Consider the following 72089-nt stretch of genomic DNA (forward strand, 5'->3'; position numbering starts at 1 on the left):
CGATCGAATCTCGGGCAAGTAAAATACCGCTAGACAAAGGGAATTGTATACGGGATCGATTGAGTCCTTGACATCGTGGTTCATCCGATGAGATCATCGTGGAACATGTGGGAGCCAACATGGGTATCCAGATCCCGCTGTTGGTTATTGACCGGAGAACGTCTCGGTCATGTCTGCATGTCTCCCGAACCCGTAGGGTCTACACACTTAAGGTTCGATGATGCTAGGGTTATAAAGGAAGCTTGTATGTGGTTACCGAATGTTGTTCGGAGTCCCGGATGAGATGCCGGACGTCACGAGCAGTTCCGGAATGGTCCGGAGGTAAAGATTTATATATAGGAAGTCCTGTTTCGGCCATCAGGACAAGTTTCGGGGTCATCGGTATTGTACCGGGACCACCGGAAGGGTCCCGGGGGCCCACCGGGTGGGGCCACCTGCCCCGGGGGCCACATGGGCTGTAGGGGGTGCGCCTTGGCCTACATGGTCTAAGGGCACCAGCCCCAAGAGGCCCATGCACCTAGGGAACCCTAGAGGGAAGAGTCCTCAAAGGGGAAGGCACCTCCGAGGTGCCTTGGGGAGGATGGACTCCTCCCCCCCTCTTGGCCGCACCCCTTCCTTGGAGGAAGGGGCAAGGCTGCGCCTCCCCCCTCTCCCTTGCCCCTATATATAGTGGAGGGGAGGGAGGGCAGCCATACCAGAAGCCCTGGCGCCTCCCTCCCTCCCGTGACACCTCCTCCTCTCCCGTAGGTGCTTGGCGAAGCCCTGCTGGACTACCACGCTCCTCCACCACCACCACACCATTGTGCTGCTGCTGGACGGAGTCTTCCTCAACCTCTCCCTCTCTCATTGCTGGATCAAGGCGTGGGAGACGTCACCGGGCTGTACGTGTGTTGAACGCGGAGGTGCCGTCCGTTCGGCACTAGGATCATCGGTGATTTGAATCACGACGAGTACGACTCCATCAACCCCGTTCACTTGAACGCTTCCGCTTAGCGATCTACAAGGGTATGTAGATGCACTCTCCTTCCCCTCGTTGCTGGTTTCTCCATAGATAGATCTTGGTGACACGTAGGAAAATTTTTGAATTTCTGCTACGTTCCCCAACAGTGGCATCATGAGCTAGGTCTATTGCGTAGATTCTTTGCACGAGTAGAACACAAAGTAGTTGTGGGCGTTGATTTTGTTCAATATGCTTACCGTTACTAGTACAATCTTGTTTCGACGGTATTGTGGGATGAAGCGGCCCGGACCGACCTTACACGTACTCTTACGTGAGACAGGTTCCACCGATTGACATGCACTTGGTGCATAAGGTGGCTAGCGGGTGCCAGTCTCTCCCACTTTAGTCGGAACGGATTCGATGAAAAGGGTCCTTATGAAGGGTAAATAGCAATTGGCATATCACGTTGTGGTATTGCGTAGGTAAGAAACGTTCTTGCTAGAAACCCATAGCATCCACGTAAAACATGCAAACAACAATTAGAGGGTCTAACTTGTTTTTGCAGGGTATGCTATGTGATGTGATATGGCCAAGTAGAATGTGATGAATGATATGTGATGTATGAGATTGATCATGTTCTTGTAATAGGATTCACGACTTGCATGTCGATGAGTATGACAACCGGCAGTAGCCATAGGAGTTGTCTTTATTTATTGTATGACCTGCGTGTCATTGAACAACGCCATGTAATTACTTTACTTTATTGCTAACCGGTAGCCATAGTAGTAGAAGTAATAGTTGGCGAGACAACTTCATGAAGACACGATGATGGAGATCATGATGATGGAGATCATGGTGTCATGTCGGTGACGATGATGATCATGGAGCCCCGAAGATGGAGATCAAAAGGAGCAAAATGATATTGGCCATATCATGTCACTATTTGATTGCATGTGATGTTTATCATGTTTATGCATCTTGTTTACTTAGGACGACGGTAGTAAATAAGATGATCCCTTACAAAATTTCAAGAAGTGTTCTCCCCTAACTGTGCACCGTTGCTACAGTTCGTCACTTCTAAGCACCACGTGATGATCGGGTGTGATGGATTCTTACGTTCACATACAACGGGTGTAAGACAGTTTTACACAACGAAAACACTTAGGGTTAACTTGACGAGCCTAGCATGTACAGACATGGCCTCGGAACACGAAGACCGAAAGGTCGAGCATGAGTCGTATAGTAGATACGATCAACATGAAGATGTTCACCGATGATGACTAGTCCGTCTCACGTGATGATCGGACACGGCCTAGTTGACTCGGATCATGTTATCACTTAGATGACCAGAGGGATGTCTATCTGAGTGGGAGTTCATAAGATGAACTTAATTATCTTGAACATAGTCAAAAGACCTTTTGCAAATTATGTCGTAGCTCGCGCTTTAGTTCTACTGTTTTAGATATGTTCCTAGAGAAAATATAGTTGAAAGTTGACAGTAGCGATTATGCGGACAGTAGAAAGCTTATGTCCTTAATGCACCGCTCAGGGTGCTGAACCCCAAACGTCGTTTGTGGATGTTGCGAACATCGGACATACACGTTTTGATAACTACGTAATAGTTCAGTTAAACGGTTTAGAGTTGAGGCACCAAAGATGTTTTTTGAAACGTCGCGGAACATATGAGATGTTTCGAGGGCTGAAATTGGGATTTCAGGCTCGTGCCCACGTCAAGAGGTATAAGACATCCGACGATTTTCTTAGCCTGCAAACTCAGGGAGAAAAGCTCAATCGTTGAGCTTGTGCTCAGATTGTCTGAGTGCAACAATCACTTGAATCGAGTGGGATTTGATCTTCCAGATGAGATAGTGATGTTTCTCCAAAGTCATTGCCACCAAGCTGCTAGAGCTTTGTGATGAACTATAACATATCAGGGATAGATATGATGATCCTTGAGGTATTCACGATGTTTGACACCGCGAAAGTAGAAATCAAGAAGGAGCATCAATTGTTGATGGTTGGTGAAACCACTAGTTTCAAGAAGGGCAAGGGCAAGAAGGGATACTTCATGAAACGGCAAATCAGCTGCTGCTCCAGTGAAGAAACCCAAGGTTGAACCCAAACCCGAGACTAAGTGCTTCTGTGATAAGGGGAATAGTCACTAGAGCGGAATTACCCTAGATACTTGGTAGATGAGAAGGCTGGCAAGGTCGATAGAAGTATATTGGATATACATTATGTTAATGTGTACTTTACTAGTACTCCTAGTAGCACCAGGGTATTAGATACCGGTTCGGTTGCTAAGTGTTAGTAACTCGAAATAAAAGCTACGGAATAAACGGAGACTAGCTAAAGGTGAGCTGACGATATGTGTTGGAAGTGTTTCCAATGTTGATATGATCAAGCATCGCACGCTCCCTCTACCATCGAGATTGGTGTTTGCGTTGAGCATAGACATGATTGGATTATGTCTATCGCAATACGGTTATTCATTTAAGGAGAATAATGGTTACTCTGTTTACTTGAATAATACCTTCGATGGTCTTACACCTGAAATGAATGGTTTTTTTGAATCTCGATCGTAGTGATACACATGTTCATGCCAAAAGATAGTAATGATAGTACCACCTACTTATGGCACTGCCACTTAAGTCATATCGGTATAAAACACATGAAGAAGCTCCATGTTGATGGATCTTTGGGCTCACTCGTTTTTGAAAGGTTTGAGACATGCGAACCATGTCTATTGGTGTATATGCATGAAGAAACTCCATGCAAATGGACCGTTTGGACTCACTTGATTTTGAATCACTTGAGATATGCAAATCATACCACATGGGCAAGATGACTGAAAAGCCTCGTTTTTAGTAAGATGGAACAAGATCGCAACTTGTTGGAAGTAACACATTTTGATGTGTGCAGTCCAATGAGTGCTGAGGCATGCAGTGAATATCGTTATGTTCTTACTTCACAGATGATTCGAGTAGATGTTGAGAATATTTACTTGATGAAACACAAGTCTGAATTATTGAATGGTTCAAGTAATTTCAGAGTGAAGTAGAAGATCATTGTGACAAGAGGATAAAATGTCTATGATATGATCATAGAGATGAATATCTGAGTTACGAGTTTTGGCACACAATTAAGACATTGTGGAAATTGTTTCGCAATTAATACCGCCTGGAACACCATAGTGTGATGGTGTGTCCGAACATCATAGTTGCACCCTATTGGATATGGTGGGTACCATGATGTCTCTTATCGAGTTACCACTGTCATTCATGGGTTAGGCATTAGAGACAACCACACTCACTTTAATAGGGTACCACATAATTCCGTTGAGACGACAATGTTTGAATTATGGTTTGGAGAAACCTAAGTTGTCGTTTCTTAAAAGTTTGGGGCTGCGACGCTTATGTGAAAAAGTTTCAGGTTGATAAGCTCGAACCCAAAGCGGATAAAATGCATCTTCAAAGGACACCCAAAATAGTTGGGTATACCTCCTAATTCAAATCCTAAAGCAATAGGGATTGTTTCTTGAATCGGGTCCTTTCTCGAGGAAAAGTTTGTCTCGGAAAGTTGAGTGGGAGGATGGTGGAGACTTGATGAGGTTATTGAACCGTCACTTCAACTAGTATGTAGCAGGGCACAGGAAGTTGTTCCTATGGCACCTACACCAATTGAAGTAGAAGCTTATGATAGTGATCATGAAACTTCGGATCAAGTCACTACCGCACCTCGTAGGGTGACAAGGATACGTACTACTTCAGAGTGGTACAGTAATCCTGTCTTGAAGGTCATGTTGCTAGACAACAATGAACCTACGAGCTATGGAGAAGCGATGGTGGGCCCAAATTCCGACAAATGGTTAAGAAACCATAAAATCCGAGAGAGGATCCATGTATGAAAACAAAGTGTAGACTTTGGAAGAACTACTTTATGGTCGTAAGGTTGTTGAGTACAGATGGATTTTAAAAGGAAGACGAACAATGATGGTAAGTATCACCATTAAGAAAGCTCGACTTGTCATTAAGATGTTTTCCGACAAGTTCAAGGAGTTGACTACGGTGAGACTTTCTCACTCGTAGCGATGCTAAGATTCTGTTGGAATTATATTAGCGATTACTGCATTATTTATGAAATCTTGCAGATAGGATATCAAAACATTGTTTCCTCGACGATTTTCTTGAGGAAAGGTTGTATGTGATACAACCGGAAGGTTTTGTCAATCCTGAAAGATGCTAATAAGTATGAAAAGCTCCAGTAATCCTTCTAAGGACTGGAGTAAGCATCTCGGAGTTGGAATGTATGCTTTGATAAGATGATCAAAGTTTTGGGTGTATACAAAGTTTGTGAGAAACTTGTATTTCCAAAGAAGTGAGTGGGAGCACTATAGAATTTCTGATGAGTATATGTTGTTGACATATTGTTGATCAGAAATGACGTAGAATTTCTAGAAAGCATATAGGGTTATTTGAAAGATGTTTTTCAATAGAAAACCTGGATTAAGCTACTTGAACATTGAGCATCAAGATCTATAAGGATAGATCAACATGCTTAATAATACTTTCAAATGAGCACATACCTTGACATGATCTTGAAGGTGTTCAAGATGGATCAGTCAAAGAAGAAGTTCTTGCCTGAGTTATAAGGTATGAAGTTAAGACTTAAAGCTCGACCACGGCAGAATAGAGAGAAAGGACGAAGGTCGTCCCCTATGCTTAAGACATAGGCTCTACAGTATGCTATGCTGTGTACCGCACCTGAAATGTGCCTTGCCATGAGTCAGTCAAGGGGTACAAGAGTGATCCATGAATGGATCACAGGACAGCGGTCATAGTTATCCTTAGTAACTAGTGGACTAAGGAATTTTCTCGATTATGGAGGTGATAAAGAGTTCGACGTAAAGAGTTACGTCGATGCAAGCTTAACACCTATCCGGATAGCTCTAAGTAGAGATACCGGATACGTATATGGGGCAACAATTTAGAATAGCTCCAAGTGGAACAGTTATTTGGAATGGCTCCAAATAGAACGTGGTAGCTACATCTAGGAGATGACATAGAGATTTGTAAAGCACACACGGATCTGAAAGGTTCAGACCCGTTGACTAAAAACCTCTCTCACAAGCAACATGATCAAACCCAAGACTCTTTGGATGTTGGTCACATGGTGATGTGACCTATCAGTGTTAATCACATGGTGATGTGAACTAGATTATTGACTCTAGTGCAAGTGGGAGACTATTGGAAATATGCCCTAGAGGCAATAATAAAAGTGTTATTATTATATTTCTTTGTTCATGATAATAGTCTTTTATTCATGCTATAACTGTATTATCCGGAAATCGTAATACACGTGTGAATACATAGACCACAATATGTCCCTAGTGAGCCTCTAGTTGACTAGCTCGTTGTGATCAACAGATAGTCATGGTTTCCTGGCTATGGACATTGGATGTCGTTGATAACGGGATCACATCATTAGGAGAATGATGTGATGGACAAGACCCAATCCTAAGCCTAGCACAAAGATCCTGTAGTTCGTATGCTAAAGCTTTTCTAATGTCAAGTATCTTTTCCTTAGACCATGAGATTGTGCAACTCCCGGATACCGTAGGAATGCTTTGGGTGTACCAAATGTCACAACGTAACTGGGTGGCTATAAAGGTGCATTACAGGTATCTCCGAAAGTGTCTGTTGGGTTGGCACGAATCGAGACTGGGATTTGTCACTCCGTGTAAACGGAGAGGTATCTCTGGGCGCACTCGGTAGGATATCATCATAATGTGCACAATGTGATCAAGGAGTTGATCATGGGATGATGTGTTACGGAACGAGTAAAGAGACTTGCCGGTAACGAGATTGAACAAGGTATCGGTATACCGACGATCGAATCTCGGGCAAGTAAAATACCGCTAGACAAAGGGAATTGTATACGGGATCGATTGAGTCCTTGACATCATGGTTCATCTGATGAGATCATCGTGGAACATGTGGGAGCCAACATGGCTATCCAGATCCCGCTGTTGGTTATTGACCGGAGAACGTCTCGGTCATGTCTGCATGTCTCCCGAACCCGTAGGGTCTACACACTTAAGGTTCGATGACGCTAGGGTTATAAAGGAAGCTTGTATGTGGTTACCGAATGTTGTTCGGAGTCCCGGATGAGATCCCGGACGTCACGAGGAGTGCCGGAATGGTCCGGAGGTAAAGATTTATATATAGGAAGTCCTGTTTCGGCCATCGGGACAAGTTTCGGGGTCATCGGTATTGTACCGGGACCACCGGAAGGGTCCCGGGGGCCCACCGGGTGGGGCCACCTGCCCCGGGGGCCACATGGGCTGTAGGGGGTGCGCCTTGGCCTACATGGGCCAAGGGCACCAGCCCCAAGAGGCCCATGCGCCTAGGGAACCCTAGAGGGAAGAGTCCTCAAAGGGGAAGGCACCTCCGAGGTGCCTTGGGGAGGATGGACTCCTCCCCCCCTCTTGGCCGCACCCCTTCCTTGGAGGAAGGGGCAAGGCTGCGCCTCCCCCCTCTCCCTTGCCCCTATATATAGTGGAGGGGAGGGAGGGCAGCCATACCAGAAGCCCTGGCGCCTCCCTCCCTCCCGTGACACCTCCTCCTCTCCCGTAGGTGCTTGGCGAAGCCCTGCTGGACTACCACGCTCCTCCACCACCACCACGCCATTGTGCTGCTGCTGGACGGAGTCTTCCTCAACCTCTCCCTCTCTCATTGCTGGATCAAGGCGTGGGAGACGTCACCGGGCTGTACGTGTGTTGAACGCGGAGGTGCCGTCCGTTCGGCACTAGGATCATCGGTGATTTGAATCACGACGAGTACGACTCCATCAACCCCGTTCACTTGAACGCTTCCGCTTAGCGATCTACAAGGGTATGTAGATGCACTCTCCTTCCCCTCGTTGCTAGTTTCTCCATAGATAGATCTTGGTGACACGTAGGAAAATTTTTGAATTTCTGCTACGTTCCCCAACAGTATGTGTGGGTGGGTGGGTGGAATTGAATCTGAATCCTCACCCGATCTGAGACTTAGGGGCCAAGGAGTTTCCGAACATGAAAGTTTGGATTCTTGGATGTTTTCTGATAAATCTAGCCCGTTGCCTGATTCTAGGTTCAGGCCTTGAGCGACGTCCTCCCCTCCGCGGGTATCCGCTTGGAGGGATCGGGAATCCGGACATAGCTAGTCCTTAAGATAGATGAAGGGTTGCCGCATTGTTCCTCCACCACTGCAACGTGATGGGTGACCTGGGGAGAGTTAATCTCTCTCAGAGATCGGGTTTAGGCCCAATCTGATCGTAGTCTGTAGCGACTCCCAAGGCGGCGATGCGATCCAAGAGCTCGTTCAGGGAAGAGAGCTCCATTGGATCTAACTGCTCGGTGAGTTCCGAGTTGATGTGAAGATTGCTTTCGATGACCCGAGAAGTCACCGTCGGTGCAGCGGCCGAACAGGCGGTCGTAAGAAAACCACCTAGCCAGAGAGTTTGGCCGATAGCCAAAGCTCCCTCAGCGATAGTGCTGTCTTTAAAGATGAGATGAGACATCCTTCCTGGTGGCGACGGCATAGCGGAACTCTTAATGAAAGCACCAACGTCGGTGTCAAAACCGGCGGATCTCGGGTAGGGGGTCCCGAACTGTGCGTCTAGGCCGGATGGTAACAGGAGGCAGGGGACACGATGGTTTACCCAGGTTCGGGCCCTCTTGATGGAGGTAAAACCCTACGTCCTGCTTGATTAATATTGATGATATGGGTGTTACAAGAGTAGATCTACCACGAGATCAGAGAGGCTAAACCCTAGAAGCTAGCCTATGGTATGATTGTATGTTATGGTTGTTGTCCTACGGACTAAAACCCTTCGGTTTATATAGACACCAGAGAGGGTTAGGGTTACACAGGGTTGGTTACAAAGGAGGAGATATTCATATCCGTATTGCCTAGCTTGCCTTCCACGCCAAGTAGAGTCCTATTCGGACATGAGACGAAGTCTTCAATCTTGTATCTTCATAGTCTAACAGTCCGGCCAATGGAGATAGTCCGGCTGTCCGGAGACCCCCTAATCCAGGACTCCCTCAGTGCACCCCTGCCCCTGTATATAAAGGAGCAAGGGGGGTGTGGCTGGCCAAGGGAGAGGGCGCGCCAGGAGGAGTCCTACTCCCAGTGGGAGTAGGACTCCCCCCCTTTCCTAGTTGGATTAGGACTTTGAGGGGGAAGGAGTGGAGGAGAAGGAAGGAAGGGGGGGGGGGCGCCGCCCCCCTCTCCTTGTCCTATTCGGACTAGGGGGGAGGGGCGCGCGGCCAGCCCTTGCCTCCTCTCCTCTCTTCCACCTAGGCCCACTAAGGCCCATATGATTCCCGGGGGGTTCCGGTAACCTCCCGGTACTCCGGTAAAATCCTGATTTTACCCGGAACACTTCCAATATCCAAACATAGGCTTCCAATATATCAATCTTCATGTCTCGACCATTTCGAGACTCCTCGTCATGTCCGTGATCACATCCGGGACTCCGAACAACCTTCGGTACATCAAAACACATAAACTCATAATAAAACTATCATCGTAACGTTAAGCGTGCAGACCCTACGGGTTCGAGAACTATGTAGACATTACTGAGACACGTCTCCGGTCAATAACCAATAGCGGAACCTGGATGCTCATATTGGCTCTTACATATTCTACGAAGATCTTTATCGGTCAGACCGCATAACAACATACGTTGTTCCCTTTGTCATCGGTATGTTACTTGCCCGAGATTCGATCATCGGTATCTCAATACCTAGTTCAATCACGTTACCGGTCAAGTCTCTTTACTCGTTCCATAATACATCATCCCGCAACTAACTCATTAGTTGCAATGCTTGCAAGGCTTAAGTGATGTGCATTACCGAGAGGGCCTAGAGATACCTCTTCTACAATCAAAGTGACAAATCCTAATCTCGAAATACGCCAACCCAAGAAGTACCTTGGAGACACCTGTAGAGCACCTTTATAATCACCCAGTTACGTTGTGATGTTTGGTAGCACACAAAGTGTTCCTCCGGTAAACGGGAGTTGCATAATCTCATAGTCATAGGAACATGTATAAGTCATGAAGAAAGCAATAACAACATACTAGATGATCGTGTGCTAAGCTAACAGAATGGGTCATGTCAATCACATCATTCTCCTAATGATGTGATCCCGTTAATCAAATGACAACTCATGTCTATGGTTAGGAAACTTAACCATCTTTGATCAATGAGCTAGTCAAGTAGAGGCATACTAGTGACACTCTGTTTGTCTATGTATTCACACATGTATTATGTTTCTGGTTAATACAATTCTAGCATGAATAATAAACATTTATCATGATATAAGGAAATAAATAATAACTTTATTATTGCCTCTAGGGCATATTTCCTTCAGTCTCCCACTTGCACTAGAGTCAATAATCTAGATTACACAGTAATGATTCTAACACCCATGGAGCCTTGGTGCTGATCATGTTTTGCTCGTGGAAGAGGCTTAGTCAACGGGTCTGCAACATTTAGATCCGTATGTATCTTGCAAATTTCTATGTCTCCCACCTGGACTAAATACCAGATGGAATTGAAGCGTCTCTTGATGTGTTTGGTTCTCTTGTGAAATCTGGATTCCTTCGCCAAGGCAATTACACCAGTATTGTCACAAAAGATTTTCATTGGACCCGATGCACTAGGTATGACACCTAGATCAGATATGAACTCCTTCATCCAGACTCCTTCATTTCCTGTTTTTGAAGCAGCTGTGTACTCCGCTTCACATGTAGATCCTGCCACAACGCTTTGTTTAGAACTTGTAAGTGCATCTAGTGCCACCCCTAGTTAGTTTTGGATTATTGACGACAAACCTGGTTGAGGGACTAATGTGTTTGTGAGAATTACAGGATAACACAGGTAGAAGTCCCTAATTGATTCGGTTTTCCTACCAGAGATGACCCCTAAAAATGAATGAAGACATTGAAGTCAAAGGTGGTATGTGAAGACATTCACATTGAAGACTATGACAAGAGAAGACATTGCGTGAAGACTATGGAGCGCGAAGACTTAGTTGTTTCGTCATTCTTTTTCTTCTTTGTTGAGTCATAGGAACCACCGTACTGTTAAGTGGGGTCCAAGTGAACCAGTCGGAATGACTGAAGTGATGCTTAACCAAAATCCTATGTCTTCGAGCGAAGACAATGAGAGCAAATCTTATCCAGAGCTGGATAAGTCAGCTTTGCTTGTAGCCCAAGTAAAGTTGCCGTGTGTGTTTGAAATCTGACCGTTGGAACACGTGTCAGTTCCTTAGTGACCCAGGGTCATTTTGGACAAATCAAGTCGGGTTGCCTAGTGGCTATAAATAGCCCACCCCCTACAACCATAAACTGTTGGCTGCTCAGAGTTAGTGTACGGCTTTTGTCATTTGAGAGCAACCCACCTCGAAGCCTTTGAGAGAGAATTCCTTGCGAGGACAAAGCCCTAAACACCCAGAGCCAAAGAGTGTTAGGCATCACTTAAGTCTTCCTGTCTGTGTGAGCTGAAGACTTATTACACTTGAGGACTGTGAATCCTCCAGCCGGTTAGGCGTCGTGTTCTGAGCATCCAAGAGTCATTGTGGATCGCCGGTGAAAGAAGTCTGTGAAGGTATGGAAGTCTACCTTGAAGACTTACCAGAGTGATTGGGCGAGGACTGGGTGTCCTTAGCTCAAGGGGAATAAGGTGAAGACACGGTCTTCTGAGTTGAATCTCAGCCTCCCTAACCAGACGTACAGTTGTCACAGCAACTGGAACTGGTCCAAAAATCATTGTCTTCAACGAGCCACTGGTTCCATCCTTCTCATCTCTTTATGTGCTGATTGGTCCTTATGAAGTCATTGCCTGTTTGCATTAGTTATTTGTTTTCATTGTGTGACTGCTTGTTCCGATTGACTTCATACTATCTTCCATCCTAATCTATACTACCTAGCTGCTATTAGTCTTTATGCTTTCATTTCATTGAATACTTGACTATGGCTAGCTTAGTGTAGTCTACCTTCCGCTGCATGGTAACATGTTTATTTCTATCGTTTGTCTTCAAAACTTCCATGTTTTGAATACTTTCATAAAAATCGCCTATTCACCCCCCTCTAGTCGATCACTAGCACTTTCAATTGGTATCAGAGCAAGGTACTCCCTTGTTCTATGTGATTCGGTTTAACCACCTGGAGTTTTAGCTATGTCGTCTGTAGGGATAATCAAAGTCTCTGCTACGTGACCAGTCTTCGATGGAACTGAATATCCCTACTGGAAGAATAAGATGCACATGCATCTTGAATCCATTGATGTCGACCTCTGGTATGTCGTCAAGAATGGCGTCCCCAAGGCTGGTGAAGGTGTCACCTCTACTGATGTTAAGAAGTTCGTTCAACTGGACTCCACTGCCAAGAACATCATTTGTGGTCATCTGACCAAAGGGCAGTATGGCTGAGTGAGTGCTCTGGAAACATCTAAGCTAGTCTGGGACTGGCTCTCCAAGGTCAACGAAGGCGTCTCGACCCAGAGAGATCAAAGAATCAGTGTCCTTCACAACCTCTTCAACCACTTCAAGAGAAACGACAATGAGAATGTTCAGCTCAAGTTTGATCGACTCACTGATATCACGAATGAGCTTCAAGCCCTCGGCGCTACTCAAATCACCAAGCATGAAGTCGTCAAGACACTCCTGAGATCACTTGATAGCTCATTTGACACCCTAGCCCCGATGATTCAAGAACGCCCTGACTTCAAGACACTCGATCCGTCTGACATACTTCAAAGGCTCAACACACATGAGTTTCAGCTTTCTAAGAAAAGAAACATCTACGGTCCCATGTATGGGCGAACTCGTGCTTTGAAGGCAAAAGCTATTTCCTCATCTGAAGAAGAATCTGATTGCAGTTTGGATGATCCTAAAGACATTGGAAAGGAGCTTGCTATGCTTGTGAAGAAGTTTCAGAAATTCACCAAGAAGAAAGGCTACAGAAATTCCTCACGATCCAGCTCAAGGAATGATGAAGCTTCTGCTCATGACTACAAGAAGAGAACATGTCACAAGTGCAAGAAACTTGGTCACTACATCTCTGAGTGTCCGCAGTGGGACAATGAGAACAACAAGAAGAAGAAGAGCAAGGAATATGATTCTGACGACAAGAAGAAGAAGAAATACTCAAAGTATTCTTCCAAGTCTTCCTCAAAGTCTTCATCACACAAGAAGAGCTCATATGGCAAGGCTCGTGCGTTTGTCGGCAAGGAAATGGATTCAGAGGAGGAGTCCACTTCTGAGGAGGCGGAGGTGGAGTCTGAGGAGGAGTCCGATTCTGGCGTTGCAAGTCTGGCTACAACATACATTGCCAAGTCCATCTTCAACACTGAAGATAATGACTTCATCACCGACGCCGATGCAAATGAGAAGGATAACTCCGCTCCCACCTACTGCTTCATGGCACGCGGTGCCAAGGTAAACACACGCACTACTCACTATCAAACATCCAGTGAAGATGACTCTGATTGTGGTTCCAAACCCAGCTACAAAACACTTGCTAAAATTGCAACTGAACAACAGAAAGCTATGGAACATATTCAAAAACTGTTAGACAAAAGTGATTGATCTATTAGACGCTGAAATGACTCGATCTCAGTCCTTAATTGAAGACATAAAAAATCTTCATGTTAAGTATGAGGAACTTGAAAGTCGTCATGAAACGCTGTCAACAACTCATGAAAAGCTTGCCTATGACTATCTTCAAAGGAAGCAAGATCTTGAGAAATTGAGAGCGGCTCATGAAGATCTTCAAAAGGAAAATGAGTCACTTTGCGCCAAACAGATCAGTTCCGCTCAGGAAGGATTTGAACCACCATGTCTTAAATGCATTGAGTGTGACAACGCTACTTTTGTTGCTAGATGTTCTACTGCTGCTACTATTGCAATATCTTCAACTGTTGATGTGGTAACTAACCCCTCTGCTGAGGATACCACTACTATTGCTGATGAAAATGCTAGGTTGAAGACACTGCTTGAAACAAGGATGTACAAAAGTCTCAATGGGCATCAGACACTATGTGATGTTCTCAAAAGGCAGATCCTGAACCGAAACCCTAGGAAAGAGGGTGTTGGGTTCGAAAGGAAAGTGAATGCTGATGGCTCTTACTGGAAACCTGAGCAGTACCCCAAAACCACATGGGTTGCTGCAAAGGAACCTTCAGTGGATCCATCCACCCTATCTGGCTTCACTTGTGCTAATCCCATTGTTATTGATGAATCCTTTGATGCAAACTATAAACTATTTAAGAATCATAATGGTGAAGTGTTTGACAGGTATATTGGTACTAACTACAGGAATGGGCCACTTATGAAGAAATTTTGGGTGCCGAAAAAGTGTTTGGAGAATCTTCCTATGAATGTCGTCATGACGCCACAAGTGAAGAAGACAAACCCTAGACCACAGGCTTCATATGGTCCAAAGGCTTCATACAGACAAAGGACTCACCTGAGTTGCACTAACGCAAATGTTTTACAGGGAAACCATACTCAGGCCTATGAATATGAGTGCGTTTCATCAAACCACCATTTCATAAGACCAAGAACTACTCTGCTTATTCTTATGAGTACTATTGTCCACCTGCAAGACTATTTGCTAGGGCTCCAAAGCCAAAGTTCTCAGATGCTGTATTAGACTCATTGCTTTGAAGCCACCCTTGAAGATGTGGGTGGCTAAGAAAGCTTAACTCTCTTTTGCAGGGAAAGGTCTCCAGCCGAAAATCAAATGCGTCTAAAGCTATTGCTGGGGACCTTAAACATCTTGTAGGGCACAAGATCAAATGCCCAAATGGTCTTATTATGTATTTTGTTCCTGAGTCGCTTGCTACTTGCTCTATCAGTCCTAACCTCGATTTAAGCTTTCATAATCCACTTGCTCGTCAAATGTTTATGCTTCACAATTCTCTTCGTGAAGCCTATCCCTCTAACTGCACTGTAGGGTATGACACCAGCTGCTTCAGAATGGATTATTGATAGTGGGTGTACTAATCACATGACTGGCAAGCGAAGTCTTCGCATGGACTCAACCTTACGTCCATCTGAGAAGAGTCACATCACATTTGCTGATACTGGTAAAAGCAAGGTATTGGGTCTAGGTAGAGTTGCAATCTCAAGGGATCAACACATGGATAGAGTGATGCTTGTTGAATCCCTTGGTTTCAACTTAATGTATGTCTCAATGCTTTGCGATTTAAACATGATTGTGATATTTGGAAAATATCATTGCCTTGTTCTAATGGAATCTGACAAGTCTCTAGTCTTTGAAGGGTATCAGAAAGATGATTTGTACGTGGTAGATTTCTCAGCAGGACCACAGCTTGCCGTATGTCTTCTTGCAAAAGCTTCATAATGCTGGCTCTGGCATCGTAGGCTAGGGCATGCTGGCATGAGGAACTTGCACACTCTTGCAAAGAAGAAGCATGTCATAGGCATCGAGGGCGTCAAGTTCAAGAAGGATCACCTATGTGGTGCCTGTGAAGCTGGAAAGATGACGAGGGCCAAGCATCCCTCAAAGACAATCATGACAATGACTCAACCCTTCGAACTGCTACACATGGATCTCTTCGGTCCCACTCACTACTCAACTCTTAATACTACTACTTGTCTCTATGGCTTCGTCATTGTTGATGATTATTCAAGATATACATGGGTGCATATAATCCTGTACAAGACTGAAGTGCAGGATGTCTTCAGACGCTTCGCCAATCAAGCCATGAACAACTATGGCGTCAAGATCAAGCACATCAGAAGTGACAATGGCACTGAATTCAAGAACATCGGCCTCGACACTTATCTTGATACTTTGGGCATCACTCATGAATTCTCAGCTCCATACACGCCGCAATAGAATGGCGTCGTGGAACGCAAGACCAGAACACTTATTGAGATGGCCCGGACGATGCTCGTCGAATACAAGACTCCAAGAAAGTTCTGGCCTGAAGCCATTGATACTTCATGCCATATCATCAACCGTGTTTATCTTCACAAGCTTCTGAACAAAACATCCTATGAGCTCCTCACTGGTAAGAAGCCAAATGTCAGTTACTTCAGAATCTTCGGTGCTAGGTGCTGGATCAAGGATCCACATCACACTTCAAAATTTGCACCGAAAGCACATGAAGGTTTTATGCTTGGATACAGAAAGGATTCGCACTCCTACAGAGTCTTCAACCTCTTTCACTATAAAGTGGTTGAAACTGTGGATGTGCGGTTTGATGAGACTAACGGCTCGCAAAGAGAGCAACTGCCAAATTTGCTAGATGAAGTTCCATCAAGTGAAACCATCAAGCTTATGGGAACTGGAGAAATCATACTGTCTGAAGCTCATCCCGAAGAGGAAATCATCATCTCTGCACCGGATCAACCTGAAGACAATGCTCAGCCTGAAGACAATCCTTCTAACGATGACAGTGATCAGCAAGAGCAAAATCTTTGTCCTGTTCATCCTCGTGTTGCAAATGAAGTACAGATTGAGAGAATAATTGACAGCATCAATGCACCTGGTCCACTCACTCGTTCAAGGGCAACACAACTAGCAAATTTTTGTGGACACTTCACATTTGTCTCAATATCTGAACCCAAGAAAGTTGATGAAGCCTTTATGGAACCTGAATGGATTCAAGCTATGCAAGAAGAGCTTCAACAATTTGAGTTGAATAATGTATGGGAACTGGTCAAGCGTCCTGATCCTCGTAAGCACAATATTATAGGCACTAAATGGATATATCGCAACAAGCAAGATGAGCATGGTCAAGTTGTCAGAAACAAAGCTCGTCTCATTGCTCAAGGATACACTCAAGTTGAAGGAAATAACTTTGATGAAACATTTGCTCCTGTGGCTAGGCTTGAAGCTATACGCATACTGCTGGCCTATGCAAATCATCATAACATTCTTCTGTATCAAATGGATGTGAAGAGCTTTTCTCAATGGCAAGATTGAAGAAGAAGTGTATGTTGCACAACCGCCTGGCTTTGAAGATCCAAAACATCCTGACATGGTTTACAAGCTCAACAAGGCACTGTATGGCCTTAAACAAGCCCCTCGAGCTTGGTATGACACACTCAAAGACTTCCTGAAGAGCAAAGGCTTCAAACCTGGTTCCCTGGATCCCACTCTCTTCACGAAGATATATGATGGTGAACTGTTTGTGTGCCAAATATATGTGGATGATATTATCTTCGACTGCACCAACCAGAAATACAGTGATGAGTTTGGGTATATGATGCAAGAGCAATATCAGATGTCCATGATGGGTGAGCTAAAGTTCTTCCTTGGTCTTCAAATACGACAGCAACACAACGGCATCTTCATATCTCAAGAGAAATACCTCAAAGATTGCCTGAATAAGTTTGGATGGAATGCAAGACTGCAAAGGTTACACAACGCCAATGCCAGCTAAACACCATCTGGGTCCCGACGACAATGGTAAAGAGTTCGATCAAAAGGTATACCGCTCCATGATTGGTTCTTTGCTTTATTTATGTGCATCTAGGCCAGATATCATGCTTAGTGTTTGCATGTGTGCCCGATTCCAAGCGGCACCAAAGGAATCACATCACTTAGCTGTGAAGCAAATTCTTCAATATTTGGCTCACACCCCAACATTAGGATTATGGTATCCAAAGGGCTCAGAGTTTGATCTAGTTGGATTCTCGGATGCTGATTATGCTGGTGACAAGGTGGATCGCAAGTCTACATCAGGCACATGTCACTTTCTGGGACGATCACTTGTATGTTGGCCTTCAAAGAAGCAGAACCGTGTATCTCTCTCCACTGCTGAATCTGAATACATTGCTGCTGGATCTTACTGCACTCAGCTTCTATGGATGAAGCAAACACTCAAGGACTATGACATTCATCTGAAGCAAGTTCCACTCTACTGCGACAACGAGAGCGCCATCAAGATTGCTAACAACCCAGTTCAACACTCGAAGACAAAGCACATTGAAATTCGTCATCACTTTCTCAGAGATCATGTCATGAAGGAAGATATTGATATCATAGACATCAACACTGAAGAGCAACTGGCAGATATCTTCACAAAGCCCTTGGATGAGAAGAGATTTTGCAAGTTACAGTGTGAGCTAAATATCTTGGAATCCTCAAATGTCCTGTGATCAGGCACACATCCTAACACTTATGCATGTTGATGATTTAGATGTGCAACACACGAAGTAACGTATGTCTTCAATCAATGAAGACTTGCATTCTAAGTGTGAATACATTAATGTGTAATTTGACTTCAGAGCGCCACGATAATTGTGCGCCATGTCTGGGTCTAATACTTCCTATACGGTGGGTAACACCACCACCAAATTCTTCTCTTAGAAGTATTTTTCACATGGCGTTACATTTGCAAAGTCTTCGCTTTCTGTTTGCCTTCAATGTTAACATAGCGTCATGTTTATCTTCAATTTGGTTTCTGTCCTCCACAACATTCACTTATAGCTATGTCTTCATGTTGAATCTTTTGAACTAAGTGAATGTGATCGGACCCTAACCCCTCTATGCTTCTATCTTAAGTCTATCTATCCAAATCATATGCATTCTATTGACACTGTCAAAATGTCTTCTCTACGTCCTTGTCAGCAGAAGACACAGAGACAAACATTAATCTATTTTCAATGCTAAATCCTTCAACCTGAAACCCGGAGAAGTGGGAACGACCACCCGACAATCCAGGCGTGCGTGGGAACGTGGAACAACCTCCAATGTGTTGCATGATCACCACGTGTCCTTCAGATGTGAACCGCTAGGGGCACCTGTGTAATAACACTGTGCCGTCCCTGTCCCTATAAATACACACCTCACCCCAGTCATTATTTCTTCTTCCACTCTCGCACAAACCCTAGCGCCACCGCTAGCCCTCGACGACGCCGGCGACGAAGCGCTTAGTTGCCGCGACCTCACCGACGCTGTCCTCACGCCGTCCGTGGACATCGTTTTCTCCGTCGTCGCCGTAGGTGTCCTCCATCGCCAAGTTAGGGAACGGAAGATCGAACTGCTCGGCCTCCTCTCCGACTCCATCTAGCAGTTCCTCGTGTGGTAAATAAAACCTCCTTTTTACAGTCTTTTTGATCTGATAGATTCATCCTTTTCTACCACAAGTAGTTTCCGTTCACACAAGTTGGATCTATCTCATACTGCATCTCATAACATGCCTAGTATATTCACTTATGCTTCACAAAGTAGTTAGATTCCTCACTTATACTTATTCGTGGATTCGTACAAATCTGGAACCAACTCTCTACCTCTGAGTGAATGTCTTCGCACTATGAGGTCAATGTCTTCTAAACTGTTTTATCTTCAAAATCTTCTGAGAATGCATATGACCTCTTCCCCTTCCCTCTCACCTTAATGCTGTCACAGGTACATGTCCGTGGGAGAATCCCTTGGTTCTCATAGTTTGCATTCATTTGCAGAGTTCTTACAGCATCATATAAATTCTCCTGAAGCCAGATCTTGTCTGACCAGTAGACGGAAGACTTTGACAGTGTTGAAGCCTTTCAGTCTAAACTTCATGGTAACAGAGAAATCTGCAAGGAAGGGTGGCAGACAGCGTCGTGGGAACACCTCAAGAGATTTGCCTCCTAACCTCTGTGAGTTGTACAAGACAGATCCAGAGGAGGACTACAATCAGCGGAAAACCCGAATCCAATGGATTCGAAGATATTGGGCAGAACAATGGTTCAAGTACAGGTTTGTGACCCAGGAATATGCTGAGAAAAGTGCCATCAAGCATCCGTGGGGAGACATCTTGTATAGAAATCTTCAACCCATATCCAGAGTTGAAGCCATTGAACAAGGCTTCTATCCTTGCACGGTCCGTGGACCACAGCCTGCCGATGCAGACCCATCTTCATTGCTATGGTGTCGTGACGACAATCTGTTCAAGCGCAACTTCCAGTTTGCCAAGAACTCGGCCAAAGAAAACAAGAAGTCATGGGGATTAGACTTTAATCCAGGCCCCTCTGCTCCTCGTGCTGACGGCACACACGAAGCTGAACCCAATCTGGTTGGGCCCTTCTATAACTTAGAAGGTCTCATTACTCACATAAAGGTTCAAGGGGCAGTCGTGGATCAACCTGCAAACGTCGCTGATTCTGACGAAGCGCCTACACCACCGAAGCCAAAGAAGCTTAAGAAACCTAAAGCTTTGAAGCCTGCCCCTGCACCAAAGGTTTCACGGGCGAAGCCTCTGGCCACTGCACCTCCTGAACACAGTGTGTAGTCTGAAGATCTATCATGCATCTCCAAGCCCTCCAAAGTGAATAGGCCCATGCAACCCACCAGCCAAGCACTGACCCATGCTGCTATTTTGCGCAATGAGAATGATGCCATTGATCTGTCCAGCGACGACGATCTTGGCAATGACGCTCTTGAGCAGTTGATCAAGAGCAAGCAAGAGGCGGAAATATTCAATGACCTTCCTCTCTTTGATGTTGAAATCATAAACAAGTTCATTGATAAGTGGTTTGACAGCCCAAACATCAGCTTTGATGATCTTCAGCTTCCCATTGGCCTCAGCGTCGCCTTCCATGGAGCCATTGCTGCTGAACTGGCTCTAGCTCAGGAAGTTGTGGAGCTGAAGCATAAGATAGATTATGAAAAGGCTCAATTCAAGAAGTATATGGCCAAGCTCAATGTTGAAGACATTCAGAACTTCCAGGTCATGATGCATGAACTCAAGGAAGCATTCCGAACCAAACGCGAAGAAGCCAAAGGTTCTCGTGAGTGCATGAAGTATCTTGCTACTAAATGTGTTCAGGGATACAATGAAGCTGAAAAGCGCAAGGCTTTGGGGTGACCAGGCATCAACCCCAGAATGGCGGCCAAGAAGAAGAAGAAGCCAGCTGTGGCAGAACCCGAAGCACCAAGGCAGGAAGTACATCCAATTATCTTCCTAGCCAGTATGACAGGCTCGAAGCCTAAGGTCCCCAAAGTGGCTTCAGAACTGAAGAAAACAAGGGCAGCTGAAGCCGAAGCCAGGAAACGCAAAACCAAGGCCACCACTGATGATGCACCTCCAACCAAGAAACGAAAAACCAAGAAGAGATACCGGGCTGCTCCCACAGAGCCCCTTGAGGTCGAGCCAATCTCAGTGGCTCGTCCTGCGTCTGAACATCAAGAACGCCAAATGATAGTTCTTGAGCCTGCTTCAACAGAGGCTCCTGAAGTTGAAGACAATCCAGCTGTTGACCCCACCACAACTGAAGACATTGGTCCTCACAACAATGTTGAAGATGATGAAGTCCTTCCTCAGATCGAGCACCAGTTGGTATCATCGCCTGTGCTCACGCACAGCGAACTCATTAGCATTGGTCATCCTTTGACACCAACTGCTCAGGATGCATCATGGGCTGATCACCCACAACGACATGACACCCCAAGTTCTCCTCAACCACAAGTCACCTCACCAGTGCAAGATGACGATGACTTTGAGTCCCAGCACACTCCATCTCCGCAAGCGTCACTAGCATTACGCAGGCTTCGCAAAGGACCGAGGCCCCAAGTCACTCCCACTGTGCACGTGTCAGAATCTGAAGCCAAAACCGCTGAAGATATTCCGGCTGCATTAGCCGATGAAAGAGAAGAACCAAGAGTTGAAGTAGAAAGAGTTGATACACCCCGTCCCACCAAGATGTTGTCCTCGAGGAGAACATGTCCGACCCTCCAGCTTCTAAAGTGGAGGTTAACAATCTTGAGGCGGTCACCAACATCAACGCTGAAGCCAATGACGTTGTCATGGCTGAAGCTAATGTGGTGCCTGACGCTCATGCGGTGCGAGAAGTGCAAGCACCTGAAGCCACTACAGTGCCCGAAGCCAATACTGAAGCACCTAAAGCCAATGTGGTCCCTGAAGTCCATATCAACGACAATGTCAATGCTCCTGTACCCCCTCCAAGACCTCATACAATTGAGCTGGCATTTGATCGTGGTCAGCCTGTTATGGTCCGATGGCCCATTCTGGTTCCACCACCTGCTGCGGGTCCACAATTTGACTATCATGTCGAGCACAGACCTCCCGTCCAGAAGCCCAAGCCAAGACTTCCACGATTCCTAGGCACTTCAACTTCACCTGGGGTCTTCAATGTGAATGGCTTCGTGGCACACAACACCTTCTTCAATAGCGCCAAGAACCCTTACACCAAACCTCGCATTTCATCAGATCGGTTCTGGAGCTATCAGCAGCGCAGCTACTATTCCTGCGTCTTATACAATCAAGGGCGCATATTTCCACATATGTGTCTCGACACTGAAGCTATAGCTGGCCTGCCCTGCCTTGAAGAAGCGTTGGATTGCTTCAGAGACGCTGGACTCCTGCAGTTTGTCACAGATAAGGAACACTGGAATGAAGAGCTTCTACTACAGTTCTATGCAACTCTTCACATTCGAGGCTACAACAGGGATCCAAAGACTTGGGTCCTTGAGTGGATGACAGGCAATGTCCATCATAAAGCCAAATCTCTTGACATCATTGAGCTCACAGGCCTGCCCACTCCTGGTGAATACTATGAGCCAGGTTGTCAACAACACCAGAATGCTTTGGAGAGCATTTTTCAGAAGCCAGAACCAAACATGAGCCAAATGTTGAGCATGATGAAGCCTTTGCCTCACGATGCTGACTACCCATCTGAATTCTTTGTTGAAGACCTAGAGTATCTGCCTCGCACCATTTATCACATCCTCAGAAAAACTCTATGGCCTATGAAAGGACATTCATCTGGGGCGAAGCTTGAAGGAGCAATGAAGACTTTGGTTTTCTACATCTTCAATGGCATCAGCTTCAATGCTCAAGACTTCTTCATTAGGCAGTTGGCTGCATCTGGCTCCGACATTTTTGGTCTGAAGTTCTATGCTCCATGGGTAATGCGCCTTATCAAGCTTCACTCTGCCATCAACTATCAGCCGTCTGCGCGCAATCATCTTGTCTTCTTGCTAGAGGTTGATCTGTCTATTGAAGCTATTTACCCAGAGCCTGCTAAGGATCCCATTTATCTTCACAATGTTGATCACCAAAGCTTCACCCAGCCCATTGAAGGAGTTCAGGCAGTCTCACGTGTTTATCCCTTGGCTGGCAACACACGTGCCCCTCGTGCTCAAACTGACGCCACTGGTAGCACCATTGCGCAAAGGCCTCGAAGGCAATCTCATGTTCTCAATGACCGAGAGCTTCTCGTCGCGCTACACCAGAAACATGACAAGCATCGCAACTGGCTCAAGCGTCAGATGCAAAGCCTCTTGGTGGATGTCAACCGCATATGCAATCTTGCCACCAAGAATGCCTTTGTCACTCATGAAACCTGTTGGAGGTCGTGGAAGAGTTTGACTTTGCTTAGTTGTCGGGGGTTGGGTGCGACATATGCCAAAGGATGGCTTATCATGGTGGAGGCAAGTAGAACGTTGCCGGTGCCTGGAAACGGGATGAGGCGTAGACATGCACGCCGGTGAAACTTACCCAGCTTCAGGGCTCTCCGGGGAGATAATACCCCTACTGCTGCTCTACGAGGTCTCCGCATGATCACTATGGCAAAGTGTTTACACGATTGCTCCTTGAGCTGTTTCCTGGAGGTAGGAGAGGGCAAGGCTAGCTCTCTCCCTCCTATATGATCTGGTCTAGAGCTAATGGATTCCAACCCTTTGCATGGGTGCCCTGGGGGGTTTATATAGGCCTACCCCCAGGGGTACAATGGTAATCCGGCTGGACGCGGGCCCGGTCGTCAGTGCCTCCGGCCTCCGTCTTCTCCGCTGACTGCTGGGCCCGCCAACTGGCTAGGTACGGAGCCGACAGGTCACATCCGCCGCGGGCGGGTCTTGCCGGCTGCTGATTACTGTAGCCGTGCTTCTGATGACGCGGGCTTGGTCATGGAGTCGTGGCAACAGCCCCGCTGCCTGGCGGGTGATCACTATTGCCACTCTCCGTCACATCTGATTAATGGCGCGTGGGCCCCGGGGGAGGGTCTGGCCGACTCTCGGGGGCCGACTGGTGGCGCACTTGCCATCTCCTGGGGTCCCACTGGCTGGTTGGACCCGCCGCCCCAGGATCGTACAGACAAGCTATCGTGGGCACAGGATTCGGTCCTTCGGTGCTGATGTCAGGGCCGGCACAACAATAGTGCCACGCCGCACGGAGCTCTCCCCGGGTACGGCATGCTGTAGCGATGCCTGCCCCTGGTAAGGGGCGGGAGCGGGCTTTACTGTAGCCACTCCCCGGTCCTTTCCCTCCTGATGAGGATATGGGGTTTGTTGGAGTCGCGGGCCGACTCCCCAAAGCCGGCTTCTTTGGAAGTCGCCAGTCAGGAGTCGGCTTATCCTGAAGTCGTCCCCGGGACTCGGCCGCGAGTGGGCAGTCGGTCGCCTTGCCGCCGACTTCTCAGAAGGCGGCTCTTCATCCTGGGGTATTGAGGGGCGCAGCCTGCCCCGATGTCTTGAAAGGTTCTGGGCTCGGGTTAGCCTACCCGTGGCCCATTACTCTGACAGTAGTCCCCGAAGCTGGTGAGGCGCCGCGGACGATCGGCCGAGAAGCCTCGGCAGTTTCTCTTTCCGGGTGCTCGACACATGGTTCTTGCTTGATTTCCGCCGGGCCGACTAGAAGGAGTCGGACCCGCCCAACTCTGACTTGCACAGTATCTCAAACGTCATAGCAGGATCCAAGTAGCGTGCTAGCTAAGCTTCCAGGCCGCCGCCCGTTCCGGGCCTGTCACGTGGCAACGCGCGGCCGGGCCAGTCTGCTAGCCTACGTGCGTGACGGGACAGGCCCGTAGGAGGGGCCCGCCATTACCGTGCCTCGGCGCTCGAGCGGATCCACTGTGGCCCGAGCGGACGGTTGGGATTCTTGTGAAGTTACTGCGCGCAGTAACTTTGTCGTGGAAACGTGGGGGTCATGGGGTCATGGGCGCAGTAAATCCCACGACCGCCCCCTCGGCTTCGCAGCCCATGAGGCTATAAGTAGGGGGAGGAGGGGGGCGCGGCAGAGCACGCACGCCCCTCCTTCCTGCTACTCATTGCTCTTCTCCTTCTTCTTCTTCCTTGCTCCGTCGCGCGCCCAAGCTTTGCCGAACGCCGCGGCGATCAGCTCGCGATGAGTTCTTCTTCTGCCGCCGCGCCTCCCTCGGTGCGTTCCGGCACCTGGGACGGCTCAGAAGTTCACGACGACCACATCAAGTTCCTCCGCAAGACTCGTCAGCTCCTCGGCGAAGATTACATGCGGGTGCGTCTTGCACCGAGGGGGGAGATTTCCCCAGCGGCAGAGGAGGGCGAGCGGGTCATCTTCCGCTCGCATTGCCTGCGTGGATTGGGGCTGCCGGCGAGCAGCTTCTTCCGCTCTTTTCTGGAGTTCTACAACCTCCAGCCGTACCACCTCACGCCCAACACGGTGGTGCTTCTGTCCGCCTTCGTGGCCTTGTGTGAAGGCTTCCTCGGAGTCCTCCCCACCCTCGAGCTCTGGGGGGAGTTCTTCTACTCCAAGCTCGGCACCCAGGCTGCAGACGTGCCGGCTCAATGCGTCGCATTCATCGCCGGGCGGAGATCGGGGGCCGACAACCCCTTCCCCACCATTAAGCTGATAAAGTCGGTGAAGATGTGGCAGCGATTGTATTTCTACGTCAAGCGCGTCTTTGCGAAGGGCGATTGCGCCAACCTGCCAGCTTTCGAAGCCGACCCGCCGGCTGGGAGACTGCCCAACTGGTCGTACCGGGCCAAGTCGCTGACGCCTGCGGGAGCCGGTGCCGTCGCGCGACTCCGAGTGCTGGCGCAGTCGGAGGGCTTGACTGGTCCAGACCTGCTGGCCGCCTTCATGGTGCGCCGAGTTCTCCCGCTCCAAGGTCGCCCCCACATGATATGCCAAATGAGCGGGCACCGTGACCCGAGTCGGATGTGCACCAAGGACATGCCTCACAAGGAGGTGGCCTACATGGTGAACTACCTCTCGGACAGCAAGCTCCCGGAGGACTGGCGGTTTGGCAAGGAGCCGTACTCCCGCGCCAACCCCCCACCCACAGTGAGTTCCCTTTTCTTTCTTCTTTGGATTGTCTTCTTTCTCGCCGAGTTTGTTTTGTGCGGCCTGACCAGTCGGCCTTGGTCAGAATCCCCTCCTCCATCCACCAGCCGGCACCACGGGGGCGGCCCGCGAGTTCCTTGCCGACCGGGCAGAGACTGACATTGACGACCCCTATCTGGGGGCGGCGGCTTTGGAAGATGACGCAGAGGGAGGAGGCGGCCCGCGGCTCGGGGCCAGTCTAGTGGACTGGCCTGATGATGATGAGGAGGTCGCCCCTCCGCCATCGGCCAGGAGCCAGCCACCCCGGCGCAGGCTCTTCTGCCGCGTCGGGTGCTCCAGGCGGCAGGAAGAAGCGTAGGGCCGTGCCGACCTTGTTCGGCAGTCGGCCGAAGAAGCCCAAGAGTTCGGCTGTGGTGACCTGGCGGGACGAGGCGGCTGCGAAGGCCATCCGCTTTCGTAAGGAAGTGAAGAAGCCGCCACTGGTCTCCGCGTGAGTATTCCGTCTCAACGCTTTATTCTTTCTTTGTGGCTTTGTCTGAGTCTTTTACTTGCTTCAAGGGCTCCCCTCACTCTTGAGAGGGTCGTCGCCGCCTCCGTCATGGGGTCAGCGGAGACGTCCGCCACCACTCGGCGGATTGACCCCGCCGCCGACCTCCGGGAGGCGATGGAGCGGAATGCGCAGGAGAAGCGCAACGAGGAAGAGGCCGCCCGCCTGGAGAAGGTGGAGGCTGATAAGGCGGAGGCCTCCGCCAAGAAGAAACTGGCCGAAGCCGTCGCCGCGACGAAGCGGCAGGCTGAGGAGGCCGCACACCGCCAATCGGTGGTGTTCGTCACCCTGCTAAACTCTGCGCCATCGCCTCCGGAGTTCACGGGGCAGACTGGGGAAGCTGGTGGCGAGAACCTCATCCTGGAGAGGGAAGGCGGCGGATCCTCCATGCCGGATGTGATCATTCCGCCGCCACCTCCGCCGCCGTCTGGGAGCGCACTAGGCGAACAGCCGGCGGATCCGCCGGTGCCGCCGACTGAAGACGAGGCCGTGGCGAGGCTACTCCTTCAAGTCGGCTCGCCAACGCGCCGCCGTCTTGAGAAGGCGACTTTGGCGCCACGCCCCCCTGGAGACCGGCACCGCCAGCTCGGCGATCCCAGACACCGAAGCGACGAGCGCCATGCCCATTGGGTGGGTGCGAGGAGGCGGCACGGGGCCGCTGAACCAGGCGCTTCTGGACGTCCAGACGAAGCTGCGAGCTGAGGGCGACGCGTTCCAAAATTGCACCAAGGCATACCTGGCGTCGCGAGCGGCCGTCCAGGTATGCTTTCTCTTTGGTCCTCTTTTTTTCTTATTTTTGTTCCTCTCTGTGGGGGCGCGCCAGCGCACCCACTAGGTGTAGTCCCTGAGTTTCGGGTCAGCTGTTGAGCAGGCGGCCCAGAACTCTAATTAGTGAGTTCCGGGTACTTACTTTTGTGTGAAATATTTTGTCGCAGGACTACCACAACCTCCGTGTTACTGCCTTCAACCGCAACGTTGAAGAGCTGGGCAAGCGGACCGCCAACTTGCCAGAGAGCCAGAGTGAGTCCTTTTTCTTCTTTGCGGGGGCGCGCTGGCGCACCCACGGGTTGTAGTCCCCGAGATTTAGGCCGACTGCTGAGCAGTCGGGCCAGATCTCCCCGACGACCTTCTTTACTGATGACTTAACGCCTTCTTTCTTCCTTCTCTTCAGAAGCCAACGCTGTTCTTCAACAGCAGCTGAGCGAAGCCCACTCCGCGCTGCGTGCCAAGGGGGAGGAGTGCTGCAAGCTCGCCACAGAGCGCGATCTGCTGGCCACACAATTGGCAGAGCAGAGGGAGCTGCTTACGAAGATGCAAAAGGAGGCGGAAGAGGCGGAAGCCGCCCTCCTGGCTAAGTTCGCGAGCGAGCGCTCCTCTTGGACTGACAAAGAGGCAATGCTGGCCTCCGGCTTCCATGAGATTGAAGACATTGTTGATGGTGGGCTTCTTTATTTTCTTTCTTCGAGCTGCCGATTATGAGTCGTGCCGACTCCTGGTTTTTGACTTGCTTCTTTGTTTCTTCCATCTTGGCAGACTTCTTTCCCGGGCATTCGCAGGCGGCCATCCAAGCCATCGAGGCTGACCGTGAAGGTCAGAGAGCAGAAGGTGCAGAGATCGCCGCCGACGCTCCCCAAACCCTTGATGAGCATATCCTGAGCATCGAGGCTCGCCTTCGGCCGACTCACCGGATGCTGCGCCGTCTTCAATGTGTCGGTGCTCAGGCGATTGCCGCCCTGTGGCCGGACATGCAGGCTCCGCGCACCCCCAGCCTGACTACCGACTGGCTAGAGGTCGCGGTTGGTCGTCTTGAGGCCTGAAAGGGTTCCTCAGCCCGAGCTGGAGCGCGTCGGGCCTTGGAGTTCATCAAGGCATGGTATCCGGGGCTGGATCTAGACCGGCTGGCTACACTCCGGTCAGAGGCCCAGCCAGAGCTGGCTGCCACGGAAGACGCCCTTGTTAAGCATGCCGCGACAATCGCCGAGTACACCGACACCAGCATCTTCGTCCCCGAGCGGTCTGAAGACGGCGAGGAGGTACCGCCGGAGTGGTTTGGGATGAACCTAGACTACGGCGAGGACTCGGCGGAGGTGATTGGCTCCAGCGTCGAGGAGGAAGGCGAGCCGGAGGATGGAGGCGAGACGGAAGCACCAGAAGACGGAGCGGACGACCAGCCTCAGCTTGACCGCGCCTCCAGCAACGAGCCGCGTGCGACCGAGCTGACTGCCGCCGGAGGCGATCAAGCCGAGACTGCCTAGCCGGCCGCCCCAATGCCTGGTGCTGCCGCCTCCTTCGACCCTCCGAATCCGTCTGCTGCTTCCTAAGCTGCCGCCTTATCTTTATTTTATCTGCTTTAGTAGTCTTTGAAGAACTTGTTAATTCGCACAATTCCACCCGCGGGGTGTATTTTGAACTTCTGCTCAAAGATTCGGCCAAGAGCCTATGCTATGTAAATATTTATCCGAATTCTATATTTTCTTGCTCATTGCTCTCTTGGCTTTTTTTCTTTGCCGCTTTCCCTTAGTTGCCTGTCTTGCCAGTCGGACAGTCGCTCTGCGGACTGCCGTTGGATCAAATGCTTGACTACTTTGGGAAGGCAAGTACTTAGCCGTTTTAGAGTTTTTTAGCAAGTTGAATAGAAGGCGGTGAGCCGACTGCTTAATAGTTGGTTTGCGAAAAGAAAAAAGGAAGGCTGGAAGCCGGTTAAGCTATGTTTTATGCTTTGAGTCCTTAGCCATTTTTCATGCGAACGCCCATTCTACCTTACTCCTGCCCACCATACAGTCGCTCTGCGAGTTGCGGCTCCTGACAGGAGATGGCTTAGGCACCACACACTACTTGTCCGGCTGCAGGAAGCATTTCATAGTGCAAGGCGGCAAGTCCCCGGCCCAACCTGTCGAGCCCGGTGCCAAGCGGCATAACAAAGAGTAACATACTCGTAGGCATAACTTTTATCATATAGATAAAAGAGGGCAGTCCCCGAGCTCGTCTCAGGGGGCCCGAAGTCTTGGTACTTTAATACAAAAGGTAGTGTGGTACATACTGCATCAACTTGTAAAATCTTCGGAGGAGATTTGCATTCCATGGCCGCTCTGTCTCTTTGCCGGAGTCGTCCCTCTTGCGTGCTCGGGGCTTCTGAGCGTCAATCAGGTAGTAGGAGTCGTTGCCCAGCACTTTGCTGATGATGAAAGGGCCTTCCCAAGGTGCCGACAGCTTGTGCTGGCCGGCTGTTCACTGGATCAGCCGAAGCACAAGGTCGCCTCCTTGGAAAGATCTTGGCTTGACCTTCCTGTTGTGGTATCAGCGCAGGCTCTGCTGCTAGATGCTGGACCGGCTGAGTGCCAACAACCGGCCCTCTTCCAGCAGATCGATGCCATCTTGACGTGCTTCTTCTACCTCCTCCTCGGTGTACATGGTGACTCGCCGGGAGTCGAACTCTATGTCCGTTAGGATGACGGCTTCGGCACCATAGACAAGGAAGAAAGGCGTGAAGCCGGTTGATTTGTTTGGAGTCGTGCGCAGACTCTAGAGGACGGCTGACAACTCATCGAGCTAGCAGCCAGCCAAGCACTCCAGAGGCTCGACCAACCTGGGCTTGATGCCGGACAGGATGAGGCCGTTTGCTCGCTCCACCTGGCCGTTTGACTGTGGATGGGCGACGGACGCTAGGTCTAGTCAGATGCCCTGTGTTGCGCAAAAAGGGGCCAAGGCGCCTTTGGCAAAATTTGTGCCATTGTCGGTGATGATGCTGTGTGGTATGCCGTACCGAATTGTGATATCGGAGATGAAAGTCACGACCCCTGTTCAAGAATTCATCCGATTAACCAATTAACTTGCCGATTAATCCCTACTCATAGGGTCACCAAGTAGCCGATAAACTGAAAAATCGTCCAATTAATTGATTAAATGGCCAATCAACTTGCCGATTAGCCGATTAATCCCCTACTCGCTAGCCAATCGAGCAGCTACCAGTTAACGATTTCCTCAACAATGGTCACGGCAGTCAGACCATTCAGTTTCTTGATTGGCTTCGCTTCTATCCACTTGGTGAACTTGTCCACTGCGACAAGTAAGTGAGTTAAGCCACCTCATGCCGTCTTGAATGGTCCCACCATGTCTAGACCCCAAACTACGAAAGGCCAGGCAATGGGGATGGTCTTGAGTGCAGAAGCCGGCTGGTGCGGCTTGGAGCTGAACTTCTGGCACCCTTTGCATTTTGGACCAATTCCTTGGCCTCTTCTAAGGCAGTCGGCCAGAAGAAACGTGTCGAAAGGCTTTTGCAACGAGTGCTCTTGAAGCCGCATGGTGGCCACACTCGCCTTGATGGATGTCTTTCAGAATTGCTTGGCCTTGCTCTGGCTCTACGCAGCGCTGGTAGACACCAGTGACGCTGCGCCTGACCAGCTCTCTATTGACTATGGTGTAGGCTGCCGCTCGACGTTGTACTTGCCGAGCTAAGGTCTCATTAGTTGGCAGCTCTTTGCTCACCAGGAATTTGAGGATGGGCTGGGCCCATGAGGGTGCTGCTATTTCTTCGCCTGCCAGAACTGCGACTTGGACGAGGGCGGCTGGGCTGGGAGGCGGCGGGTTGGAGTCAACAACCGCTTGCTGGGTTAATGAAGTCCCCGGGCTGACTGGCACGGCTCTTGGGCCGAGTTCTGGAGTCTTCGAGCCCGCCGCCGCAGTCCCCGGGCCAGGTACTGCAGTCCCTGGGCCGGCTTCGACCGTGGCGCCTTTGGAGGCATCTGCCAAAATCCTCGTACCGTCTGCTGGGGCTCTGGAGTCGGATCCGACTTCTTCGGGGGGAGCCAGCACAAAGATGGAGTCTGATTCTGGTGAAGGCTTGACAGACGGCTTGAGGAGGCGCTGAAGGGCGACGCCGGATGGTATTGCTTGGCGGGTAGAGCCGATTCGTGCCAAGGCGTCTGCTTGGTCATTGTCGTTTCTTGGCACATGGAGGAACTCACGCCCCTCGAAATACCCACTGAGTTGCTGCACAAGGAAATGGTAACTCGCCATGTTTGCATCTTTGGCGTCCCAGTCGCCAGATGACTGTTGGACCACTAAGTCTGAGTCGCCATAACACAGGATCCGGCGAATGCCAAGTTCTTTGGCAGGCCGGAGCCCGTGAATGAGCGCCTCGTACTTGGCGACGTTGTTGGAGGCGACAAAATGGATTTGCAGTGCGTATTTGAGCTTGTCTCCTTTAGGGGAAGTGAGGACGACACCGGCTCCCAAGCCGGTGCGCATCTTGGAGCCGTCGAAATGCATCCGCCAATGGGTGAGACGGGCGCTGGAGGTAGGTAGTGGGTCTCGGCCCAGTCGACGAGAAAGTCGGCCAGTGCTTGTGACTTGATGGCGGTGCGGGGCTGGTAGTGGATGGTGTAGGGAGCCAGCTCTATGGCCCACTTGGCCACTCGGCCAGAAGCATCTCGGCTTCCAATGATCTCGGCAAGTGGGGCCGTGCAGACCACAGTGAGTGGATGCTCTTGAAAGTAAGGCTTCAATTTCTTGGCAGTAAAGTGTACGCCATAGCACATCTTCTGGTAGTGGGGGTAGTTCTGCTTGGAGGCCGACAGTACTTCGCTTAGGTAATATACCGGTCTCTGGACAGGTAGTGCCTTGCCTTCCTCCTTGCGTTCCACTACAATGACCGTGCTGACTACCCGGCTGGTGGTGGCAATGTACAGGAGCATAGGTTCCTTAGGAGTCGGAGCCGCCAGAACGGGTGGAGTAGTCAGCATCTTCTTCAACTGGAGAAAAGCTTCGTCCGCCTTGTGGTTCCATTCGAAGAAAGTGGTCTTCTTCATGAGTTGGTATAAGGGGAGACCTTTCTCGCCCAGCCGACTGATGAACCGGCTGATGGACACCAATCAGCCGGTGAACTTTTGCACGTCCAGCAGTCGGCTGGGTACCTCCATCCTCTCAATAGCCTTGATCTTTACAAGGTTGCATTCTATGCCGTGTTCGGAGACCAGGAAGCCAAGGAGTTGGCCGGCTGGTACTCCGAAGACGCACTTCTCGGGGTTGAGCTTGATTTGGAATCGGCGCAGGTTCTCAAAGGTCTCCTTGAGGTCTTCCAGTAGTGTTGCACGCTTTTTCGTCTTCACCACCACATCGTCCACGTAGACGCGGGCGTTTCTCCCGAGTTGCTTGAGGAGGCACTTCTGCATGCAACGCTGAAAGGTGGCACGGGCATTCCTCAAGCCGAACATCATGGTGAGGTAGCAGAAGGCTCCAAACGGCATGATCAAGGCGGTCTTCAGTCTGTCAGCCGGGTTCAGCTTGATCTGGTGATATCCTGAGTAGGCATCCAAAAAGCTCAACAGCTCGCATTCGGCGGTGGAGTCTATCACCTAATCAATTCTTGGTAGAGCAAACGGGTCCTTGGGGCAGGCTTTGTTGAGGCTCGTGTAGTCAATACACATTCGCCACTGCTTGTTCTTCTTCAGTACCAGGACCAGATTGGCTAGCCACTCTGGAAAGAATACTTCCATAATGAAGCCGGCCGCTAGGAGCCGGGCTATTTCTTCTCCGACAACTCTTCTCTTCTCTTCTGATAGGCGGCGCAGGGGCTGCCTGACCGGCTTTGCATCAGATCAGACATGTAGCTTGTGCTCGGCGAATTCCTTCGGTACACTTGGCATGTCTTTGGGGGACCATGCGAAGATGTCCCGATTCTCATGGAGGAAATCGACGAGCTCGCCTTCCTATTTGCTGTCGAGGTTTGCGCCTACGATAGCGTACCTCTCTGGGTGCTCCGGATCCAAGGGTATCTTCTTTGTCTCCTTGGCCGGCTTGAACGAACCCTCAGCCTCCGACTCCTTTGGGTTGGGCGATACCTCTGGCTGCTTGCCGGCCATCGCCACAACCCGCTCAAGGAGCCGCTTCTCGGCCGTGATTACCAGGGACTCGGCTACCGACTGCTCTCAGCCGCACAGGCAGACGACTTCCGGTAGTCGCCGGCTATGGTCAGAATCTCCCTGGAACTGGGCATCTTCATTTTGAGGTAGGCGTAGTGGGGGATCACCATGAACTTGGCCAAGGCGGGTCGGCCGAGTAGTGCATGTATGGGCTCGCGAGGTCCACCACCTCAAACCAAACTGACTCTCGGCGGAAGTGATCTTTGTCTCCAAAGAGGACGTCCATCAGGATCTTGTTGATTGGTGAGCAGGAAAGCCCAGGAACAATGCCGTGGAACACAGTCTGGCTGTTCTGAAGCTGTCTTTGCTTGATTCCTAATTTCTCCATGGTGTCCTTGTATAGGATGTTAATGTTGCTGCCTCTGTCTATCAGAACTCTCTAGAAACGAGCATCTCGTCTATCCGTGGCAAAGGTGGCATCCAGGACCAAGGCATAAGAGCCCGAACTCGGCATCACCTCTGGGTGATCAGCCCTGCTCCAGCTGATAGGCTTTTCGGACCAGTGCATGAACTCTAGCGTCTCTGATGCTACTGCATTCACCTCTTGTCACTGCAGCCGCCTGCTGCATCGATCATCAGCCATACTGGTAAACACCACGTAGGCTCCATGTTCTTCGGGGTATTCATCTTGTACTGCACCGACTGGCCTGACAGCCGGCTGCTGGGGCGGAGGCGGCGGCGGCTGCCCAGCAGGCGGGGGAGGTAGGAGGCCGTCTCCTTTGGCGATCCTGGTGAGCCAGTGGCACTTCCGGGTGGTGTGATTCGACGGCTTCACGCCGCTATGGAACTTGCAAGGACCATCCAGGGTTTGCTCGTATGAGAAGGTCGGCAACCAGTTGGGCTTGCCACCTTTCTGTCGTTTTGGTGAAGGCTGCCCATCCGGCTGCTGGGCTTCAACTGTCGCAACCTGCCAGCTGCTGGAAGCCGGTTGTGGGGCCTTGCGCTTGTGGTCGCTCTGCTGTTGCCGCCGACTGGCATCTCCCGCCGGAGTTCTTGGAGCTTGAGGGGCCACTTTGCCAGTTGTGTTGACTTGAATCTCTGCCTTCATGGAGGAGTCGGCCGTGGCGTACTTGTCTGCTTTGATCAGCAGCTCGTCGAGGGTTTCTGGCTCGTCGCAGAGGAGCTTGTGCTTGAGGAGGGTGCCTTCTCTGCACCCGGCTGTGAAGTACTCGATAGCCTGCACCTCGTGCACGCCCTCGCAGGAGTTCCAAAGCTCGGCCCAACGTGTGAGGTAGTCGCGAGTCGACTCATCGGGACCTTGCATGCACAAGGAAAGCTGATGAGGCTTGGGAGGACGCTTGTACGTGCTAGTGAAGTTGCGGACGAACGCTTCGGTGAAGTCGACCCAGCTGTTGATGCTGCGGGGCTTCAGGCTGTTCAGCCATGTCCGGGCCGTGCCCTGGAGCATGAGCGGAACGTATTTTACGGTGACACGCTTGTTGCCATTCACTATGCTGACAGCCGTGGAGTAGTCGACTAGCCAGTCTTCCGGCTTCACGGAGCCGATGTACTTGGGCGTGTCTCTTGGGAGCGTGAACCCTTTGGGAAAGGGCTCGTCTCGAATGCGGTGCCCGAAACAAGGTGGACCCAACTCGTCTTCTTCTTCCAGCGCCAGGGATCGGTGAAGTCGGTCGATCCGGTGGCGGGCGTCGTTTTCTCCGACTCCCTCTCGGCGGCCAAGGCGGTCGCCAAGAGTCATATGATCAACAGGCGGCAGGGAGACTCGCCTTCCCCTGCGAGGAGGAGGCGGACAGTCGTCCCGTCGTTCCACTACTCTCAGGCGGCCGTCTCGGTCGCGCTCTATGGTAATGTGAGTCCGACTGTGGCTGATAGCTGGATCCTTGTCTCTTCTTCCTCGAGCGCCATCAGTCGGTGTCAGAGACGTCGCGCCTTGGTCTCGACGAAGGTCGTCGTTTTGCCGCTGCGGCGCCTCCGTGCGGCAGCCGGCCTCGTTCTGCGCGGCAGCCGCGTCGAGGAGCCGCTGGACTCGCTCCATCATCAGGCGGCGCTCTTCGCCCTTGAAATTTTCCAGCTCGTCCGCCGCTGCCTGGGCGGCTCGAATGTTCTCCGCAGGTGTAGCGTACACAGGGCGTCTAGCCCCGAACAGGTTGGCGATGGCTACGCCGCGCTGCTGGACCATGCCAAGGCGGCTGGGCCTAGCTGGGGCTGGCGAGCCACCAACATCGCGATCCATCTCTCGCTGGTAGGCTTCTGACAAGCGTCTCATGCTAGCCAGCTTCTTCGCACCTTCGACGAGCTGAAGGCGGCGCGCCTCCAACGTCTCCGTGTCAGCGTCTTCCGGAATGGGCGCAGTTAGGTCTTGTAGCACCGCGCCAAGTGGATCATGCGCTCCTCCGCCGGGGAGCTCGTCATGACTGATGACGAGCACCTCGGTGACGGTGCTTCCGCCGCTCTCCGCACGAGGGAGAGGCTCGTCGTAGACCACCACATTAGTGGGGAACGCATCGAGCGACATGGTGTCGGAGTCGACCAGCATCAGGTCGGTGGAACCTACAGACTCCAAGTCCACGGAAGGCTCGCCGACGACGTGGAGTTGATCGAGGAGGCTCTCGGAGCCGCCCGTGCCTGCGTCAGATGCAGGTTCGTCGGAGATGCGAAACTCGCCGACAAGTTTGGCGAGGCAGCTAGCTGCGCAGGCGATCTCAACGCCATGTAGCGCGTCGGTGCAAACAACATTTGGCGTGCCTGGCTGGCTGCGCTCGCCAGGGAGGAAAAGGGTTCCCGTCCAGAACAGGTCTCCGGATGACGGTGCACCAGGCCCCACGGTGGGCGCCAAATGTCGGGGGTTGGGTGCGACATATGCCAAAGGATGGCTTATCATGGTGGGGGCGAGTAGAACGTCGCCGGTGCCTGGAAACGGGATGAGGCGTAGACATGCACGCCGGCGAATCTTACCCAGCTTCAGGGCTCTCCGGGGAGATAATACCCCTACTGTTGCTCTACGGGGTCTCCGCATGATCACTATGGCAAAGTGTTTACACGATTGCTCCTTGAGCTGTTTCCTGGAGGTAGGTGAGGGCAAGGCTAGCTCTCTCCCTCCTATATGATCTGGTCTAGAGCTAATGGATTCCAACCCTTTGCATGGGTGCCCTGGGGGTTTATATAGGCCTACCCCCCAGGGGTACAATGGTAATCCGGCTGGACGCGGGCCCAACCGTCAGTGCCTCCGGCCTCCGTCTTCTCCGTCGACTGGTGGGGCCGGCCGACTGGTGGGCCCCGCCGACTGGCTAGGTATGGAGCCGACAGGCCGCATCCGCCGCGGGCGGGTCTTGCCGGCTGCTGATTACTGTAGCCGTGCTTCTGACGACGCGGGCTTGGTCATGGAGTTGTGGCAACAGCCCCACCGCCTGGCGGGCGATCACTATTGCCACTCTCCGCCACATCTGATTAATGGCGCATGGGCCCCGGGGGAGGGTCTGGCCAACTCTCGGGGGCCGACTGGTGGCGCACTTGCCGTCTCCTAGGGTCCCACTGGCTGGTGGGACCCGCCGCCCTAGGATCATACAGACAAGCCGTCGTGGGCACATGATTCGGTCCTTTGGCACTGATGTCAGGGCCGGCATGGCAACAGTGCCACGCCGCACGGAGATCTCCCCGGGTACAGCGTGCTATAGCCATGCTGCCCCTGGTAAGGGGCGGGAGCGGGCTTTACTGTAGCCACTCCCCGGTCTTATCCCTCCTGATGAGGATATGGGATTTGTTGGAGTCGCGGGCCGACTCCCCAAAGCCGGCTTCTCTGGAAGTCGCCAGTCAGGAGTCGGCTTATCCTGAAGTTGTCCCCGGGACTCGGCCGCGAGTGGGCAGTCGGTCGCCTTGCCGCCGACTTCTCAGAAGGCGGCTCTTCGTCCTGGGGTCTTGAGGGGCGCAGCCTGCCCCGATGTCTTGAAAGGTTCTGGGGCTCGGGTTAGCCTACCCGTGGCCCATTACTCTGACATTAGTGCTGAAGCTGATCTGCAGGACGATGGCTTCACCGAAAGATTCAAGTTTGACTCAACTCCTCCACGGAATGCTCACTTGCGTCGGACTCCCTCACTTGAAGACTCTGACTATTCGTCCTCAGCTGCGACAGTGAATGCCCGAGTCATCGATGACCAAGATGATGCAACTTCACATCCTCCATCTTCAGCTTGTGTCGACACTGCACCAAGTTCTTCTGCACCACCGGACCTCAACGACGACCCTGCTGCCTCGCCTGCACCTCATGGGAACGAGTAGGCGCTCTATGTCTTCAAACCTTTTTGGTCCTTACTGACAAAAGGGGGAGACACATATGAGTTGATAGTCTTCAAGCGGGTCCATATGGGTGGTTGCCTTACCTTTTGCTACTTCTGCCAAGTTCTTACAACTCTTGCTTTTTGATACATTTGGTTCTTCGAGTTGTAACGCTTAAACTCGATGGTCGTCTGCTACTTATTTGCTATTTTGTGATGCGATGATAAATTCCGCATGTGCGATGATAACTTCCGCACTTAGGTCATTTTGCAGACGTCCATTTTTCATTATGCATGTCATTATCTTCGTAACATCAAATCATGCATGATGAATTGTCATCATAAGTTGAAGAGGATCTCCACAAGTACAACCTGCCATGTGCATTTGCATTCCAAGAGCAAATTACTTATATGCACATCTTCAGGGGGAGCCTTTGCCACTTATGAAGACAATACCCTATCCTTTACAATTTCACATATTTTATTCCCCGTTGAAAACTTCAACCAGTTTGTCATCAATCACCAAAAAGGGGGAGATTGTAAGTGCATCTAGTGCCACCCCTAGTTGGTTTTGGAGTATTGACGACAAACCTGGTTGAGGGACTAATGTGTTTGTGAGAATTGCAGGATAACACAGGTAGAAGTCCCTCATTGATTCGGTTTTCCTACTAGAGATGACCCCTAAAAATGTATGAAGACATTGAAGTCAAAGGTGGTATGTGAAGACATTCACATTGAAGACTATGACAAGAGAAGACATTGCGTGAAGACTATGGAGCGCGAAGACTTAGTTGTTTCGTCGTTCTTTTCCTTCTTTGTTGAGTCATAGGAACCACCGTACTGTTAAGTGGGGTCCAAGTGAACCAGTCAAAATGACTGAAGTGATGCTTAACCAAAATCCTATGTCTTCGAGCGAAGACAATGAGAGCAAATCTTATCCAGAGCTGGATAAGTTAGCTTTGCTTGTGTGTTTGAAATATGACCGTTGGAACACGTGTCAGTTCCTTAGTGACCCAGGGTCATTTCGAACAAATCAGGTCGGGTTGCCTAGTGGCTATAAATAGCCCACCCCCTACAACCATAAACGGTTGGCTGCTCAGAGTTAGTATACGACTTTTGTCGTTTGAGAGCAACCCACCTCGAAGCCTTTGAGAGAGAATTCCTTGCGAGGACAAAGCCCTAAACACGCAGAGCCAAAGCGTGTTAGGCATCACTTAAGTCTTCCTGTCTGTGTGATCTGAAGACTTATTACACTTGAGGACTGTGAATCCTCCAGCCGGTTAGGCGTCACGTTTTGAGCATCCAAGAGTCATTGTGGATCGCCAGTGAACGAAGTCTGTGAAGGTTTGGAAGTCTACCTTGAATACTTACCAGAGTGATTGGGCGAGGACTGGGTGTCCTTAGCTCAAGGGGAATAAGGTGAAGACACGGTCTTCTGAGTTGAATCTCAGCCTCCCTAACCTGACGTACAGTTGTCACAGCAACTGGAACTGGTCCAACAAATCATTGTCTTCAACGAGCCACTGGTTCCATCCTTCCCATCTCTTTATGTGCTGATTGGTCCTTATGAAGTCATTGCCTGTTTGCATTAGTTATTTGTCTTCACTATGTGACTGCTTGTTCTGATTGGCTTCATACTATCTTCCATCCTGATCTATACTGCCTAGCTGCTACTAGTCTTTGTGCTTTCATTTCATTGAATACTTGACTATGGCTAGCTTAGTGTAGTCTACCTTCCGCTGCATGGTAATAGGTTTATTTCTATCGTTTGTCTTCGAAACTTCCATGTTTTGAAGACTTTCATAAAAATCGCCTATTCACCCCCCTCTAGTCGATCACTAGCACTTTCAGAACTGCACCAACTGATAGCTCCTCCGTTCAATGTAAACACGTATTCGGTTTGTGATTTAGAATCGTCCGGATTAGTGTCAAAGCTTGCATCAATGTAACCATTTACGATGAGCTCTTTGTCACCTCCATAAACGAGAAACATATCCTAAGTCCTTTTCAGGTACTTCAGGATGTTCTTGACTGCTGTCCAGTGATCCACTCCTGGATTACTTTGGTACCTTCCTGCTAGACTTATAGCAAGGCACACATCAGGTCTGGTACACATCATTGCATACATGATAGAGCCTATGGCTGAAGCATAGGGAACATCTTTCATTTTCTCTCTATCTTCTGCAGTGGTCGGGCATCGAGTCTTACTCAACTTCACACCTTGTAACACAGGCAAGAACCCTTTCTTTGCTTGATCCATTTTGAACTTCTTCAAAACTTTGTCAAGGTATGTGCTTTGTGAAAGTCCAATTAAGCGTCTTGATCTATCTCTATAGATCTTGATGCCCAATATGTAAGCAGCTTCACTGAGGTCTTTCATTCAAAAACTCTTATTCAAGTATCCCTTTATGCTATCCAGAAATTCTATATCATTTCCAATCAGCAATATGTCATCCACATATAATATTAGAAATGCTACAGAGCTCCCACTCACTTTCTTGTAAATACAGGCTTCTCCAAAAGTCTGTGTAAAACCAAATGCTTTGATCACACTATCAAAGCGTTTATTCCAACTCCGAGAAGCTTGCACCGGTTCATAAATGGATTGCTGGAGCTTGCACACTTTGTTAGCTCCCTTTGGATCGAAAAAACCTTCCGGTTGCATCATATACAACTCTTCTTCCAGAAATCCATTCAAGAATGCAGTTTTGACATCCATCTGTCATATTTCATAATCATAAAATGCGGCAATTGCTAACATGATTCGGACAGACTTAAGCATCGCTACGGGTGAGAAGGTCTCATCGTAGTCAATCCCTTGAACTTGTCGAAAACCTTTCGCAACAAGTCGAGCTTTGTAGACAGTAACATTACCGTCAGCGCCAGTCTTCTTCTTGAAGATCCATTTATTCTCAATTGCTTGCCAATCAATGGGCAAGTCAACCAAAGTCCACACTTTGTTCTCCTACATGGATCCCATCTCAGATTCCATGGCTTCAAGCCATTTTGCGGAATCTGGGCTCACCATCGCTTCTTCATAGTTCGTAGGTTCATCATGATCTAGTAGCATGACTTCCAGAATAGGATTACCGTACCACTCTGGTGCGGATCTTACTCTGGTTGATCTATGAAGATTAGTAGCAACTTGATCTGACGTTTCATGATCATCATCATTAACTTCCTCACCAGTTGGTGTAGGTGTCACAGAAACCGATTTCTGTGATGTACTACTTTCCAATAAGGGAGCAGGTACAGTGACCTCATCAAGTTCTACTTTTCTCCCACTCACTTCTTTCGAGAGAAACTCCTTCTCTAGAAAGGATCCATTCTTAGCAATGAATGTCTTGCCTTCGGATCTGTGATAGAAGGTGTACCCAACAGTCTCCTTTGGGTATCCTATGAAGACACATTTCTCCGATTTGGGTTCGAGCTTATCAGGTTGAAGCTTTTTCACATAAGCATCGCAACCCCAAACTTTCAGAAACAACAACTTTGGTTTCTTGCCAAACCATAGTTCGTAAGGCGTTGTCTCAATGGATTTTGATGGTGCCCTATTTAACATGAATGCGGCCGTCTCTAAAGCATAACCCCAAAACGATAGCAGTAAATCTGTAAGAGACATCATAGATCGCACCATATCTAGTAAAGTATGATTACGACGTTCAGACACACCATTACGCTGTGGTGTTCCAGGTGGCGTGAGTTGCGAAACTATTCCGCTTTGTTTCAAATGTAGACCAAACTCGTAACTCAAATATTCTCCTCCACGATGGGATCATAGAAACTTTATTTTCTTGTTACGATGATTTTCAACTTCACTCTGAAATTCTTTGAACTTTTCAAATGTTTTAGACTTATGCTTCATTAAGTAGATATACCCATATCTGCTTAAATCATCTGTGAAGGTGAGAAAATAACGATATCCGCCACGAGCCTCAACATTCATCGGACCACATACATCTGTATGTATGATTTCCAACAAATCTGTTGCTCTCTCCATAGTATCGGAGAATGGCGTTTTAGTCATCTTGCCCATGAGGCATGGTTCGCAAGTACCAAGTGATTCATAATCAAGTGGTTCCAAAAGTCCATCAGTATGGAGTTTCTTCATGCGCTTTATACCGATATGACCTAAACGGCAGTGCCACAAATAAGTTGCACTATCATTATCAACTCTGCATCTTTTGGCTTCAACATTATGAATATGTGTATCACTACTATCGACATTCATCAAAAATAGACCACTCTTCAAGGGTGCATGACCATAAAAGATATTACTCATATAAATAGAACAACCATTATTCTTTGATTTAAATGAATAACCGTCTCGCATCAAACAAGATCCAGATATAATGTTCATGCTCAACGCTGGCACCAAATAACAATTATTTAGGTCTAATACTAACCCCGAAGGTAGATGTAGAGGTAGCATGCCGACCGCGATCACATCGACTTTGGAACTGTTTCCCACGTGCATCGTCACCTCGTCCTTTGCCAGTGTTCGCTTAATCTGTAGTCCCTGTTTTGAGTTGCAAATATTAGAAACAGAACCAATATCAAATACCTAGGTGCTACTGCGAGCTCTAGTAAGGTACACATCAAAAACATGTATATCACATATACCTTTGTTCACCTTGCCATCCTTCTTATCCGCCAAATACTTGGGGCAGTTCCGCTTCCAATGACCAGTCTGCTTGCAGTAGAAGCACTTAGTTTCAGGCTTAGGTCCAGACTTGGGTTTCTTCTCCTGAGCAGCAACTTGCTTGCTGTTCTTCTTAAAGTTCCCCTTCTTCTTCCCTTTGCCCTTTTTCTTGAAACTAGTGGTCTTGTTGACCATCAACACTTGATGCTCCTTCTTGATTTCTACCTCCGCAGCTTTTAGCATTGCGAAGAGCTCGAGAATTGTCTTATTCATCCCTTGCATATTATAGTTCATCACGAAGCTCTTGTAGCTTGGTGGCAGTGATTGAAGAACTCTGTCAATGACACTATCAACCGGAAGATTAACTCCCAGCTGAGTCAAGTGATTATGGTACCCAGACATTCTGAGTATATGTTCACTGACAGAACTATTCTCCTCCATCTTGCAGCTGTAGAACTTATTGGAGACTTCATATCTCTCAATCCGGGAATTTGCTTGAAATATTAACTTCAACTCCTGGAACATCTCATATGCTTCATGACGTTCAAAACTTCGTTGAAGTCCCGGTTCTAAGATGTAAAGCATGGCACACTGAACTATCGAGTAGTCATCAGCTTTGCTCTGCCAGACGTTCTTAGCGTCATCAGTTGCATCAGCAGCAGGCCTGGCACCCAGCGGTGATTCCAGGACGTAATTCTTCTGTGCAGCAATGAGGATAATCCTCAAGTTACGGACCCAGTCCGTGTAATTGCTACCATCATCTTTCAACTTTGCTTTCTCAAGGAACGCATTAAAATTCAACGGAACAACAACACGGGCCATCTATCTACAATGAAACATAGACAAGCAAGATACTATCAGGTACTAAGTTCATGATAAATTTAAGTTCAATTAATCATATTACTTAAGAACTCCCACTTAGAAAGACATCCCTCTAATCCTCTAAGTGATCACGTGATCCAAATCAACTAAACCATAACCGATCATCACGTGAAATGGAGTAGCTTTCAATGGTGAACATCACTATGTTGATCATATCTATTATATGATTCCCGCTCGACCTTTCGGTCTCAGTGTTCCGAGGCCATATCTGCATATGCTAGGCTCGTCAAGTTTAACCTGAGTATTCTGCGTGTGCAAAACTGGCTTGCACCCGTTGTAGATGGACGTAGAGCTTATCACACCCGATCATCACGTGGTGTCTGGGCACGACGAACTTTGGCAACGGTGCATACTCAGGATGAATACGTTTATCTTCAAATTTAGTGAGAGATCATCTTATAATGCTACCATCAATCAAAGCAAGATAAGATGCATAAAAGATAAACATCGCATGCAATCAATATAAGTGATATGATATGACCATCATCATCTTGTGCTTGTGATCTCCATCTCCGAAGCACCGTCATGATCAACATCGTCACCGGCGCGACACCTTGATCTCCATCGTAGCATCGTTGTCGTCTCGCCAGTCTTATGCTTCCATGACTATCGCTACCGCTTAGTGATAAAGTAAAGCATTACAGGGCGATTGCATTGCATACAATAAAGCGACAACCATATGGCTCCTGCCAGTTGCCGATAACTCGGTTACAAAACATGATCATCTCATAAAATAAAATTTAGCATCATGTCTTCACCATATCACATCACAACATGCCCTGCAAAAACAAGTTAGACGTCCTCTACTTTGTTGTTGCAAGTTTTACGTGGCTGCTACAGGCTTAGCAAGAACTGTTCTTACCTACGCATCAAAACCACAATGATAGTTTGTCAAGTTGGCGTTGTTTTAACCTTTGCAAGGACCGGGCGTAGCCACACTCAGTTCAACTAAAGTTGGAGAAACTGACACCCGCCAGCCACCTGTGTGCAAAGCACGTCGGTAGAACCAGTCTCGTGTAAGCGTACGCGTAATGTCGGTCCGGGCCGCTTCATCCAACAATACCGCCGAACCAAAGTATGGCATGCTGGTAAGCAGTATGACTTATATCGCCCACAACTCACTTGTGTTCTACTCGTGCATATAACATCAATGCATAAAACCAGGCTCGGATGCCACTGTTGGGGAACGTAGTAATTTCAAAAAAAATTCCTACGCACACGCAAGATCATGGTGATGCATAGCAACGAGAGGGGATAGTGTTGTCCACGTACCCTCGTAGACCGAAAGCGGAAGCGTTAGCACAACGCGGTTGATGTAGTCGTACGTCTTCACGATCCTACCGATCAAGTACCGAACATACGACACCTCCGAGTTCAGCACACGTTCAGCCCGATGACGTCCCTCGAACTCCGATCTAGCCGAGTGTTGAGGGAGAGTTTCATCAGCACGACGGTGTGGTGACGATGTTGATGTTCTACCGATGCAGGGCTTCGCCTAAGCACCGCTACAGCATTATCGAGGTGGACTATGGTGGAGGGGGGCACCGCACACGGCTAAGAGATCAATGATCAATTGTTATGTCTCTAGGGTGCCCCCTGCCCCCGTATATAAAGGAGCAAGGGGGTGTGGCCGGCCAAGGGAGACGGCGCGCCAGGAGGAGTCCTACTCCCACTGGGAGTAGGACCCCCCCTTTCCTAGTTGGATTAGGACTTTGAGGTGGAAGGAGTGAAGGAGAAGGAAGGAAGGGGGGGGGGCGCCGCTCCCCTCTCCTTGTCCTATTGGGACTAGGGGGGAGGGGCGCGCGGCCAGCCCTTGCCTCCTCTCCTCTCTTCCACCTAGGCCCACAAAGGCCCATATGATTCCCGGGGGGTTCCGGTAACCTCCCGGTACTCCGGTAAAATCCCGATTTTAACTGGAACACTTTTGATATCCAAACATAGGCTTCCAATATATCAATCTTCATGTCTCGACCATTTCGAGACTCCTCGTCATGTCCGTGATCACATTCGGGACTCCGATCAACCTTCGGTACATCAAAACACATAAACTCATAACAAAACTGTCATCGTAACGTTAAGCGTGTGGACCCTACGGGTTCGAGAACTATGTAGACATGACCGAGACAAGTCTCCGGTCAATAACCAATAGCGGAACCTGGATGCTCATATTGGCTCCTACATATTCTATGAAGATCTTTATCGGTCATACCGCATAACAACATACGTTGTTCCCTTTGTCATCGTATGTTACTTGCCCGAGATTTGATCGTCGGTATCTCAATACCTAGTTCAATCTCGTTATTGGTCAAGTCTCTTTACTCGTTCCGTAATACATCATCCCGCAACTAACTCATTAGTTGCAATGCTTGCAAGGCTTAAGTGACGTGCATTACCGAGAGGGCCCAGAGATACCTCTCCGACAATCGGAGTGACAAATCCTAATCTCGAAATACGCCAACCCAACAAGTACCTTCGGAGACACCTGTAGAGCACCTTTATAATCACCCAGTTACGTTGTGACGTTTGGTAGCACGCAAAGTGTTCCTCCGATAAACGGGAGTTGCATAATCTCATAGTCATAGGAACATGTATAAGTCATGAAGAAAGCAATAGCAACATACTAGACGATCATGTGCTAAGCTAACGGAATGGGTCATGTCAATCACATCATTCTCCTAATGATGTGATCCCGTTAATCAAATGACAACTCATGTCTATGGTTAGGAAACTTAACCATCTTTGATCAACGAGCTAGTCAAGTAGAGGCATACTAGTGACACTCTGTTTGTCTATGTATTCACACATGTATTATGTTTCCGGTTAATACAATTCTAGCATGAATAATAAACATTTATCATGATATAAGGAAATAAATAATAACTTTATTATTGCCTCTAAGGCATATTTCCTTCATGAACAACTATGGCATCAAGATCAAGCACATCAGATGTGACAATTGCGCTGAATTCAAGAACACCGGCCTCGACACTTATCTTGATACTTTGGGCATCACTCATGAGTTCTCATCTCCGTACACGCCGCAATAGAATGACATCGTGGAACGCAAGAACAGAACACTCATTGAGATGGCCCGGACGATGCTCGATGAATACAAGACTCCAAGGAAGTTCTGGCCTGAAGCCATTGATACTGCATGCCATGTCATCAACCGTGTTTATCTTCACAAGCTTCTGAACAAAACATCCTATGAACTCCTCACTGGTAAGAAGCCAAATGTCAGTTACTTCAAAGTATTTGGTGCCAGGTGCTGGATCAAGGATCCACATCAAACTTCAAAATTTGCACCGAAAGCACATGAAGGTTTTATGCTTGGTTACGGAAAGGATTCACATTCCTACAGAGTCTTCAACCTCTTTCACTATAAAGTGGTTGAAACTGTGGATGTGCGGTTCGATGAGACTAACGGCTCGCAAAGAGAGCACCTGCCAAATTTGCTAGATGAAGTTCCATCCAGGGAATCCATCAAGCTTATGGGAAGTAGAGAAATCATACCGTCTGAAGCACAACCTGAAGAGGAACTCATCATCTCTGCACCTGATCCACGTGAAGACAATACTCAGCCTGAACACAGTCCTTCTAATGATGACAATGATCAGCAACAGAAAAATCTTTGTCCTGTTCATCCTCGTGTTGCAAATGAAGTATAGATTGAGAAAATAATTGATAGCATCAATGCACCTGGTCCACTCACTCTTTCAAGGGCAACACAACTAGCAAATTTCTGTGGGCACTTCGCATTCGTCTCAATATCTAAACCCAAGAAAGTTGATGAAGCCTTCATGCAACCTGAATGGATTCAAGCTATGCAAGAAGAGCTTCAACAGTTTGAGCTGAATAATGTATGGGAACTGGTCAAGCGTCCTAATCCTCGTAAACACAATATCATAGGCACTAAATGGATATATCGCAACAAGCAAGATGAGCATGGACAAGTTGTCAGAAGCAAGGCTCGTCTCGTTGCTCAAGGATACACACAAGTTGAAGGAATTGACTTCGATGAAACATTTGCTCCTGTGGCTAGTCTTGAAGCTATACGCATACTGCTGGCCTATGCAAATCATCATAACATTCTTCTGTATCAAATGGATGTGAAGAGTGCTTTTCTCAATGGAAAGATTGAAGAAGAAGTGTATGTTGCACAACCGCCTGGCTTTGAAGATCCAAAACATCCTGACATGGTTTACAAGCTCAACAAGGCACTGTATGGCCTCAAACAAGCCCCTCGTGCTTGGTATGATACACTCAAGGACTTCCTGAAGAGCAAAGGCTTCAAACCTGGTTCCCTGGATCCCACGCTCTTCACGAAGACATATGATGGTGAACTGTTTGTGTGCCAAATATATGTGGATGACATTATCTTCGGCTGCACTGATCAGAAATACAGTGATTATTTGGATACATGATGCAAGAGCAATATCAGATGTCCATGATCGGTGAGCTGAAGTTCTTCCTTGGTCTTCGAATACGACATCAACGCAATGACATCTTCATATCTCAAGAGAAATACCTTCAATATACTGATTTGGTTTCTGTCCTCTACAGCATTCACTTATAGCCATGTCTTCTAGTTGAATCTTTTGAACTAAGTGAATGTGATCGGACCCTGACCTTTCTATGCTCCCGTCTTAAGTCTATCTATCCAAATCATATGCATTCTATTGAAACTGTTGAATGTCTTCGCTGCGTCCTTGTCAGTAGAACATATAGAGACAAACATTGAATCTATTTTAAATGCTCAATCCTTTTTACCTGAAACCCGGAGAAGCGGGAACGACCACCCGACAATCCAGGCATGCGTGGGAACGTGGAACAACCTCCTATGTGTTGCATGATCGCCACGTGTCCTTCAGGTGTGAACCGCCAGGGGCACCTGTGTAATAACGTTGTGCCGCCCTTGTCCCTATAAATACATGCCTCACCCCAGTCATTATCTCTTCTTCTACTCTCGCACAAACCCTAGCGCCGCCGCTAGCCCTCGACGACGCCGGCGACGAAGCGCTTAGCTGTCGCGACCTCACCGACGCCGTCATCATGCCGGCCGCGGACATCTTCTTCTCCGCCGTCGCTGTAGGTGTCCTCTGTCGCCAAGTTAGGGCACGGAAGATCAAACTGCTCGGCCTCCTCTCCCACTCCGTCTAGCAGTTCCTCGTGTGGTAAATAAAACCTCTTTTTACAGTCTTTTTGATTCGATAGATTCATCCTTTCCAACCACAAGTGGTTTCTGGTGCTACAAAATTGGATCTATCCTGTTCTGCATCTCATAGCATGTCTAGTATGTTCACTTATGCTTCACAAAGTAGTTAGATTCCTCACTTGTACTTATTCGTGGATTCGTACAAATCTGGAACCAACTCACTACATATGAGTGAATGTCTTCGCACTATGAGGTCAATGTCTTCTAAACTAATTTATCTTCAAAATCTTCTAAGAATGCATATGACCTCTTCCCCTTCCCTCGCATCTCTAATGCTGTCACAGGTACATGTCCGTGGGAGAATCCCTTGGTTCTCATAGTCTGCATTCATTTGCAGAGTTCTTACAGCGTCACATAAATTCTCCTGAAGCCAGTTCCTATCTGACCAGTAGACGGAAGACTTCAACAGTGTTGAAGCCTTTCAGTCTAAACTTCATGACAACTCAAAAATCAGTCAGGAAGGGCGGCAAACAACATCGTGGAAACACTGCTAAGGACCTGCCACCGGATCTCTATGAGTTATACAAGTCAGATCTAGAAGAAACCTATGGAGAACGCAAGAACCAAATCCAATGGATTCGAAGACATTGGGCAGAGGAATGTTTCAAGTACAGATTCGTCACCAAGGAGTATGCTGAGAAGAATGCCTTAAAGGGCCCCTGGGGAGATATAATATACAAAGGTCTTCAACCCAAGTCGAAGTCCGAAGCTATTGCTCAAGGCTTCTACCCCTGCATAATTCGTGGACCTCAGCCTGCTAATGCCGACCCATCCTCTCTATTATGGTGTTGTGAAGATAATCTGTTCAAGCGCAACTATCAGGCTGCAAAGAAGTCAGCCAAGGAAAACAAGAAGTCTTTGGGATTAGATTTCAACCCAGGCCCCTCTGCACCATGAGTTGACGGCACACGTGAAGTTGAACCCAATCTTATTGGGCCCTTCTACAACTTAGAAGGTCTCATCACTCACATTCAGGTTCAAGGGGCAGCCGTGGACCACTCTGCAGATGACACTAATTCTGACGAAGCATCTGCACCACCGAAGCCTGTGAAGCAAAAGAAACCAAAGGCTTCAAAGCCCTCTTCTGCACCAAAGGTATCACGGGCGAAGCCTCTGGCCACTGCACCTCCTGAAGTCAGTGTGCAGTCTGAAGATCTCTCACGCATCTCCAAGTCTGACAAGATGAAAAAGCCCATGCAACCCACTGGTCAAGCACTGACTCCTGCTGCTGTTTTGAGAAACGAGAATGACGCCATTGATCTGTCCAGCGACGACGATCTTGGCGATGACGCTCTAGAGCAATTGATAAAGAGCAAGCAAGAGGCGGAAATCTTCAATGATCTTCCTCTCTTTGATGTGGGGATCCTTTACAAGTTTATTGATGAGTGGTTTGACAGTCTAGATGTCAGTTTTGATGATCTTCAGCTTCCAATTGGCCTCAGCATCTCCTTCCATAGAGCCATTGCTCCTGAGCTGGCTCTTGCCCAGAAGATTGTTGAGCTGAAGAACAAAATTGACTATGAAAAGGCTCAGTTCAAGAAGCACATGGCCAAGCTCAATGTTGAAGACATTCAAAACTTCAAGGTCATGATGCATGGGCTCAAGGAGGCATTCCACAAGAAACAAGAAGAAGCAAAAGGTTCTCGTGACCGCATGAAGAATCTTGCTACCAAATGTGTTCAAGGCTACAATGAAGCTGAAAAGCGCAAGGCTTTGGGGCGACCAGGCATCGACCCCAGAATGGCTGCCAAGAAGAAGAAGAAGCCAGCTGTGGCAGAACCAGAAGCATCGAGGCAGGAAGAACCTCGCATTGTCTTCCCAGCCAGTATGACAGGCTCGAAACCTGAGGTCCCCACAGTGGCTTCAGAATTCAAGAAAACTAGAGAAGCTGAAGCCGAAGCCAGAAAGCGCAAGACCAAAGCCACCACTGATGATGCTCCCCCAACCAAGAAAAGGAAAACAAAGAAGAGAGACCGGGCTGCTTCCACAGAGCCCCTTCTTGTCGAGCCAATTTCTGTTGCCCGTCCTACGTCTGAACATCGTGAATGTCGTCTGGTAGTTCATGAGCTTGCTTCCACAAAGGCTCATGAATCTGAAGGGAATCTAGCTATTGACCCCACCACAACTAAAGACATTGGTCCTCACGACAATGTTGAAGATGATGAAGTCCTTCCTCAGATCGAGCACAATTTGGTATCATCGCCTGTTCTCATGAATAGCAAACTCATCAGCATTGGTCGTCCATTGACGCCAATTGCTCAGGATGACTCATGGGCTGATCACCCTCAAGAATCCCCTCGTGTTGAAGAAACACCAGTCACTCCCCCACCATAGGTCACCACTCCGGTGATTGACAGTGAAGACTTTGAGGCCCAACCAACTCCATCTCCACAAGCGTTGCCAACATTTCGCAGGCTTCACAAAGGACCTAGGCCACATGTCACATTGTCAAGTGTTCCCGAAGGAGAAGAGCACCAATCCGTCTCACGCGAAGTCTTTCCTGAAGCCTCTCCTACTGTGAACATCCCTGAATCTGAAGCCAAAACGGCTGAAGACATTCCGGCTGCATCAGCCGATGACCATGAAGAAGAACCAAGAGAAGAAGAACATTTTGGTACACCCACGTCCAACCCTGAAGTTGTTCTCGAGGAGAACGTGTCCGACCCTCCAGCTCCTGAAGTGGAGGTTACCAATACTGAGGCGGCCACCAACATCAACACTGAAGCCAATGACATTGTCATGGCTGAAGCTAATGTTGCGCCTGAAGCTAATGTGGTGCCAGAAGTAAATGCACCTGAAGCCAATGCCTCTGCTCCTGTACCTCCTCCAAGGCCACACACCATCGAGCAAGCATATGATCATGGACAGCTTGTTACCGTCCACTGGCCAATTCTGCTTCCTCCACCTGCTCCCAGACCTCAGTTTGCCTATCATGTGGAGCGCATGCCTCAGATCCAGAAGCCAAAGCCAAGGCTACCACGGTTTTCAGGTACTGCAACTTCACCAGGATCATTTAATCTGAATGGATTCAAGGCACACAACACATTCTTCGACAGTGACAAGAACCCCTACACAAGGCCAAGAATCTCTTCGGACCAATTCTGGAGTTATCAGCAGTGAAGCTATTATTCATGCATCTTGTACAATCACGGATGCATCTTCCCTCATATGCATCTTGATTGTGAAGCCATTGTTGGACTGCCATGCCTTGAAGAAGCCCTTGACTGCTTCCGTGATGCGGGTCTGCTCAACTTTGTGACTGCAAAGGAACACTGGAATGAAGAACTTCTGCTTCAATTCTATGCTACCCTCCACATTCCTGGATACAACAGGGATCCGAAGACTTGGATCCTTGAGTGGATGACAGGCGATGTTCATCATGAAGCTAAAGCCCAAGACATCATTGAGCTCACAGCCTTGCCCACTCCTGGCGAATATTATGAACCAGGTTGTCAACAACACCAGAATGCTTTGGAGATCATTTTCCAGAAGCCAGAACCCAACATGAGCCAAATGTTGAGCATGATGAAGCCTTTGCCTCACGACGCTGAATACCCAACCGAATTCTTTGTTGAAGACCTAGAGTATCTGCCCCGCACCATTTACCACATCATCAGAAAAACTCTATGGCTTGTCAAAGGACATGCATCTGCAGTGTCGGTGTACTAGAGTAGGGGTACCCTAGTATCCCGAACTTGTGCACGGGCAGTCGCAGCATCCCGTGGCGAGGCTTGCCGGGTGACCGCTGAGGACCTCCGTGGTTCCTTTGGAGCCATTCAAGGACAAAGTATCCAAGCCAAGGAGACAAGACCCCGGCAAGAGGAGCTTGCCGGGAAGGCCAACCAAGGCATCTTAAGGAACTTGCCGCGATGCGCCACGCGTCCCGGCAAGGCCCGGTGAGCGACAAGCTCCCGGACGCGACAAGACAACGACCGCGGCAAGGCGCTTGCCGCGGCAAGCCACCACTCTGTACCCGCGCTCCAGCACATCTACCAACGTGTCGCTCTGGGACCCTTCCAGGCGTATGTGGCGGGAGGCTGTGCAGCCAGCGGTGCGCGGTGGCAAGCGGCGCTGACAAGATTGCCATCGTGGCGAGCGGTGGCGTCCCTGACGGTCCCTTTTGCACTATTTGGGCGACGCAGATGGGCATTTAGTGCCCTTGTCCCCTGCCGTCAGGGTTAGGTATGATACACTGTAGCAGGTAGTTGTACCAACCGCAACACCTTTCCATTTTTACCCTTGTCTACATTGCCACATGTCGGTGACCCCTTGAGCATCTAAAAGGAGGCCCATGCGCAACGTAGAGGAAAAGGAGAAGGAAAAAGACACTCACGCTCGGTCTCGTTAGCTGCTGGTGTGTACTGTAGCATTCAATGCTCCCGAGCAAGAACTCAATACAAACCACAAAGCAGGAGTAGGGTTTTACGCATCCGTGCGGCCCGAACCTGGGTAATCTGCTCGTGTGTTTCGCCTCGATCTGCTCTTCGTACGATCTCCGCCCCCCCCCCCGCCGAACCGAAAGGGGCTCGGTCCGCCGGTCCCATAGGTGTTCGTGGATTAGTCCCCCGACATCTTTGGCGCGCCAGGTAGGGGGTGCGTCGAGGTTGTGTGAACCTGATCCGGCGTTCACACGAGCTAAATCTTCATCGTCTTCATTGACATGCCGCCGAAGAAGAAGGCTTCGGAGGCGGCCGCTCCGTCCGCGCCGAACCCACCACCGCCGGAGCAAACGGCTGGTGGGGTAGATGCCGGCGGAAGAACGGGCGTCAACAAGGGAGCTCACGATGCTGCCAGGTCCAAGGACAAGGCTGCGCTGCCCATCGGCGGCGCAGTCGGCTCCCACAACGACCGGGCGCACTCCAATACCTCGGCGTCTGTACACGCACCGCGCCCATCCCAGGAGGCGCGGGACCGGCAGCGTCATGGTACTCACGGTGCCATACGTTTGCTGGACCAAGATCAAGCTGGTGGATCTCGGAGTGCTCAAGACCAGCATGCACGCCAACATGCTGGCGTGAGCGGGGCACGGTCGCCTGGACGAGATACTGCTCCTTCTAACATAGTTAGAAGTCCGAGCATATCCCGCTCCTCACACCGTTCGCCGCCGCCACCCGTCACTTCAGCAGAAGCTTTGGCGTGAGCTCAACTGCTCCTAGACTACCCTCCAGCAGCAGACAAGATCGACGACTGGAGGGCCACCATTCAAAGTCTCATCGGCTTCGCCAACGGCGACACTCCATGGCAGCCGAGTACATCGCAGCCGCGGCAAGTTAGCCAGGCACGAGCCGGTGGCGACAAGACCGGTGGGGGTGCAACCACTGTGCACTCTCCGCCCCGAAGGCCAAGATCGCCGACTCGCCAGATCCACCTCGACAGCGACTCCACCGCGTCATCAGATCCACGAGCTCGTCGCGATCAGTGCCAAGTTCTTCACGAACGACAGCAAGAAGACGCTCGTACTCGCATCGAGCGCCGAAGAGAAGCGCGGCGTCAATCAGACCAGCGCGCTGGGCCCTCTGTCGACATGCATGCGCCAGGGGAACCAGGCGACTTGCCGTACGCGGTAGGTTACCCTGCGTTTACTCATGAGCTGCGGCAAGTCCAGTGGCCCAGCAAGAAGAATTTCAAGCCAGACGTACCAGAGAAGTACGACGGCAAGTCGCATCCGTCGGAGTTCCTCAGCATCTACACCATCGCGGTGCAAGCTGCCTGGGGGCGGGACGACAAGATCCTTGCCAACTACTTCCCGCTGGTGCTCAAGCCCAACGTCAGGTCCTGGCTCATGCATTTGCCGGACAACTCCATATCCTCCTGGGCAGACCTATGCCATCAGTTTGTCGGCGCCTTTACAGGCGGCCGCGAACCTCATGGCCAAGAGAGTGACCTTCACCTGCTCGCCTAGAAGGAAGGAGAGCCCCTGCGCAAGTACATTCAGAGATTCAGCCATGTACAGCACAACATCCCAAATGTCCACCCTGCCGCGGTCATCAGCGCGTTCCATCAGAACATGTGTAACCGCAGGATGTGGGAGGAGATGGCGATGTGCAAGATCAGAGACGTCAGTGAGCTGTATGCCCTGGCCGACAAGTGTGCACGTGCTGAGGAAGGGAGGAAACTCCCCAGAGAGAATACAGGAGCAGGAGGATCTAACAGCGAGGATGCTGCCTCGGCAAAGAAAAACCGGCGGCGGAACAACAGGAAGAAGAAAGGCAAAGACGTGCTAGTCATTGAGCAGTCCGGCAACGAAGGTGGCGCCAAGAAAGCCAAAGCTGGTAGCTCCGGCAAGGAGATTGCCGCATGCACCAACTGCCAGGCTGTGGCGGTCGCCGACAAGCAGGACGGCACCGACAAGCAGTACTGCAAGATCCACCGCACTAAGGGCCATGACCTCCAGAGCTGCAAGAAGGTCGAGCAGCTTGTCCAGCAGCAAAAGGCTGAATACGAGTGACGCGACAAGGAGAGGGCCCAAGGAGGCGCTGGAGAATCCGGCAAGAAGCGCGCCGGCCAGGGAGGACGCCGCGGCAAGGCCAAGCAGTGGCAAGGAGACAGACCTCCCCGCGGCCGCGACAAGGATGAAGATGACGACGACGACGAAGACATGGATGATGTCGAGACCAGTGAGGAGGAGTTCCAGAAAGCCATAGAGGTCTAGTGCGTTGACGGCGGTGCTTCTCTGCATACTTCGCACCACCAACTCAAGCAGTGGGTGCGGGAAGTCAATGCGGCGGAACCACCTGTCGAGTCACGCAAGCTTCTGAAATGGTCCAGCACGCCTATCATCTTTGATATTGAGGACCACCCTGATCGCACAACTGCGGTCGGGTGCTTGACGATGTTGGTTTCACCAACTATCCGCAACCTCAAGGCCACTAAGATGCTAGTTGACGGCAGGGCCGGCTTGAACCTGATCTCCTCCACTGTACTCCAGAAACTCCAGATCCCTGACAGCAAGCTTGAAGAGACCGGCACATTCCAAGGAATCAACCCGGGAAGGAGCAAGCCGAAGGGGAAGGTCACGTTGCTAGTAACATTTGGCAGCGAGTTGAACTTCAGGACTGAGAGGGTCACTTTTGACGTTGCCGATTTTCCATTGCCTTACAATGGGATACTCGGCCGTCCAGCACTCGCCAAGTTCATGGCGGCCTCTCACTACGCATACAACATGCTGAAGATGCCAGGCCCGATAAGCGTCATCTCTGTCCCTGGCGACAAGAAGGATGCTCTTATCTACGCCGACAAGATCTACCGGGAAGCGGCAGCCGCAACAGATCACAAGTCACCTGCCGTTGAAGCTCCCGGGGGGAAGAAGAAGACCAAGTCCGGCAAGAGTTCTGATGCCCACTCCGGCAAGCGCACCTCTTCGGAGTGCTGCGCTGCCATCGAGGACGCACCATCGAGCTCCACCGGCAAGTGTAAGAAGACAATGGCAGCTCCGCCAGAGACCAAGAAGGTGTCGGCCAAGGAGGACGGCACTGGTGGTACCTTCACCATCAGTGCCACTCTTGACCCTAAATAGGAAAGCGCGCTCATTGCTTTCCTGCGGGCGAATGTCGACGTGTTTGCGTGGCAACCGTCTGACATCCCCGGTGTTCCGAGGAAAGTAATTGAGCACCATCTTGCCGTTTGTCCTCATGCGCGGCCCGTCAAGCAGAAGGTCAGGAAGCAAGCAGTGGAGCGCCAAGAATTCATCCCAGAAGAGATCAAGAAATTGGAAGCAGCAGGCCTTGTCAGAGGAGTGCTCCATCCTACGTGGTTGGCCAATCCTGTAGTCGTGCGCAAGGCAAATGGGAAATGGAGGCTTTGTATCGACTTTACCGATGTTAATAAAGCTTGTCCCAAAGACCCATTTCCCTTGCCGCGCATTGACCAGATTGTTGACTCCACGGCCGGATGTGACTTGCTTTTGTTTCTTGATGCATACTCAGGATATCATCAAATCTTCATGGCAGAAGAGGATGAGGAGAAGACCGCATTCATCACTCCATGTGGCACGTACTGTTTCATACGGATGCCTTTCGGTTTAAAAAATGCTGGTTCAACATTTGCAAGGGTAGTCCATGTCGCTCTTGAGCCACAAATACACAGAAATGTGGAAGCCTACATGGATGACATAGTGGTCAAGAGCAAGGACAAGGCAACTCTGATTCAAGATTTAGATGAGACTTTTGCAAATCTGCGCAAGATCAGACTCAAGCTCAACCCTGAGAAGTGTGTGTTTGGAGTCCCCTCCGGCAAGCTTCTCGGGTTCTTTGTGTCTCAGCGGGGAATTGAAGCCAATCCCAACAAGATCAAGGCCATTGAGCAGATTGAAGCACCAAAGCACGTCAAGGATGTATGAAGACTTGCCGGTTGCATGGCTGCTCTCAGCAGGTTTATCTCTAGGTCTGCTGAGCGCGCCCTGCCGTTTTTCAAAATATTGAAAAAGGTAGGTCCAATGAAATGGACTCCGGAAGCGGAGGCTGCGCTGCAGGACTTGAAGAGATACCTGTCCTCCACTCCAACACTTGTCGCACCTAAGCCATAAGAGAAGTTGCTGCTGTATATAGCGGCAACCAATCAAGTGGTTAGTGCTGCGTTAGTAGCAGAGAGGGAGGCAGATGACGAGCCAGCAACCACGGCAGGCGCATCCAGCGACAAGCAGGGGGCTTCCCCGACAAGCTCTGGTCCCGACAAGGATGGATCTGCGCAGACGCGCGAGGAGATACAGAAGAGAATGGTGCAGCGCCCAGTTTACTTTGTCAGTTCCCTTCTGCAGGGGGCTAGGTCAAGGTACTCTGGCGTGCAGAAATTGCTTTTCGGCCTTCTTATGGCCTCGAGAAAGCTGTGCCATTACTTCCAAGCACATGAGATCATAGTTGTCACTCGTTTTCCGCTGAAGAGGATACTATAGAATCTAGAAGCGACAGGCAGGATTGTTGAGTGGGCACTGGAACTGTCAAGCTTTGGCCTCAAGTTTGAGAGTACTTCAACTATCCAAAGCAGAGCATTGGCAGAATTCATAGCAGAGTGGACGCCAACACCAGATGAAGAGATTCCAGAAACGAGCATCCCCGTCGAGGAAGCAAGCAAAGAGTGGCTGATGTACTTTGATGGTGCCTTTTCGCTGCAAGGCGCCGGCGCTGGCGTGCTGCTTGTCGCACCCACCGGAGAGCACCTCAAGTATGTAGTCCAGATGCACTTTCCCAAGGAGCAAGCAACAAACAATACTGCAGAGTATGAAGGCTTGCTTGCCGGTCTCAGGATCGCGGCAGACCTTGGGATCAAGAAGCTCATTGTCAGGGGTGACTCGCAGCTTGTCGTCCGCCAAGTGAACAAGAGCTATCAGAGTCCATTGATGGAAGCCTATATTGACAAAGTGAGAAAGCTAGAAGAGCACTTTGACGGCCTACAGATGGAGCATGTTCCAAGAGCTCAGAACGACATTGCCGATGGCTTGTCAAAGTGCGCCGCACTAAAGTTACCTGTGGAACCAGGGATCTTTGTGCTCAAGCTGACTCGACCGTCCGTAACGCCATCAACTGGACAGAGCAAGAAGAGGAAGTTGATTTCTGGTGACTATTTTCCGGTAGAGCTTCCCGAAGCTGCCGCCAAGAAGGTCCCCAAGATCAACACCAAGAGTGCTGAGGAGCAGTCTGCTCCGGCAAGCCCTAGGGTTTGTTCCGTTGAAGCAGAAGCTCCCGACAAGTTTCGCTCCGGCAAGCTTGCCGGGGAACGTCAAGCTCCGGCTGAGCCGCAGGTTCTCGCACATCTTGTCAATTTCATGCTTTCTATTTTTTGCATGTGTTATCTGACACTTTGTGCAGCACCTACCCCCGGTAAGCAACAACGAGCCATAAGGCTCCATATCTTTATTTTCTCCTCTTTCTTTTTTCTCAAGGAAAGGAAGATTCCCTCGCCCACAAGTTTGCCAGGGGGGGAAAGGAGAAGATAATGGTATGGACCAGGCGTCGTTCAAGAAAGTTTCGCCTTCCCGGGAAGCAAACAACAGAAAAGCTAAGTTGCCAAAGTTTGAGCAATCAGATTTTTTAAAATTTTTTAAGTTATCTTCCTTGAACGACTGTGCTTTGTATGGAAAACCTGTGCGCAGAGGAACCAACTTGTAGCTAGTTGCGCCCTTACTTTGTTTCGAGTCCGCTCAACAACTTAAGCGAGCTGCGACTAGTTGCGACAAGGTTTCTTGTCGGTAACGGCACCGCCAGCAGGCTGCTGACGTCCCGCACTCAGCGCTCGCGGCTAAGGTGCCTGCGCTGGCAAGTTCCCTAAAAGCGTAGGGCAAAAACATACAAAGGAAGGAATCAAGTAAAGGAGATAACATTGCAATCATTACCCGAAGTAGAGTTATATTACAAGGTAGCTTGTCGCGGCTCTAATTGATTGTTCTCATAACATGACCAGCAGCGACAAGAAAAGAAGAAAACGGGCGGCCTAGTCTACGCGATCGCCCTCAATCCTCTTGATCCCGCTCACCTTGTCCACAATGGGTGCGACAAGGGTCTTGAGCGCCTCCAGATCAGCATCCGGCGGCAAGGTGTTGAGGACGTTGGTGAGGTTGAGGCCCGGGTTGCGGAAGGCCACCTTCACCAACACCTTTTGAAGAGCTCCCGCGCAGATCTTGCGCGACTCGTCGGCCAGCTGCTTTGGTATCCTCTCCCGGAGTCACTGGAGGGCCGTCGCCACGCCTTTGAAGAACAAGATGAGCTTGGGCTGGGTTGGAGGTTCTCGTCGGAGGGATACCCAAGATCCTCCATCCCCAGCTGCGCCAGCTCCCTGTCAATGTCTGCGGCAACATTCACGAGACCCTCCGTCCAGTGCTCCACAGTCTCCCTAAAAGTGTTCTGGGCGGCAGCGGCACTCTCCAGCAGCGCCTTGCCGGCCTTGACCTCCTCCTTCAAGGCCGCCTCCTGCTCCCTGGCGCCTTCCAGCGTCTTGGTCAAAGTAGTTAGCTTCAACTCATCTGCGTTGGAGTCCTTGGCGGCGCTAAGCTCCTTGCCCTTCTCGGCGGGACGAGCCTGCAGCTCTGAGTGGCTGTGGGCATCCTTCTCCTGCTCACGCTTGAGCGCGGCAAGCTCTTCACCGCTCGCCTTGAGATCGGCCTCCAGCTGCGCCACCTTCGTCTCCAGCTCCTTCTTGGCGGCCTCGGCAGCTGCGGCAGCATCCTCCGCTTGCTTGAGGGCTCCGCCGAATGTTTGCTCACGCGCGGCAAGCTCCTCCTCATGGCTGTCAAGGTTGACCTTCCGCTGCGCCAGCTCGCCCTCCTGCGCAGACAGCTTTTCAGCGGCAAGCCGCTGTTGCTCTTCGACTTCAGCCCTCTCGAGGAGGAAGGCCTTCTGCTCCTTGGCGAGTTGCGCCCGCTCCTCTGCCAGGGACCGAAGAGCTTCCTGATTGAAACCCCGGAGCTCCTCCGCGCGCTTTTCGATGTCCACTCCCGCCTTCGCAACAAGCGCCTCGCGGGATTCCAGCTTGGCTTGCCGGGCACGGTAGAGCGACAACAGCTTCCGCACAGCTTCCGCGCGTCAACCAGCGTCAGCCCAGCGGAGGCGAGCACCTCTCCGTCAAAGCTCTCTCCTTCGACCGGCACCCTGGAGCTTGACGCCCAGGGGAGGTTGATGAAGACGCCATCGCCGGCCTTCAAGTAGACGCCTGGCTGGGACTCTTCGGAGCCTGACACTGCGGCAGCGACGGAGGGATGCGCTCCTGCGGCTTCAGGGCCTTAGTGCGATCGCCAGACCCCCCGCCTGCTTCTGTGGCGGCAGCTTTGGCGGCCTCTGCGCCGGCGGGATCGTTAGCGCCGGCTGCTTCTTCGGTGGCAGCAGCGTCGTCGGCGGCAACCTCGATCTCCATCGGCTCCGCAGCAGATGGGTCTGATGGCTGGAAAAGGGAGAAGAGTCAAGCAAATATACAAAAGAAAAGAAGAAGAACCCAAGGGAAGTTTTGAAGCGAGAGGAATACATGTGCCGGGTTCTGCAGTCGTGGTCTCCGCCGCCGGGGGCCGCTGGTGCTGTCCCTTGCCGGAGAACTCTCCCTTGCCGGAGACTTCTCCCTTGCCGGAGGACTCTCCCTTGCCGGAGACCTCTCCCTTGCCGGAGGACTCTCCCTTGCCGGAGACCTCTCCCTTGCCGGAGGACTCTCCCTTGGCATTTCGGGGGCGGCCTCCGGGTGCTCCTGGTGGGGCTGCTCTGCTCCTACACAAACCAACAGTCAGATGTCAGCAAAGAAAGAGTATCCATGCGCGCCTAACAGCGGAAAGCGAACCATATACTTACGCTGGGGGCTGCTCTGGAGAACAGTTGCTGGGTCCGGCAAGGTTGTCTCGGATGCACCCCCTGCTGTCGCGGTGGGTTCGTCCTCGATGATAATCACCGGGACCTTGGCTCTCTTCGCTGCTCTCTAGGCCAGAGTCCTAAAAAGGAATAAGTTCAGAGTAAAGCGAATGAGATACAAGACAAAATAGCAAGAATTGAAGAACTACAAGTACAACAAGAGAATCTTACTCTTCTTCTTCCTCGTCGGAGCTGAACACGGAGAAGTCGAGGTCCGGCTCACGTCCGGCGCGAGGAGGCGGAGGAGTAGGTTCCCTTGGCCGCTTGGCGGGAACAGTGGCAGTGGTCTGGGATGACCCCGCTCCGGCTCCCGCCGCGGTGTGAGAAGCGGCAGGAGCAGAAGCGGTGGTCCGGGTGGACCTCGCTCCAGTTGCCGCAGCAGCGTGAGGTGCTCCCGCGGCAACAGTGCTTGCCGCGGTGGAGTGTGTCACGCGGCACGGTGACTGTTGACTCGCCCGCCGCCCCGCTACGTCCCCGGCCTTGCGGAGACACCTTCTTGGTGGAGCTGGGGGCTCTGCTTGCGGCAAGCTGTCTGAGGATGAGGAGGAAGAGGAGTTGATCTCCAACGAGCCGCTCGTATCCTCGGCGGGCTCGCTTGACTCAACGTCATGCCCGGCAAGCTCTTCTCCGCCGGCAAGCCCCTCTCGCTCGGTACGGCTTGCCGCCTCTGCTGCCTCTGCCTCCTCCACGGTGAATCCAAACTCGCCCACGGCTGCGGCTGCCGCCGCCTCTTCCAGCCTGGTGGCGATGCATTGCATCTCCGTATCGGTGGTGTCGTGGGTGAGGCTATTCTTTTCGTCGGAGCGGACCGCCACTTCTACCAAGCCGTCAAAGAACTCCTGCACGACGTCGTCTACAGGCTCTTGCCAAGTTGAGACAATTCCATGCGAGTCGCACAGCGGCATCATTGCACAAATGCGGTCGAGCGTGGAGTTGTTGCACAGCGGAACGACACCCGCCGGCAACCTGAACACTTCGGGATGTTGAGGGTCGTACTTGAACAGCTCCTGGAGCATCACGTTAAGCTCTAGAACAGTGAAGTTGAAGTTGAGGCTCAGACGCAACCTCATGATATCCGCCGCATTCTTGAATTCCCAGGCGGGTCTCCCCCGTTCCTGCAGGGGGGCGATGCGGCGGCGAAGAAAATCTGCGCCAACGACGCCTACAGTGAGCCCGGCATGCCTGAGGCGTTGGATCCGGGTGACGGCAATCTTCAGCCTATTGTCTTCCGGGGCCACGTCGCTCCAATCGCTGCCGCGTGCTACTGGGGCTTGGCGCCGGGCGGTAAACGGCTGCGGGTTCTCCTCGACAATCCAGCACCAGTCTGCTCTCCATTCCTCCCACTTGCCGCGGAACTCTCCCTCCAGATAAGTGTCCTTCTTGCCGGCCCTCGAGATCCAGGCGATTCCACCAGATAAAGGCTCTCCTCTCTCTACTCGGGGCATAAAGAAGTGGCAAAAAAGGGATACATTTGGATAGACTCCGACAAAGTTTTCGCAGAGATGTGCGAAAACTGCCATGGTCAGAACAACATTGGGGGTGAAGTCAAGGAGGTGGAACCCGTAGGTGTTCATAATATCGCAGAAAAACTCAGAGAAAGGCGGGTAGAGCCCGCAGTAGAAGAACAAGGCGAAGAAAGGATATCCATTTGGAGCCGTTTTCCAAGCGGCGGCTGGAAGTACCTTTGTGCGCGGATGCGCTCGCGTCTCCGTCGACCAGAAGAGGTAGTAATTCTCCCTCAGCTCCCTCGCGGCGAGCTTGGGGGGAAGATTGCCCGCTCCTTTCGCAGCGCCGCAAGCCGCTGCGCCTCGGTCGACTTCACAACCTTCCCTTTGTCGGCTCTCGGAGCCATGGCGGAAGTGGTGGAGGAGGTCGACGGCGTTGGTGGTGCTGGTGGCGATGGGGGGCGGGCTGCTGCTCTCTTTTAGCTTTGGGAAGACGAGGGAGCGGCGGAGGTTTCCGAGATTGGAGTAGCAACCGGCGAATGGGCGAACTACCCCTGTTTCCCCTGCTTATAAAGAGGGAGGGGGCGGACGTTCCGCCTTTCCGAATAAAGAAACCACACACGATCTCTCCCACGGCGCCGCATTCAACGCGTGCTGTTCGGGGAGGGCGCGGTGGATACAGAGAGAGATACGGCGTAACCCAGGCCGCGCGTGCCCGTGCCCTGTTTTGGGCCTGGCCCAATAGCGCTCGGCACCGTGTATGGCCCAGGCCCGGGGGCTCCTGTCGGTGTACTAGAGTAGGGGTACCCTAGTATCCCGAACTTGTGCACGGGCAGTCACAGCATCCCGCGGCAAGGCTTGCCGGGTGACCGCCGAGGACCTCTGTGGTTCCTTTGGAGCCATTCAAGGACAAAGTATCCAAGCCAAGGAGACAAGACCCCGGCAAGAGGAGCTTGCCGGGAAGGCCAACCAAGGCATCTCAAGGAACTTGCCGCGACGCGCCACGCGTCCCGGCAAGGCCCGGTGAGCGACAAGCTCCCGGACACGACAAGACAATGACCACCACTCTGTACCCGCGCTCCAGCACATCTACCAACGTGTCGCTCTGGGACCCTTCCAGGCGTACGTGGCGGGAGGCTGTGCAGCCAGCGGTGCGCGGTGGCAAGCGGCGCTGACAAGATTGCCATCGTGGCGAGCGGTGGCGTCCCTAACGGTCCCTTTTGCACTATTTGGGCGACGCGGACGGGCATTTAATGCCCTTGTCCCCTGCCGTCAGGGTTAGGTATGATACACTGTAGCAGGTAGCTGTATCAACCGCAACACCTTTCCATTTTTACCCTTGTCTACGTTGCCACCTGTCGGTGACCCCTTGAGCATATAAAAGGAGGCCCATGCGCAACGTAGAGGAAAAGGAGAAGGAAAAAGACACTCACGCTCGGTCTCGTTAGCTGCTTGTGTGTACTGTAGCATTCAGCGCTCCCGAGCAAGAACTCAATACAAACCACAAAGCAGGAGTAGGGTTTTACGCATCCATGCGGCCCGAACCTGGGTAAACTGCTCGTGTGTTTCGCCTCGATCTGCTCTTCGTACGATCTCCGCCCCCCCCCCCGCCGAACCGAAAGGGGCTCGGTCCGCCGGTCCCATAGGTGTTTGTGGATTAGTCCCCCGACATGCAGCGAAGCTTGAAGGAGCAATGAAGACTATGGTTTTCTATATCTTCAATGGCATAAGCTTCAATGCTCAAGACTTCTTCATCAGGCAATTGGCTGCATCTGGCTCCGACATTTTTGGTCTGAAGTTCTATGCTCCATGGGTCATGCGCCTTATCAAGCTTCACTCTGCCTTCAACTATCAGCCGTCTACATGCAATCATCTTGTATTCTTGCCAGAGGTTGATCTGTCTGTTGAAGCTATTTACCCAGAGCCTGCTAAGGATCCAATCTATCTTCTTGATCGTCAAAGCTTCACCCAACCCATTGAAGGAGTTCAGGCAGTCTCTCGTGTTTATCCCTTGGCTGGTAACACACGTGTCCCTCGCGCCCAAACGGACGCAACTGGAAGCACCATTGCCCAAAGGCCTCGGAAGCGATCTCGTGTTCTCAATGACCGAGAGCTTCTCGTCGCGCTACATCAGAAATAGGATAAGCATCATGACTGTCTTAAGCATCATATGCAAAGCCTCTTGGTGGATGTCAATCGCATTCGCAATCTTGCCACCAAGAATGCCTTTGTTACACATGAAACCTGTTGGAGGTCTTGGAAGAGTTTGACTTTGCTCACTGCTGACGAAGATCTTCACGATGATGGCTTCATAGAAAGATTCAAGTTTGACTCCACTCCTCCAAGGAATGCTCACTTGCGTCGGACTCCCTCACTTGAAGACTCTAACTATTCGTCCTCAGCTGCGACGGTGAATGCCAGAGTCATCGATGACCAAGATGATTCCACTTCACCACCTCCAATTTTAGCGTGTCTCGACACTGCACCGAGTTCTTCTGCACCACCGGACCTCAACGACGACCCTGTTGCTTCGCCTGCACCTCATGGGAACGAGTAGAAGCTCTATGTCTTCAAACCTTTTTGGTCCTTACTGACAAAAGGGGGAGAAGCATATGAGTTTATAGTCTTCAAGCGGGTCCATATGGGTGGTTGCTTTACTTTTTGTTACATTTGCAAAGTGCTTACAACTCTCGCTTTTGAAACATTTGGTTCGTTTTTGAGTTGCAACACTTAAACTTGATGGTCGTCTGCTACTTTTTCGACACTATGTGATGCGATGATAAATTCCGCATGTGCGACGCTAAATTCCGCACAAAGTCATTTGGCAGACGTCCATTTTCCATTATGCATGTCATTATCTTCGATATATCCTTTCATGCATGATGAATTGTCTTCATAAGTAAAAGAGGAGCTCCGCAAGTACAACCTGCCATGTGCATTTGCATTCAAAAGCAAATACTTATATGCACATCTTCAGGGGAGCCTTCCTGCTACTTACGAAGACAATACTTAAATCCTTTACAATTTCACATACTTTTATCCCCGTTGAAAACTTCAACCAGTTTGTCATCAATCACCAAAAAGGGGGAGATTGTAAGTGCATCTAATGCCACCCCTAGTTGGTTTTGGAGTATTGACGACAAACCTGGTTGAGTGACTAATGTGTTTGCGAGAATTACAGGATAACACAGGTAGAAGTCCCTCATTGATTCAGTTTTCCTACCAAAGATGACCCCTAAAAATGTATGAAGACATTGAAGTCAAAGGTGGTATGTGAAGACATTCACATTGAAGACTATGACAAGAGAAGACATCGCGTGAAGACAATGGAGCGCGAAGACTTAATTGTTTCGTCGTTCTTTTTCTTCTTTGTTAAGTCATAGGAACCACCGTACTGTTAAGTGGGGTCCAAGTGAACTAGTCAGAATGACTGAAGTGATTCTTAACCAAAATCCAATGTCTTCGAGCGAAGACAATGAGAGCAAATCTTATCCAGAGCTGGATAAGTCACCTTTTCTTGTAGCTCAAGTAAAGTTGCCGTGTGTGTTTGAAATCTGACCGTTGGAACACGTGTCAGTTCCTTAGTGACCCAGGGTCATTTCGGACAAATCAGGTCGGGTTGCCTAGTGACTATAAATAGCCCACCCCCTACACCATAAATTGGTTGGCTGCTCAGAGTTAGTGCATGACTTTTGTCGTTTGAGAGCAACCCACCTCGAAGCCTTTGAGAGAGAAATCCTTGCGAGGACAAAGCCCTAAACACCCAGAGCCAAAGAGTGTTAGGCATCACTTAAGTCTTCTTGTCTGTGTGATCTAAAGACTTATTACACGTGAGGACTATGAATCCTTCAGCCGGTTAGGCATCGCGTTCTGAGCATCCAAGAGTCATTGTGGATCGCTGGTGAACGAAGTCTGTGAAGGTTTGGAAGTCTACCTTGAAGACTTACCAGAGTGATTGGGCGAGGACTGGGTGTCCTTAGCTCAAGGGGAATAAGGTGAAGACGCGGTCTTCTGAGTTGAATCTCAGCCTCCCTAACCAGACGTACAGTTGTCACAGCAAATAGAACTGGTCCAAAAAATCATTGTCTTCAACGAGCCACTATTTATATCCTTCCCATCTCTTTATTTGCAGTTGGTCCTTCTGAAGTCATTGCCTGTTTGCATTATCCTTTTGTCTTCACCATGTGACTGCTTGTTCTGATTGGCTTCATACTATCTTTCGTCCTGATCTATACTGCCTAGCTGCTATTAGTCTTTGTGCTTTCACTTCATTGAATACTTGACTATGGCTTGACTAGTGTAGTCTACCTTCTGCTGCATGGTAATAGGTTTGTTTCTATCGTTTGGCTTCCAACTTCCATGTTTTGAAGACTTTCATAAAAATCGCCTATTCACCCCCTCTAGTCGTTCACTAGCACTTTCAGATACGTCCATTTTGCATCACGCTTTTATATCGATATTTATTGCACTATGGGATGTTATTACACATTATGTCACAATACTTATGCGTATTCTCTCATATTTTACAAGGTTTACATGAAGAGGGGGAATGCCGGCAGCTGGAATTCTGGGATGGAAAAGGAGCAAATATTAGAGACCTATTTTGCACATCTCCAAAAGTCCTGAAACTCCACGGAAGCACTTTTCAGAATATGTAAAAAATATTGAGCACAATAATTACCAGGGGGGCCACCCACCAGCCACAAGGGTGGGGGCGCGCACAGCTGAGGGTCGGGGCGCGCCCCCTGCCTCGTGGGCCCCCTGGTGGCCCTCCGATTCCCATCTTCTGCTATATGAGGTCTTTTGTCCGAGGAAAAATAATAAGCAAGCTTTCGGGAAGAAACTCCGCCGCCACGAGGCGGAACCTTGGCAGAACCAATCTAGGGCTCCTGCAGAGCTGTTCTGCCGAGAAACTTCCCTCCAGGAGGGGGAAATCATCACCATCGTCATCACCAATGATCCTCTCATCGGGAGGGGGCAATCTCCATCAACATCTTCACCAGCACCATCTCATCTCAAACCCTAGTCCATCTCTTGTATCCAATCTTTGTATCCAAACTTCAGATTGGTACCTGTGGGTTGCTAGTAGTGTTGATTACTCCTTGTAGTTGATTCTAGTTGGTTTAATTGGTGAAAGATCATATGTTCAGATCCATTTTGCATATTAATACCCCGCTGATTATGAACATGAATATGCTTTGTGAGTAGTTACGTTTGTTCCTGAGGACATGGGAGAAGTCTTGCTATTAGTAGTCATGTGAATTTGGTATCCGTTTGATATTTTGATGAGATGTATGTTGTCATCCCTCTAGTGGTGTCATGTGAACGTTGACTACATGACACTTCACCATTGTTTGGGCCTAGAGGGAGGCATTGGGAAGTAATAAGTAGATGATGGGCCGCGGCTTCCGAATTCAACTCCGGAGCTCCAATGCGGCTCACCTCCTGGATTGAGAAGGGCCCAAATTGGTCTTCCTCAGACGAGCTCATAGCGCTGCAAATGCGCATTCAAAGCATGGTGGACAAAAACATTAAGCTCGTCGACGTAATCCAAGTGATGCTAGTTCTCCAGATCCTCCCATGCCAAAGCCGAAGCCGCCCTTTATGGGAATTCAATCCGAAGAAGCACCAAACTCTGGAAAGGCTCTTCGGAACCACTCATGAAGATGCATGGAAGTTGCTCTTCAAAGGCAACAAGACGCCGCCAGCCATAGATTCAGACGGTGGGCACGACATTACCCACCCTGCCAACGAGGTAAGCCTTTAACGCATCCTCTACTTGCTTGCTTCAAGGAGGATATCCAAACTTTTATTATTTCAGGTATGCACGGAGAGAGCGGAGCGGATTCGGTGTCCGACCCCGCTACCCGAGGAACCAGTCATCCCGCGCCTGGCAAAGATGCTGGTACCGGTGCCTTATACGGCGCCGGAGAAGAAGGCCAAGGGGGTCCGGAGTGGCCCCTGCCGCAAGGGCGCTTAGGACGTGACATCTGAAGACAAGACCCGCTCCTCCGCCGCCGAAGATGAGGAGGAGGAGGAGGGCCACTCTCCCCCTGATGGAGGGAGGAAGAAGAGGGCGGCCTCCAAAAATTTGGAGGCGGAGGCGCCCAAGAGGGAGAAAGGACCTCTCGCGGATAACTCCGCATGGGACGTCGATAGCAGCCCGGAGCGAAGCCCCTGAAACAAGCCTCCGGCCGTGTTGTAAGTACCTAAACCCACGTATGTCCATGCGTTCATCCTCTCTTGCTTCACAATATAATATGTTAATTTATGCCATTGCAGTCTGGCGCACGACAGCTCCCAGCGATCCTCATCAAGAGGTTCGTTGGATTAAATGGCCATGGCCAGTGAGTCACCGGCGGCCGCTTACTCTCCCGCGGCCAAGGGAGACGACGAGGTGTTGTCCCAAAGGACCTTCCCAGGCCAGGGAGAGGTTCGGGAGACTGTCGGAGCGGCACCAGGAGGCAAGACCTCGGCTTCCGGACACATGGGGAGCAGATCCCGATGGCGACTAGGGACGGGGGCCTTGCTCAATTTGGCCCCCAGCCGAATAAGAGTCCAGGGACCTATACAACTCTAGAATCCGGCGAACAACCTCCTTCGAAAGAAGGGGGTGTGCCTGTTCCACCAGTGACCTCTGTCCAACCAGAGGCGCCAGATAATCTGCTGGAAGTGCTACGATGCGCTTCCATTGTGGAAGAACACCGTATCCTTATGGGTATGGTGATTGAGAAGGTTCAGTCTGTCAAGAGTGGACTGACCGAAGCCTGTAGCGGCCTGCCGACAGGTTTTGAGGTAAGTGGCGTAACAGGGAAATCCCAATATAGACAGTAGCCCCTGAGACACTGTTCGGTGTTCGGAAAGAAAAGCCGGACAGCGGATCAATTAAATTTCGCAGGAAACTAACTAAAATGTGTCTAATGTGAATAAGCAAGCGTCATTGATGGCCGCGACCTCACATACTGCCGAAGTCTCGAACTGAAGCAGAGATTTGAGCGGGCTAAGGAGGAGCTCAGCCAAGCGAGGAAGCAGCTGGAAGACCAGCAAGGTATGTAATGACTCTCTATATATTCAGAAAGAATAAATGATGTCTATTGATCGTAGTGTCGTAATATGTGTATGAGCGACGGCCGAGGTCGAGGCCCTTAAAAAGGCCCTGGCCGAAGCCGAGGGGAGAGCTATCAAGGAGCAGGCTGCTCGTAAGAAGCTTAAGGCCAGGCTGAACGAGGTCTAGCAAGAGCTCCAGGACGGTGTGAAGAAGTATGAGACCTTGTAGGGCGATGTTTCGGCTCGAGAGGTCGAACTCACAAAGGCTCGTCAAAGCGCGGAAGCGGCCCGGGTTGAAGCCCAGGGTGCCCTCCAGGAGATCCAGGAGGCCAAGAAGATTGCGGCGGGTAAGGCGTTTAGTATGCAAAGCAAGTATGTGAAGAAGAAGTATTTCTTACTAACCCGGGTTTGGAGTACTCCAGGGGCATTTGCAGATCTGCCGTGTAGTGTGTCCGACACTGTGGAGTTCTTCCGAGCCGAAGAAGGGAGCTCAACAGAGAAACTGTTCTGGTCGCAATACCTTGCGCCAGAGCATCCAGTGCCCTTCACCGACCAGCTAAAACAGCTGGTCGAGCTGCATAGGGTGGCCAAACTGGCCATGAAGGATTTGATAATCCGGTTGTGGCCTGCCGAAGCTATGCCCGGCAGCTACTTCAGGCTCATGAAGCGGCTGGTGAACGCCTGTCCTCGGCTGGACATCATCAAGCGATCGTCCTGCATTGAAGGTGCGTGCATGGCCTTCGCCCGCGTCAAGGTGTGGTGGGCGAAGATGGACGCTGTCAAGCTGATGACCTAGGGGCCGCCAGAGGGCAAGGAGCACCGCACACCCGAGCGGTATTTTGTAGATGTCCTGGAGGGGTCTCCCGTTGTGGCGACGCAATGTGCGCAAGACATTATTTTCGACTGAATACGTTCATGTTGTCTTTGCCTTGTATGATGAAAAAAAATTGTTATGTAATATAACGTTTTGTTATTTAAAGTATTTCTCATCCTGTGCGGCCGTGTTGTGTGAAATCTGAGAGTTGGCCAGTCGTCGGCTTCTGCCCCCATGTGGGAAATACAGGGGTGTTCGGGATGTAATCTAAACACTCTTGATCCAATTATTTGGTCCTTGAAGGAGGTGTTTAGCACGACGAACCAGGCAATCAGACTATGCGGCTTTAGCACCCTCACTTAGCCATAGGAGTTTGACAATAAAAATATAGGCGCAGCCCCTAGTATCCGAACTAGGATGTTGTAAACACTTGATCGGGTAAGTACCAATCCCTCGCGTAACGCGGAAAAAATCTCTAAGGATTTGAGACCTCCGAAGAGCTAACCGGCTCTCGATGCATCATGACAGTCAGTTTTCGGCTTTCTCTACCGAGGTTCTCATCCGGGTAAACCAGGGCACGATCGCAGTAGTTCTCCCTTTACTACCCTAGCCGATATAGCGGAACGTAAGGTATTAAGCACAGGAGCCAAGCAACCCAACTATTGACCAAAGACATGATTCAGAGCCAATGCATATAGTGCTAAATTCGGGGTGCCGAACTATACTGTAGAAGTGTTCGGACTTGTGTTGCCATGTTGCGGGGTGCTATGAAGCCCCTAGCAATTTTGAAGCGTACCAGAGTGTGCGGGTGCTATTTGATAAAGTTATCAAAAAAGAAAAAGAAGAAAAGGTAGTAAGCTAGAGCCGTAAAATTTGGGCCGCAAACTGTTTCCATTATAATTTCATTGGTGCGTTGAAGCGTATTTATACAAGTAGGGCAATAAGCAGAAGGCTATTTACTATGCCTTAACCAAGGGAGAGCTGCATGTGGGTCCTCAAAACAGGTAAAGGCATCGTTAAAGAAACCACCTAAAAATTCCCCCGCACGTCCATGCTTCTTGTCGTCTTGGTGTTCTTATCCTTTGAAAAGAATTGATGGTCAACCATCAGGAAAGGACTGTGAAAAAGAAACCTAAAAAAGCAAAAAAGGAAACAGTGAAAGTATGTGTCTCCGGGGCGGTCGAGCCGTATTGCGGATCACAAGCTAGTTATGCCTCCATCCATGCCCATGGTATTTTTAGTGCGTAGTTATGTACACCGGTACAATCGCCGCCACTTTGTCGGGACTGGGACGGAGGCCAAATTGTTAGTCGAGCTGTTGACGAGCCGAGCTGTCTTGCTGCAGAATGGTCCGGACTCTCTTGACAGTGTCCGGGGGATCGGCCGCCGAATTAAGGTTCTACTTAAAAAGGCCGCTCAATACCTCTGCCGCTAAGGCAGCAGTGTGCTCCTCAGTGCGGAGGGAGCGTTCCGTGTTTCCATTAACTGTTATGACGCCTCGTGGTCCGGACATCTTGAGCTTGAGATAAGCGTAGTGTGGCACCGCGTTGAATCGAGCAAATGCGGTTCGTCCAAGCAGTGCATGATAGCCACTGCGAAAGGGGACGATGTCGAAGATTAGCTCCTCGCTTCGAAAATTGTCCGGAGATCAGAAGACAAGCTCTAGTGTGATTGAGCCCGTACAGCGGGACTCTACACCTGGTATGACTCCTTTAAAGGCAGTCTTTGTGGGCTTGATCCGTGATGGATTGATGCCCATTTTGCGCACTGTATCCTGATAGGGCAAGTTGAGGCTACTACCACCCTCCGTCAGGACTCGCGTCAGGTGGAACCCATCAATTATTGGGTCCAAGACCAGTGCGGCTGAACCGCCATGATGGATACTGGTCGGATGATCACGGCGATCGAAAGTGATCGGGCATGACGACCATGGATTAAATTTTGGGGCAACTGGCTCTATCGCGTAGACGTCCCTGAGCACGCGCTTGCACTCCCTCTTGGGTATGTGGGTAGCAT

The sequence above is a fragment of the Triticum dicoccoides genome, chromosome 2A, assembly GCF_002162155.2.
Source record: "Triticum dicoccoides isolate Atlit2015 ecotype Zavitan chromosome 2A, WEW_v2.0, whole genome shotgun sequence".
In the NCBI taxonomy this organism is placed as follows: domain Eukaryota; kingdom Viridiplantae; phylum Streptophyta; class Magnoliopsida; order Poales; family Poaceae; genus Triticum; species Triticum dicoccoides.